Source organism: Mercenaria mercenaria, chromosome 19 (assembly GCF_021730395.1).
Source record: "Mercenaria mercenaria strain notata chromosome 19, MADL_Memer_1, whole genome shotgun sequence".
Classification (NCBI taxonomy): Eukaryota; Metazoa; Mollusca; class Bivalvia; order Venerida; family Veneridae; genus Mercenaria; species Mercenaria mercenaria.
Window position 1 is genome coordinate 41,035,336 of NC_069379.1, and position 51,425 is coordinate 41,086,760.

At 35.2% G+C, this 51,425-nt stretch overlaps 1 protein-coding gene across 1 annotated transcript; it reads right to left on the bottom strand.

The window, feature by feature from the left end:
• Positions 1 to 15,203: 15,203 nt before the first annotated feature.
• On the bottom strand, positions 15,204 to 51,016 carry LOC123542620 (multidrug resistance-associated protein 1-like). The gene is made up of 35 exons (XM_053531114.1): positions 50,649 to 51,016; positions 49,414 to 49,590; positions 48,824 to 48,958; positions 47,351 to 47,479; positions 46,852 to 46,971; positions 44,719 to 44,780; positions 43,877 to 44,014; positions 43,119 to 43,264; positions 42,231 to 42,357; positions 41,678 to 41,861; positions 41,009 to 41,177; positions 35,047 to 35,198; positions 33,755 to 33,892; positions 32,264 to 32,410; positions 31,990 to 32,074; positions 30,667 to 30,736; positions 29,709 to 29,835; positions 28,895 to 29,071; positions 27,132 to 27,299; positions 26,459 to 26,639; positions 25,727 to 25,826; positions 24,870 to 24,999; positions 23,678 to 23,909; positions 22,993 to 23,137; positions 22,110 to 22,275; positions 21,446 to 21,522; positions 20,883 to 21,005; positions 20,168 to 20,291; positions 19,597 to 19,698; positions 18,523 to 18,669; positions 17,845 to 18,003; positions 17,069 to 17,235; positions 16,443 to 16,558; positions 16,114 to 16,192; positions 15,204 to 15,579 (listed from the first exon to the last, which is right to left on the bottom strand). The coding sequence occupies exons 1-35, from the start codon at positions 50,712 to 50,714 to the stop codon at positions 15,468 to 15,470; spliced, it is 4,677 nt and encodes a 1,558-aa protein (XP_053387089.1). The 5' UTR covers positions 50,715 to 51,016; the 3' UTR covers positions 15,204 to 15,467.
• Positions 51,017 to 51,425: the final 409 nt, after the last annotated feature.

Sequence of the window (51,425 nt, forward strand, 5' to 3'; positions counted from 1 at the left end):
ATAAAAAGCCGAAGCTGTGTTTCTTAAATAGACTAGTGTCAACGCTTTTGAATTTTACATTTAGATACATAGGTCACGGGCTTCGTTTCCATGGTAACATCAATTCAATTCAAGAAACCACAATTTTCTACAGAAATTTGAACAATTTTAGATCTTAGTTTTAGTATATAAGTAACAAATTATCAACGGAACCTGTAAAATAGGTATTACAAATCAGACTGCTAGATTTTGTATTTGAAAATGGCCGTAACAAGTAACCTCTCACCCAACTATATTCCAAATAACATTGGTTACCATCATCCATTTTCTTACATTCCGCATAACATTTCAATATAACTGCATAAAAGAAGCAAAATATTGACTATTATTCAGAGCAAAAGATTTATAAAAAATATTTCAGCAAATAATGGTTATTTGAAAATAGTTTGAATAAAGAAAATGCACAGAATTACGTACTTTCAAGATAAAAGCTATTAATTTTGCGCGGTAACTGGCACGTAACGTCATGACGTCAATGACGTCATTTTAAGGCAACATTGTTTTGAAGCGTTTCTGCGGCAATTTATTCATTATTTCTGCATTATTAAAGCATAAAGCGTCTGATCGAAGACAGGTCTATGATTTGTTTTCAGAAGAATGAATATACAAACACATTTAGTTTGTCGTAAACGTCGTCGTAAATCGTCACGTTAGCTTCCGGTTGGACATGCGCACATACAAATATAAAGGTAACCTACCTCCTTAACATGACCATTACGTCGGAAGGTTTCACCATGCATGTTTGATTCAATACGCAAATGATTTACAAGTAATTTATATATAGCATGCATAGAAAATGTATGACTTACCTGTAATATATATAATAATTTACATAATATTTATATGTATTTTACATAAAATTTGCATGATTTAGATGTATATTAAATAAGACTGACATATTATTTAAACGCATTTTTGTCATATATTGCACATGTTATTTACATTTTACATATAATATACATATGATTTGCGTGTATTTTAAACATAAATTGAATACTACCTACATGTATATTACATATAATTTTCTTGCACACCGGACTGGCGTTTCCGGTGATTTTACCCATGCCGGCAAAACCCATCTGGCACCCCCATGCCACATGACTCTCGTGCTGTTAATGGCAACTAGTGGTTCATACACTGATAATATATTAGTTTCTCTCCGTCCCTTATAGTATATTTCTCGATTCAAAATACGTTAGTTTACCGTAAGAACACAAAGATACACTACAAACGATAAAACTAAAGTGGAACTTTGTTATTGTGCGTAACGCAAAACATCATGACGTCACTTCTGCAGACGGACGTTAATTTCCCGCGCTCTACTATAAGAAAGAGTACTACAAAGAAAGTATTTCTACATGTTATTTGTAAAATACGGTATGCAAGAAAAATAATCTGTTAGAATAGAATGCTAACATGTAGATCTATACGATATGCCAGAAAAAATATCAGTCATGTGTTTACGAATCGGATAGAAATATCCGTCCCTCGGCCACCTGCGCATGGGCGGTAATTCGGCAAGCTTCATTACCGCCAAATGCGCAGGGGCCCTCGGGACAGATATTTCTATCCGATTCGTAAACACATGACTGATATTATTATGCTTATGGTTTACGTGTATTTTATATAAAACTTACGTATGATTTATATCTATTTCACACTTAGGTTATATAATTATAAGAACTAGGTAAGTATAAGAGATACCTTTGTCTTTGTAGAGACCTACAAGATAACAGTTTGACAAAGAATAATCTTCATTCTTTGTGTTTGGCTGACGTGGAAATTTCAACTGAAGTCGATCTGGATCAATTTTCCCGTTTAACTTTACAAGAACAATATCTTTATCAGTCTTATGGGGTATCTGTGCGGAAAAAGTAGTTAACAAACAATTAGCAGATATATTAGCCGCGCCATGAGAAAACCAACATAGTGGGTTTGCGACCAGCATGGATCCAGACCAGCCTGCGCATCCGCGCAGTCTGGTCAGGATCCATGCTGTTCGCTAACAGTTTCTTTAATTGCAATAGGCTTTGAAAGCGAACAGCATGGATCCTGACCAGACTGCGCGGATGCGCAGGCTGGTCTGGATCCATGCTGGTCGCAAACCCACTATGTTGGTTTTCTCATGGCGCAGCTCAATTATGAGCAATTTATACTGTACAAGAATATGTTGACCCAAAAGAAAAAGAAAAGGACACAAGTTCAACGATCAAAACAAACGCAGCCGCAACAAACAAACTTAAGTTTCATTGTGACAAATGAAAATGTTGCACGATTTCGGAAACATATTTTATTCCAGAAAGAAAAACAGCAAAATCTGATAAGCATGTAAGTTTAATCTTTTAAATAAATACTCGGTTACAGACGATTTTAATAAAAATGAAAACTCGTTTACAAGTAAAACATTGTAACAAAATTACAGTTTTATAGCTCTTCTTAAAGTCCCCATAAGCTTAAATCTTTAATACTATTCGCTTAATAAAAACTACTTCAGAGGTAAAACTTAATTCAAAGCCAAAAATTAGGCAGTTTCAGAGGTTATTGGCGTTGTGGGTAGTGTTTAGGGCTTTGTGATCACTTTAACTTGTACTGTTTCTAACAGTATAGAGCTTCAATGGATGTTTGGAAGGCATATATGATACCTGTCGTTGGCACGGCTTAAATTGTTCTCTCCATCCCACATATGAATTTTTTCTAGTACCCAAAAGATCATTCCCTTCCCCGCAGATTATCGTTTGACAATAATTACATATTCGTAGCCAAACCAACCTCAACTGTTGCGCATTTGAATTTCAGTTCTTCCTTCGTATCAGAGTAATCGTCTGGTTTGATGTAAATTTTATAGCTATCCAAGTATCTACAAAAAATATCAAGAAAAAGAAAAATTATAAGCCTGTTGTAGTACCATATTTCTTTGAAATTTCATGCACAATTCGCTTTCTCGAATTCCTTGGATCGAGCATGTTAGTTCGAAGTAACCGAACATCGACTTAAAATGATATTTTGTAAGCATGTTTTGAGACGGGACTTGTAAATGTCTTCGAGATAACCGGAATTTTGAGATAAGCTAGTTAGTATATGGCAATATTCATCATACTCACTGAACAGCAAAAAGGTTACGCTTGCAAATAAACCATATGCAATAGTTTACTGTTAGGTACACTGGAAGATATTATAAAAAACCAAATACATTGTTGATAAATTTGTCAAAACCCCATGTCAAAATACTCCAAAGAACATTATAAGTAGGTAAACTATTCTGGCTTTTTTCTATCTCTAAAATAAAATAAAATGTTCAATGTCGCCATAAAGAAAGGAATAACTAAATTTACAATAAATACAAATTTTCATTTAATAGAAATGAATAAATGAAGTGTGAACTGAACAATTTTTCAGTCATATAAACGACGGTGTCTACTTGTAGCAGTGAGTACAATGCCCAACTTTATAGTGCTGCCTCACTGGAATATCACGCCGTAGACACGTGGCATGATACCTCACCCAGTCACATTATACTGACACCATGCTGACCAGTCCTAGCACTATCCTCTTAATGCTGAGCGCCAAGCGAGGAAGCTACTAAATGAAGTAGGACAAACAGCTGCACAATATTTCATATGGCAATGTAATTTTACAACATGTTGGCAGGAACTGTTTTTATTATTATTATTATTATTACAAAGGAAACAGAACACTGTGTATTTACATGTTGTTTCGAACAGGAATATAGTGAAGCTCGATTTTTCAAACGCTTGAATTTACCCTTTAGTTTGTTTCTAAAGGTAAAAACTGGCCGGGGTTAAACCTTTCAATATGCATGAATGTCAATAACATACATGTATATTATTCCAAACTTTACTTTTACGAGACCTGGCCCCATGTTCACAAACCATTTTTCAGTCTCAGCTGAGTTTGAGTTTGAAATTTTAATAACAATTTTACTTGAACTTCAAGACTTGATTTCAACTGAAACTGACCGTCAATACCAAAAAGTCATTTTAAAATAGTTATGAACTTCAAATTTAGTTTTAAACATGCTATTTAGATATAAATAACAAATAAAGTTTCATTATCAAACAGCTGAGACTGAAAATGCTTTATTAACACGTGACCTGATATTTTAAGCGTAATCCATTTAGTATTACCTTTCATCAATACATTTCCTTAAGGTCAGTATCCATTCCCTATGGACGATAATACCAGAACAACAACGCTTCCCGCCTTTTTCAATTCTTGCTAGGAATGACCTTTCTGTTGTGTCTCGTCCACCTTTTACCCTTGGTTTTACCTTTGTCTGCACCGATGGTGCTAAAAATAGAAATTGCTAAATAAAGAAGTGACTAAAAATAGAAATATTATTTTATGTTCTATTGGCAACTCATTACGTTTAAATGAACTATTAAATCAAGTTTAAGGTAGTATCACGTTTTGAATTTCTGGCGAATGATAAAAAGCAAAGAATATCCAGTTCTTTCCAAAAATCGTTATGTTATGATTCGACCAAATAGTTTCCTTTGTCCCCCAGAAAGGAACAACTCTTATATCTTAATATTGAGGTTTGGTACCTTTATTACAGACAATAAACTAAAAATATAGAAATTCTTACGTGACCTCAGTGAGCTCAACAAAGCAATTCAAGCACAAATATTAATGTGGAATGTATGTAAGTTACACACTACAATGTCCTGCCAAAATACTTACGAAAACAATGCATTTGCAGAATGGAGAGATGAAAATAATTTTGACAGCTCGTGAAACCTAATGATAACTTTTGACATGTGTATGATGACTCATGACCTAATTCAAAATTTTCTGTTATTTCTACCTTCCAGTGTGATTTTTTTTTAAATGGATCTTCTATATTGTAGCTTACAACTCATTAATTAAAACAATAAATAAATATATTGTTACCTTATTGTCGGTTTGTCTTTCCAAATCACGAAAGAATTTCTTATTGTTTCAGTCGTTTGTCACTAATTAGAGCAACTCACAGTGTTGCAATCATACAAAACACATCCCTTATTTTCGCAGAGATATTGAGGATTTTTCTAATGAGGACATGTATTGGAAACACAAATTTTATTACCGATTGTGCAATGCAATAATGCTAAAATATCTCAGCCGTGACGTGTCCTTAACACTATAAATAACACATGTATTATAGAATAAATAAAAAAAAAAAAACGTAAAAGTATAGAATCACATATGATTAACCAAAGATACCAAGGGAGGCTGACATACCTTTGTTTGAGGGAACTCCTCGTACACGATTTAGCTGAAATATACATCAGACTCTTATAGGCGCATATATATGTACATAGTACATATCTGAATTGCCTTATAATTTGTTTACAATTGTTGGAATTAAATAAGTCTTCAAATTTGTGAACATGGATAGATAAACAATAAAAAATGCAATACTATGAAAAAGTAGAGTTTGATATAATTAACATAAAAATTATGCTCCTTTTTAACATCGCCAGAGATATGCACATGGCCTCACCTGATATGATTATTGTTATCGGCTAAATCTAGTTCCGCAGGCACTTTCAACATAAAACAATTTATTTATCTGTGAAATTCTTAATAATTATTAGATTTTCAACACCACTTTCAACTAGATCTAATTTATATATACGACAGGAGACCAAAATGATAAATGAAACCAAAAAGACCTTTTAAGTCACAATTATTTTCTTTTTCAAAATAGTTGCATCCTGCTAATGTACAATAAGAAAAAAAAGCCCGTTTGGTACAAAAATAGTATTTGTTGTTAAACTTTTTAAAAAAAAAATAGTAGAATCATAATGGATCTAGGAAGTTTACGTGTGATTGTGAACTCTTGTTGGGAATTTTGAAATTTTTGGACATAAATGTAGCTGGACTAGAACATGACTTTTTCATGAAAAGCCCCGAAGAATGCCAGACTACATATGGAGAATAAATAATTTGCCGAATGTCATTACCTTAAGGAAAACACATTTAGTTGATTCTTAAAAGAGGGAATTGTAAAAGTCTGTTTCAGGGGCCGTTAATATGCAGTACCGTAAGAAGTCACATATACAATGCTGCCGGCCGATTCCGCGTATTACTAATTAATCTTGAAACTTTACAATATCGAACTATTATAAATACTTACAAAATACATGCAACTCTATTTTTTAATGTTCCCTTTTTACACATGTAGATTTTCGATTCATATTTTAGTAATAATAATATAGAAAATACGAGTTGCTCGAGGAAAAAATAAAACTGATATTCAAGTTATATATTTGAAGTATATAGCTGTATGTGAGGTTGTTTGAAAAAGATCAAATATTTCTGGACAAATTTACATATTTTCAATAAATGCATACGTCAGTGTTAATTCTTGATATGCCCCGACTTCATAGTAACAAACATCCCCGAAATTACGAATGTAGCTCGTTGCAAGACCTCAACGGAGTTACCTCCCTTTCGTGGTGAATTAAAAAATGGACAAAATCTTACGTCAGAAAATCCCAGAGTCCATCTGTCAGACGGCTCTTGGTTTTCTCCGTTGTATTGACTCGGTTGAGGTCTGGCATCTGTTCTAGCAAGGCTTATTACTAGCACCATACAGGTAACTGAAACAATAAATACATTCTATAAATGTTTAGTTCAAAAGTTAACTGGCTTTATGTAATGCAAAACGATGCATTATGTTCAGAGATACTAGGACAAAGATACAAAAGCGATATATTCAATAACGGTCCGAAAACGCAAAGCCCTACCAAACCGGAAGTATGATTGTAACGAATGCAGATATTTACCCCAAAACACGCCAATAAAGCAATTCAAAAGAACGTTAAACATTAAAGAACACAGTAGTTTGTTTGTTTTGGGTTTAACGCCGTTTTTTACTTTATTTTAGTTAACCTTACCAATGTACGTGGATTCTGTAACAGTACAAACCTGTTCGCCGCAGGTAACTGCCAATTTCTCCACATGAATCAGAGGTTGAGAACAAATATTTCAGAGACAATGTCAAAACACAAGCAATGATTTACAAATCGTGCTAAATGCCAATAACATTGGTTCGCAAAACTGGCTAAGACAAAGAATACAGAATATTTTTTAACATTTATTCACTAGCCATGCTGTATACAGATACCATTGGTCCATACACAATTCTATATACGGACAACTATTTCGGTTGTGTCTAAGTGAACTGGAGGTCCCTTCGTATTTTAAGTAAGTATTTTAGTAAATAAAGTTATTTAAGTAAAGAAATTGCTCCCAAATATAAAGCCATGATTATATCTTGCAAACACAAAATAAAATCGTTGAACGGAACAAAAAACGTTTAACATTGCTATGCTTTCTAAAAATGTATATTAGATGTATTTATTATATTATTTTTTCACGCAGAAGTAAATGAGGTCGCAGCAACAAAATTAACACAAACGGACTGGACCAAGTATCTTTTTCAGTCGCATTGCGGTTATCTCGAAGTAAACCATTCGGTCCCTTGGAATCAGAAATACTGGTTTTCAACAGTATTCACCTAATATTGAACTTATATCTAAACAAATTCTCATGCTTAAAGCAAATTTAAGACTGTAACCGGTTTGTGAACCTAACTTATGCTAGCAAAGTAAATAAATCAAAAAGTACAGATTTTGCCACGAGCACCGACTACATAGGCTTATTACGAAATTATAAACATGCCTGTTGGTCATGATTATTGAATGTAAAATTATAAAATTTGAAAGAAATTTGCATTTTTTATTACCATTGTCACTTTTAACGTCTTAGAAAAAAAACATGTGTGATTAAGTCAGAGGAAAAAAAACTGAATGTGCAAGTTGTGTGCTAATCCTTCTGCATTTAGCAAGGGAACGATGCAACTCTAAACAATGGTGTCAACTGGAATTCCCCTTATGTAGGTTAGTGAAGATATCGACAGATTTTCTTGATAACCTAACCTACATAACAACTTGAATTACACAATCTTTGTAAAAGGAGGTATTGCAGGCACTGATTTACAAATATGGATTCCATAGGTAGACTGAAAATGTACTACTGTTTTGTTCCTACCTTTGCCCCTGTATTTCTTGGTAGTGTTTTGAGACTGTTGATAACATGATAATGTCCCGATTTGTACTACATTTAATTAGATAATATGATTTAGCTATAATTGCTGACTGATTAATCACATACTGTGTCTGACTATACATAATACATTTCCGAAAGAATAAGCAGCTGATTCACATAATGTAAGATGTGTTGCTGGATCGCCGGTTCACAGGTAGGTTTGAGTTCTTGGATCGCCTATGTAGAGGAAGGTTTTGTATTACCTGTTTAAGGATAAATTTGTATTGTTAGTTCGCCGGTGTGGAGTTTTCTGATCTGGGATTGCCGGTATGAACGTTGGTTTGTGTTGTTTGATCGCAGGAGTGGAGGTTGGTTTGTTCTGTTTGATCGCCGTTATAGAGGTAGTTTTGTGTTATTGCTTGTTCGCCGGTGGTGAGATAGTTTTCTGTTCTTGGATCGCCAGTGTGTAGGTGGAATTGTGATGTTTGATCGCCAGTGTGGAGGTAGGTTTATGTCCTCTTCGTCCGTGCGTCATGGACATCTCTTATTACCATTCCGCTCCAATGCGCTTGACAGAAAAGTGGAATAAGTCACTCCGTAGTATCAGACAAGAAGGCACCCAATGATTAGTCATTCATGTCAATGCGTACAAAACAAGGACAAATATCCAAGGAGACCAAATATAAAAAATGAGACCGGAGATTTTGTTTATTTGTTTTTGGTTAAACGCCGTTTTGCAACTGTATTTCAGTTATAACAGCAGGCAGTTAACCTAATCAGTGTTCCTGGATACTGCACTAGACAAATCTACTTCCAACTTCCCTTTGGAATTCAAACGGTTTTATGGTGTGCACCAAACCTCAGTTTTGTCATCCTATATAAAGGTCTCTCGCCGGTCGCAGATTCAACATAATAGTATCAGCGTATGGTATCATCTGACAGGTATTACCGTGCCTAAACTCGTAGATTATCGCAACAAAACTATTTAAAACTCATGGTTGCTCGCAAAAGATCATGATTCAATACCGTTTTATGAAAATGTAATGAATTACGTTTTCTGGCATCTAGCATAAACTACCAACTCTATAAAAAAATATGAGAAATTTATGACACGTCCAGTAATTTTTTTTCCTAGTTTCAATATTACTTTTGTGCATTGTAAGTACAGTATTGTCAGTGACTTCGGCAGCCATTTAATCAGTTCTGGTGCAAATTCCCTCCGCCCATCGGCATGTAGAAAAATGCAAATGCGCATATTTCTCTGTGTCTATTGTATTGCATTTATGTTTGAAAAAATTCCAGGTTCGTTATATACCAAAATGTCTGGATTTTACCGCCCAGGAATTTTTAAACACGAAAATTCGATATGTTTATGTAGAGAAAAAAAGAAGGAAAATATTTTAAATGATTAGCTCAAGAGTTGCTTTGCGTTATCCGTAAACCTTAAAGACAAGATCAGGAATACAAGTTACAGTTGAATCTCGATATTTCCAACTTTTTGATCTCGAAATTCCTGCTATTTCGAAAACATTTTAAAGTCCCGTCCCGAAAACCCGTGCACAAGATATAATTTGAATTTTGATTATCTAAAAGTAAAATGCTTGATGCGGAAGCCATCCAGCTGGCTTACGGGAGATCTGTTGTTCTACCCAGGTGCCCGCCCGTGATGAAGTGATGCAAGGAGGGGTGCCTGGGATCTTCCTCCACCATCAAAGCTGGAAAGTCGCCATATGACCTATAATGTGTCGGTGCGACGTTAAACCCAACAAAAAATTGCTTGATCCCTTGAAATTCGAGATACCGAGTTTAAACTGTATTTAATACATAATCTTTTGTGAGTACAACGCGAAACAGTTACCATGTTGATGCTTTACCCTTACAGAAACAAGAAACAAAACAATCATTTACCTAATATTAAGCTAAAACCTGAACAGTACAGCATGTTTAAAGTTAATCCAACACCTCTAAACCAACCTTACTTGTGTAAGGTAAGAATTCAATTAAAAGTATAGTTATTTCTACGAGCAATGAGCTGAAGAAATTTGTAATTAAAATTATGCCTATCGGTCATGATACATGTAGGAGAATTGAATTAAAATTATAAAAGTGAAAGAATTATACAATATTTTTACTATAAATGTTATCTTTACAAACACTAGAAATAATATTTGCCAATGTTTGTGAAAGACATCTTTTATTAAGAAATTTTACAGGTAATTCCGACATTGCAATATTATTGATCAAATCAACAAGGATCTTAGCAGAAGTGCGTAACATGAGCTGTGTCTATTTTATGTCAATACGGTGGGGCCACTCTATAACGAATGGCCTCCGTAGCAGAGTAAAGGTTCGGTTTGGCGGAATTTTTGGTTTAGTTTATACTAATCTATTTTAGCTCGATTATAATGAAATTTCAAGCTAATCTGAAACACTCTCGAGTCAACGAGAATACCTAGTTTTGGTGTCATATGAAAATGCGTGGTCGTGGTCGCGGTTTAAGGGGGTTTTGCTGGTGGAATGTGCGCTACATAATATAAAAAAGGTATACAGTTGCCAAACAATCTGATTCATTTTAAATCCTGACCCTGTTCCGTTTTTTAACTCCATAAACTTTAACAAACTCCCCGCAGTGATTACCTCCCCTGACAGCAGGTGCGTAATAATGAACGCAAGGGAAGATAACCGCTGTGAGGAGCTTGAAACTTTAATGATGATGTTTCATACAGAATTCTGGTAATTATGAACAAAGGGAAGAGGAAACCTTCCGGTTGCCTATAAGGCCGTTCGGTTCTCTGGGGTAATTTTGTGTTGATAAATAGAGGTTCGATCTGAGAAAAATGTTCGATTTCCGGAATAGAGGGGTTCCTGTTTACAAGTGTATTATTCTCATGAAATATGAAGGCGAAACTTCGACGAGATTTTCGATATCTAAGAGACATATTATTGCATTACATATAACTCTTGTTTGACATTCAGTGAAGCGGCAAGCATCCATTCTTTTCATGTTTGACATCTAGAAAATACTTTTATTTCCAAACGATTGTAATAAAAAAGGGGTAAATAACGGTCAGTTTTATTCAAAAGCTAAATGCTGCCTGTTAAAATGCATTTAATGTTGACTTTTTGTTTCCATCCGGAATGGTATAATGGGAGGGTGAATACGGCTTTTCCTATTGGACTTTCTCCTTGAATTATATACAGAGTTGTCTGTTAAAATAGTAAAGAATATCTTAAAGAAGTTATTGTACTGTATGCAGCTAAAACGGAACCAAAACAGCTTTTTTCATTTATTTTATACTTTTGAAATACCATATTACACATTTATTCATTGGCTTGCCGACTGATAATTAAAAATATCTGCCGATGCACGATGGACAGAGGGCAAATAGTTTTTACTATTAACCGCAAAGCCAACCAATTCAATACAAAATTAAGATGTTAAGACATATCAGAAATAGTTTCATAGCATTTTGATCTGAATTTTCGACTTTAGCCAAGCAAATCTGTGCAAAACTATTGACTCGGCAATAACACAAATAAAGAACCCGCGATTTGAAATAGGAGCCATGTGATAATATACACTTATTGAATTGGTTACAGGTCGAAAGTTTAAACTATTGCCCGAGGTCCGATGGACTGAGAATCAAAAATTATGGCTATATACCGACAGGACATTCGATAAGTGTAATGACGGTGCATAATGTTATAAATTGTCAGGACTTTTTTAAGTAAATAGCCGCTGAATAAGTTTGACGTAAACAATGTTCGGCTAAATCGTGTAGCTCTTCGACATTTTATTCAAATTAAAAAAGGATATCAAACTGAAATAAGGTATCAAATTAAAGATCATTACTGTTTTCTATAAATCACGTATTTTTAAGCTTTGTCTCGCTATCACTTTTTAGAAAGGTCAATATTCCAATGAAAAAAAAACACAAAAAAAACGACTATGCACCGTCCCAATACAGCGATGTTTTCCCCATGAGAAACATTTGGCCAGATTTTCCCAATGGCTATTAAAGTTTAAGATATAAATCACTCGTTTATTGGCTAAGGCTTCTATCTGGGTATGGTTATATATCGTCAAAAAATAACACAGTCTTGAAAAAAAAACTTTTTGCTTTAAAGTGGAATTATGCACATTTTTCTAGTAAAACTCTAGCTGAAATAGATGTGTATGTAAAAAGGGTGGAGGAAATAATAGCTTTTAACCAAACATACCAAACTCTTCCAGTTACCAGTACGAAATAATAACTTTCCAAATATGACTTTTCTTATTTTGACTGGGGCAGTCTTTTTAAGAAAGTTCAAACTGCACGCAGGAGTTGTTTCCCTTCCACTTCAGAAATCTCTACCTATAGGTAAGGGAGATCACTGCGTAAGAGATTGAAGAAAATAACTATTATTTTATTAGTCCGATTTCTTTATGTCTAAAGCATCAAGTTCAAATACATAAATTATGCGGCATTATCGTTAATTTAACACATTTAAACCAATAAAACAGTCACAAAAACACACTATGTACAGTAAGATGTGTATAATGCCACTTTAATAAGCTTCTTCTGTTGACATACAATATTTCTTAAACATAAAAGTATTGGGTATGAGCTACATGGACACACCAGCACTCCAAATGTACTTTACATATGTGGAATATACCTTTGACAACGCCGAATAGTGTTCTAAAATTTCTAATGTAGTCTTTTAATTGTTGTGAGAGGAATTAAATAGTATACTGTTCTGCTCTGGTACCATATTGAACTTTCAATTTTTCCAATAATCGGTATTATCGATTTTTGACACATTAAATAAAGAAGGACAATTTCGATTTATTCGCTATATCTTTTAAATGGTTTAAAATAACGAATTTGCTTCGGTGGCATTCGTTGATTTAATCTTTTATCTAAATGATGATATAATTTTAAACCTTGTAAGTTTACGCTTTCGCTTACCCTTTGGACTTTTAAACGTACCACCCTTGTTTTCCATTGACGTCAATTGTAGATGTCTATTTTTTGCTAAAATTTAGGGTAAGTTTTGTTTGTATATTGTTCAAAGTACGAAAATCGGTGAAAATAATCGTTTTTGCTTCGGTGACGTTCTACAGAATAATTATTGCTCGACTCAATTGTGCAAAAATAGTTTTAAAAAATATTTTATTTAACTTACCCTTTGGGTGTTTTAGAACATCACTATTACTTTTAAAATGAAGACTCGGGCCGACCCGGAATTTTCCGGATTTTTCCGAATGCGAGCAGACGACTCGGTATACAGGTAGTTTCCAGTTACGGCAAATTTTATGTCAAAGTAAATTTACGTTTTTAAATACCTGGATGTAATCATCATAATTTATCAATTATTTTGCGTCTATTTTTCTTAACAATGATTAAAGGTTATACATATTTTGACATGCGAATGCGTGAAAGAAGGGACCAGAGGTAAACAAAAGTAGATACATATGGGATCTTTTATTGGGGAAAAAAGGCAGACACAAAGATGAAATTGTCTGTACTTAGAGAAAGTGTCAACTTGATTATTTGTCCAATTGTTTTCTTAAGTACATCAAAATATGATCCTTGTATTGGATGAAGAAAGTCCTCAACTGTCAAAAATGTGCGATTTATTTTTGTTATTTGCACACACCTTGACACGCAAGATTCCTCAACCTTTTCTTTAACCAGTTCGCTTCAGCGAAGTGTTTTAATATGGTTAAATGACAATTTATACATATTAATGAATGATAGGATGGAGAGTAAATTATCCGTATTTCAATCTTTTAGCATGTTAATCAAAACTCTGACTGCGTAAGCGAAGATTAATTTAGAAACTGACAGTTTCATATCGGGATTTTTATTTCAATCAGATGTAATAGATATAAATTTTTGAGTAAGCTCTAACTGATACTTAATTAGAGAGTCCCTTGCTTGTTACTTTTATTACCTTTTCACTGTAATGAAATTTTAACACCATGCATGGATAATTATGGGGGTGATAGCGGATATTTCGCACTTTTATAGCACATGTCTCTTACGGACGATAACGATCATACCTGTCGCATTATCGATTTTTCTCCAGCTAGGCTAAAGCTGTCCCGCATAGCACAGAAAGTTCGATATGAGCCCTAATGAGATTTCCGTAGTGTATGGGAACCAAGTTCTATTGTCTAAAATGTGTACCACGTGACTGTTCTGTCTTTATCAGCGCTACTCTTTTTGGCTATATACCAATAAAAGAATTTGTTTCATATAAAATTCAGCGACTTCAGAACAATTTTGTTACAGTTTCTAGATTTTCACTCCGTCGTAGACCTATTTTCCACAAGATATCCATACATTTGCTTCAAGAAAACGAAAAGAAAAAGGGTGTTGAATAGTATGCAGTGAAATGCAAGTCAACTGAAGTCAGGTACCCTCATATTGCCGCATTTCAGAAAGCGGTCCACAGAATAATCACCATACTTTCGTTTTGCAAGTAAACAACTCGAAAACATACGAGTATTAGCATGAAACGTGTCCTATTTTATGTAAAATTCATTCCACGAGTGAAATAATGCCCATTTGGCCCCCGATTTACGCGTAAATGCGCGAAAAATGGAAAAATTAGGATCTATTTATTAGGGACTTCTTTCGACTACACCACGGAAGCACATTTACGGAAGCACATTTTGGACCGAATTACTGCACTATAACCTTTTCACTCCATTGACTGAGAGTATGACAAAACAATTCGAGTTATCAAATATATATGGTTTTAATCGTGCATTTCATACTTATGTAAAATTTACTCAAACCGCATATCTTATCTTTGTAGTTTATTGGGGCCTCCGTGGCCGAGTGGTTAGAGTCGTTGACTTCAAACCATTTGCCCCTCATCGATGTGGGTTCGAAACCTCATTTGGGGCGTAGAATTCTTCACGTGAGGAAGCCATCCAGCTGGCTTACGGAAGGTCGGTGGTTCTACCCAGGTGCCCGCTCGTGATGAAATAGTGCACGGAGGGGCACCTGGGGTCTTTCTCCACCATTAAAGCTGGAAAGTCGCCATATGACCTAAAATTGTGTCGGTGCGACGTTAAACCCAACAAAATAAATAAATAAATAAATTGTAGTTTATTAAAAAAATTCATTTAAATTAATTTCACTGATACACGTTTCATGTATTTAATACATCTCCGATAAAATCTTCAGCTAACGGCGTTTCTACAATTTCTAACTTCGTTTTATACAAACACAAGTTAAAACATATCACAACTTAGCTCATTTATCAATAAATGAGAAATGTTTAATTCAGTGACTTGTTAACATATTTAGTATGTTTATTTTCATTTTTGTAACAATAGTTTTTATCATTAATCTTGCACGTCCTTAAACGTTATGTCACACCAGTCCCGCATTCTTCGCCATTCCGTAGAAAACACCATTCGTATCTTGCAACAGGGTTTGTGGAGAATCAAATTCTTTAATTAAACCTGCATCTAGCACCATCACCCTGAAAATTACAGACAAGTTCTGGTCATATTCGTTTAACAAGGTCTTTTAAAATATGTGGACACAAAATAAACTTATTGAATGGCTTGCCGGGTCAATAGTCAAAACTACTGACCTGCAAGCTATTTAATAATTCTTACATAACATCAGAAAAATAATGTTCATCAAATCTTTAATTTAGTCATACAAAATTTAGTACTGAACTATAGACCGCTTGATAGCACAAACTATGGACCGGCGGTTTATATAATGAGTGATGATGATTACGACTGGTTGCAGTCGCCGACATCAAATCGCTTTCCCCTTATAACTGTTGGCTCGAAATCTCGTTAAGGATGTCGAATTCTTTAATGCGATGATGCCACTAAGCATGGAAGCCAGTAGTTGCCAAGGTGACCATTTATGCCAAAAATAATTATCAGAAGTGGCACTTGTGGGTTTTTCCATTAGAGTTTTAACTCTATCCAATTATATACGGTTGTACAGAGAAATGGGCAAGTTTGGGCAATATTATTTCATCTTATATGCAAATTACCTGTCATAGTCCATTATGGTATTCAGTCTATGAGCAACGGTAAGAATTGTGCAATCTCTAAACTGTTCCCGAATTGTGTCTGAAAAATAGTATGTTTTTATATATTTGTATGCAATAACCACGATCCATGCAGTAAACCCCAGTATGTTGAAAGCGAGTCACACCTATGTGTGTTTTTCGTGGAAAAACCGATGACGTATTTCTTTTAATTTATTACCAATATTATCAATACAATCTTACAAACATGACATTGTCTAAAATTACTGTCTTATTATTTATGAATTCAATGTCTGCTAAAATAGACCATTGCATGGCACTACGTATTTCACCTTGAATCAGATCGTCCGTTTCCATGTCAACGGCGGCAGTAGCTTCATCAAGAATCAGAACTTTTGTTTTATGCAGCAGTGTTCTTGCTAAGCAAACAAGTTGTCTTTGTCCTACGCTGAAAATTTATGAAGAAATGATTTGTTAGTAATATTCTATTTTCTAGTCCTTTGGGACCACGGAGTACATTCAGTTATACTATATTATTCCAGTTAAGCCGGTGCTTGGGGTGCGAGGGGTGTTACATATTTCATTACATCTCATGAACAGTGTCTGCTATTATTTTGCTTGGCTGTTTTCTATGCAATCAAAGAACACGATCATAAAGACTTAAAAGTTAATAAACATTTATTGATAAAATCTGTTCGCAGATTTCTTTTACAGCATAGAAAGCAGACAAGCAAAATACCAGCAGTTCAGTTCTCATTGTTTCAACTTTTTTTCTATCACAGTACTGATATAAAGACGGAAACGTGGCAATTTCTTCTTTCGTTGTGACGCTTTTAACGTCAATATTTTATTGTACTTACTGTAAATTATACAGATCAGCTTTGCAAGGAGTTTACCTCTTAAAACAAAGAGGTATTTGTTAAAAGCGCCTTTAGTAAATAAATAATTATCACAAAACCTTAAATTTTGTCCGCCCTCGCCACATTCGTAATTTAACCCATTTTCCAATCCATCTACAAAGGTCTTCAGATGAGCACACTCCAATGCATACCAAATATTCTCATCATTGTACCGTCCAAAAGGGTCAAGGTTACTTCTTAATGAACCAGAAAACAACACTGGATCCTAATGCAAAGAATTGTAAAACTGTTGAGGTCTTTTTTTGTAAAGAAAAGAATAATAATAGTACACACTATGGAGAAATGAAATCTAATACTAGTAATTAAACCGAACGGAGAAATGCACAATCGGATTCCTTCTGCTTTCGGGAACTATAAAAACTCGATATGTATTCTTCCACGTAAGTAAAAATATAAATGGATAAGAAATCATTAAGAAAACTCAATTTTTAAATTCTGGCATTCTAATTATGAGTTTAAGAGCTATAAAATATTTAATTTTATCATTTTTTACCCTACATATACTGTTTATTTTCATAATATGGGCAGGGATATTAAGTGATAATCAGATAACGCCTTTCGTTGTATCGAAGTAAGAACAAAGTACAAAGAAACCTATAAAACTGTTCTTGACTGCGGCAATATGCCTTACCTGTGCCAATATTAATTTATTACCTGCGGCAATACTCTTTAACTGTCGCAGTATTCCTTTCCTGCAGCAATCTTCATTCCATATGGTAATATCCCTTGCTTACCTGCGGCAATATTCCTTTCTGCGGTAATATTCCTTAATTGTGACTTGTAAATCCTTGCTAATCTGCGGCAATATTCTTACCTGCGGCAATATTGTTAACTTTGTCCGTAAATCATGTAGTCCAAGCTTCGAGATGTCAACACCGTCAATCAGAATAGAACCCCCTGCAGATTCAATCAGACGGAACAAACAAAGGGTCAAGGACGACTTTCCTGCACCCGTCCTGCCCACAATTCCAACCTGAAATATGACATTTAACAGCAACAACAACATAAACAACAATGAAAACATTTTATTGGTAATTATGCAAATATATATAACAAGATATAAATAAATATAAATCGTATGATGTACAAAGGGACAAATTTGCTACCTTGTTACACAGGTGGAAGTTACATACTTAGGATACAGTATGGGTCCGAGAGCCATATACACTAAAATATATTACAATTATAAAGTTTTCTGGGGAAAAAATGCAAAAAAATAATTTGAAAATTGTTTGCCCCATTGACAATGAGTCATTGGCAAAGTAAAAAGCACCATTTTGACATGTACATTGCTTCCAGATCCGCATTTTTTCAAATATATATTTCCTTATCAATGTTTAACAGGTACCAAATCCTGGAACACGGATTCGTTAAATTGCCCCCGTTTGTTGAAAAAAGGCGCTCGACCCAAAACCAACAAATCTGATCTGTTAATCGTGGTGAAGTGATGTCGAGAATGCTTTAAACTACAAACAGCATCAAAACGACCTACTTTTTCGCCATCTTTGATCACGCAATTTATTCCTCGTAAGACAAGGTCTAATCCTTCTCGGTAGCGGGTCAAAAAGTTACGGAACTCTACTGTCCCAGATCTAGGCCAGTCTATCGGCGGCTTTGCAGACTCCAGTACCCATCCAGCCTACAAAAAATCAAATATTTACGTTTGTCTCTAAGATTTAGAAATAAGAATGCAAACAGTTATATTTTTAGACTGACCAGAAGTAATGCTAAGTAAAACAAAATTTAAAATGACAGAAATGTGTTTATCAGACAGTGACGATTGATCCTTTTGCATATTTATTGAAGTATGCTTTACAATTGTCTGATAGTCTTATATTTGAAATAACATTTGACATCTTATGCCATATTGTACTCTCGTTATTTAGATATTTTTAAAGAAGTTCATATTGCTAGTTCCAACCAGATATTTCGGCAAGAACTTCAAAAACACATGTCTTATGATTCATGCATTTATTGCTAAAGATTCACACGATGGAAAGGGGTCCGAGTGGCCGGGGAATATGCCTGAAGGGCCTAATGTACTAACCTTGGCATACGTCAGGCGCCTCATTGGTGAATGGAACATGCATAAGACGGCTATGTCATCAATAGATAACCCAAATGAACATTAAAATGGTTGAAGAAATATGTATCAGGGGTCCCGGTGGCCTAGGGAACATTCCAAAGGAACCAGTGCTCGACGAAATATTTTTCAGGACCTTTGTGGCAGTGGGAACACGCATCATTGGGTGTTTGTCGCCCAGGGAACTTAGTAGCGGGTCCTTAGTGGACAAATCAACATACAGTCGCGGAAACTTAGTAACTGAGAAAACATGCAGTAGGGGGTTCTTTTGTGGCCGGGGAAGGATGCACATGTAATAAGAGCAAAGAAACGTGACCGAAGAAACGTGCCTAAGGAGTAAGTGCGAGAGGTCTTCAAGTCTATTACTTTAAAATGAAGTCTTTATTCAAACCATTAAACATATATTTGGGAAAAGAACATTTGTTCAAACAAACCATCTGTATCAATTAAGTCTAAATACTAGTGCGAATATGTTCAATGTACCTCTGATTGAAGTGTAGTATATTCAGAAACTCTCTCCGCCGAAACAATGTTCATTTCCATTTCACTAATCGCTAGGACAACAAGGTTTAAAGTTATTGTAATCTGTAATAAAGAGAGATTTAAAAACATTGTCTTTTCCAAAACTCAAACAAATTTAAAACATCTACATAAGATTGTAGATAATAACAAGAAATAACAACCGTGGTGCTTGCTATACCATCAAGATGCATTTTCAAAAACGAATATATTATTATAATGACATTAGTATAAAAATAATGGAAATGATGTAATGCTTGGTCAACTAAATTGAAAGGTTTATAACAATGTAAATGGCATGTTACACTAATATAACCTTAATTAAGTACACGTTCAATTAAAAACGATGTTTAATCCGTAATTTCCGTACGCCGTACGCGATCCCGGCATTCTCCGGTTGTTATGAAAAGGAATTGTCAGTAATGGCCGAAGGATGCCGAAATTGCATTGGGAGAATACGTAATCACACGAAAACTGCCGAATGTTATTATCGGTTTACTACGTAAAAGAACAAGAGCACGTTATAACGTCATACCTGGACTGCATACGTTATTGATAAGCCAACTTGAGCTCCATTCAGATCGTCTGATACCAGACCAAACACAGTTGCTAAGAATGCTATAACGTTACCAAGAATTTCCAGTCTTATTCCAATCCATCTATTGCATGAAAAAGTAATCATCAAAAACTTGTTACAGGCATAATATCAAACATTTCATTTTAAAATTGATCGCTAATGTATATTTGTTTTTGTTTACTCATGCAAAACTAAATTCATTGTTTGTGACATGAGGAGACAAAATACACTATGAAAAGCGCATCTGCACATCAAACCATTAACAATAACATGCGCATTTGCTATACACCTTATTCTTTGTGGCATTGAATCATCTATTTATGTTTAAATTTGCAACGTTGTACAATCAAAATCTGATCATAATATACAGGGATGTGTAAAATACATGAAACTAAAATTATAGTGGCCGCCGTGGCTGGGTGGTTAAAATCACTGACTTCAAATCACTTGTCCTTTAACTGAAATAACCACCTAGCTGGCTTACGGAAGGTCGGTGGTTCTAAGAAGGTACCCACCCGTGCTAAAATAATACACAGAGTTGCACACTGGATTCTCCTCCACCATTAAAAGCTGGAAAGTCACCTTATGACATAAAATTGTGTCAGTATAACGTTAAACTCAACAACAAAAAACAACTAAAATCATAACCTGAACCCTGAATACGTGATCATACCTCGCTCCAGTGTTTGAAGCGTAGTAAAACTTGATGTTTTCATCAACTCGTTTTCTCGACTCCTGTACGAAGCGATCCGAACAACGGTAGGCCCGTATCACTGCCGCCCCAGTTATTGTTTCACTGAAAGAAAAAGCAAAACTATTTGATTGATTAGTGATAAATATTTTTTCAAAGACATTTTAGCGGTTCTACATTCAAATTAGCTCCTTAAATGTGTTTAGTAAGTGATATAAATGAGCCGCACCATGAGAAAACCAACATAGTGCGTTTGCGACCAGCATGGATCCAAACCAGCCTGCGCGTCTGCGCAGTCTGGTTAGGATCCATGCTGTTCGCTAATGGTGTCTCTAATTGCAATAAGCTTTGAAAGCGAACAGTAAGGATCCAAGGTGGTCACAAATGCACTAGGCTGGTTTTCTCATGGCGCGGCTCAAATACCTTCGCTTTTCTCTACAGCCATACAACAGCTACCGTGCCATGTACAGCAGTGTTTTGCCTTCATTAGCAGTTATTTGATTGGTACAAATAAGCGTAATCAGAAAAAAAGGAAAACACAGTACCTAAAATGATTGTAAATTGGCGATCGTCTGACAGATTCCGTTCGTCGCATTTGTCTTGCTGTTGGAAGGTAAAATTTCTGTAAAAAATGAAAAAAACTAGATGAAGTCGTCTGGAGCAAATCCAAAATGACAGGTCTATACTTCTTATTCCATGGTCTTATTACTGTAAAACTTGATTTTTGTCACTGAAATATCCATTACAAACCTGTGAACTATGTAAAATAACTGCCACCGAAAACTTATTGCTGCAAACAGGAAGTTTCAAGGGAAAAAAATCAAGTAATAAATATGTTACCACAGCAAAGAACGTAGACTTTCTTCAGCCATGTTACACCTTTGAAAATCTTAAACAATATTGAGTTTGGCCTTTTTTACAACAAGTTTAGCCGCCCAGTTATTAATAACCTGTTTAGATTTTGTCGATCAAAGAATATTTCTCTTTGTCAATTTTGGTGTTGTTTTCCTTAAAACTCCCCAGGCTTTCATATTTAGTGTAAAGGATTTTAGTGCATTTAGTAAGGGTTACATAAATGACTCCTTCCTCTCAGTCTATCATTTAAATGGCAGTAGTTCAAATTGAGATTATTAACATATCCATGAAAACAGAGCGAATAGTAAGTTTATTCAATGTTACCACCCATAAAACAAAAAATAAATATATTACCACTGCAAACGCGTACAATATTCCGATTGGAATAATAGCAGCTATGAAAATGGGCGTGGTTACGCCGACAACGATGACGACAGCAAGCGTTGAAAATACCATGATGCTCCATAGTCGGAAACTCTCGGGTAATTTGTTGTCCATAATATCAACGTCGCTTGAAAATCTATTAACAGAAAACGGACATAATTGTGCATGTATTATAAGTGAAATATTTATCTTATTTTATTTTGTTGGGTTTAACGTCGCACCGACACAATTATAGGTCATATGGCGACTTTCCAGCTTCAGTGGTGGAGGAAGACCCCAGGTGCTCCTCCGTGCATTATTTCATCACGAGCGGGCACCTGGGTAGAACCATCGACCTTCCGTCAGCCAGATGGATGGCTTCCTCACATGAAGAATTCAACGCCTCGAGTGAGGCTCGAACCCACATCGATGAGGGGCAAGTGATTTGAAGTCAGAGACCTTAACCACTCGGCCACGGAGGCCCTATTAAAAGTGAAACAGGTTTAAATACGTCTGAGTGAAACATCGTTTGCGTTTCAAAATTAAGTGGTTTGTTGTTTCATCGGAACGGATATTTTCCTTTACCTTTAAACTCTGACTATACGGACTTTATCTTAAATCACTTAAAATATTTAAGCTGCCACTTTTCCCTAGAACAGAAATTGTATGTGGCAATTTATTTTCTTTCGGACCAATACTTCAGACTAGAAACCAATGGATAGATTTATAATAATACTATGAAATACCTTAACTAGATTTTATACCCATAATGAAATCAGTAAGCTACCACAATACACAGTAATGGATGGATAAAAGGGAATACAATTAAAGCTTAAGTGTCTCTTTCATGTATTTTTTGTTTCTGATTCGGTACCTGTTCATCATTCGCCCAATTGGAGTTGTATCAAAGAACGACATCGGAGACCTCAGTATGCTTTTTAGCATAGAGTTATGCAAGATTCCAGAAGCCCGAACCATCCGTGTCAGTGCCATATAGAACGAGATGAAGACAACTATTCCTGTAATAGAATATGCTTATAGCTGAGAATACAGCATAAAACAAATTCAGGAGTGGAAGGTTGAGTTGTATGTGTTCTTATTATTTTGCTTGGCAGGGGTTGAAGGTTTTTTTGTATTTCTATAATGGCTGTGTTTTAAGTCAAACCTGCAAGATTATAGGTCAAATTGCCACTTTTCAGCTTAAGATTAGGAAGAAGACCAACAAGTGCATTTTATCAGGTACTGGAGTGTACACGGTTGGAACTACTTACCTTCCGTATGTTGGATGACTTTCTCACATAAAAGTATTTTATATCCAAAGCGAAGTTCCAATATTGGTGAGGGGCAATTGATCTGAAGTCAGCGACCTTACTAACCCAGCTACGGCGGCCCATTTGTATGACACCAATCATGACAACGAATGTATGTAAACTAGTTTTATTTCCTGTTTTTCTGTAAGATTTGTCTAAAAGATGACTAAGAAGTTTGAAAACAGGCCTTTCAAAGTGCAGATTTAAACATTATAGTATGAAATCAAATTCAACTAAGTATTCACATACCTTGTATTATTCCCATACCCATGTACATCAGAAGATAATATAGATATTTGTCCTCATATTCCTGTGTTTGGTACAGGCTGACGTTCTTCAAAAGCTCGTCCTCTGTCCAGTACGTCAACCAGAAATTTGAGAAGACATTGAGGCCTTGAAATAAGCTCATGCAAACAAAGACGATAACCACCGTTAACAAACCCATCGCTTTCATGTAAGTCAACAACACCGCCCCTTTAATCTGAAATATAGCATTAAAAGTCGAATGTTTTTGATAACGATATTCATACTTATTTTATTTCTCATTTTTCGTAGAGGGGCCTCCGTGGCCGAGTCGTTAGGTCGCTGACTTTGAATCTCTTGCCCCTCACCAATGTCGGTTCAAGCCTCACAAAGGGCGTTGAAGGCTTCCTGTTGAAAAAGCCTTTCAGCTGGCTTCTACGGAAGGTCGAGAGCTGGATCCAATTATGTATTATTTCGGTTCAAAATAAACAAGCATTATTCTGTCTTCCTTGTTTGAAAAACACGGAATAAATTCCAGTTTCATGCGAAATTAAATATTTAATTTTCAAAGTTTACTTTGAGAGTTTCATCTACAAAAGATCACAACAACTTTAACAGCTAAAAAAATAATTTTTTAAGGTTTTGACATATGAATTGTCATAGTATTAACCGTGACTAAAACAATGCGATATTGGTTCACTATTTTTTCAATATAAGATATGAGCCGCGCCATGAGAAAACCAACAAAGTGGGTGTGCGACCATCATGGATCCAGACCAGACTGCGCATCCGCCATGTTCGCTAATGGTTTCTCTAATTGCAGTAGGCTTTAAAAGCGAACAGCATGGATTCTGACCAGACTGCGCGGATGCGCAGGCTGGTCTGGATCCATGCTGGTCGCACACCCACTATGTTGGTTTTCTCACGGCACGGCTCATATAATCTTGGTCATCATAAAACCGAAAAAACATACTGTAAAAGCATATACTTTCGCGGTTTCAAAATTTGAAATTTTGAGTATGTTCGCAAAGTTTAATATTTATGAAATTATAAAAAATAATTGTATCCTTCTTGAATTATTCTGTTGGTGAATATTTACGTGAGGATTAAGTGTTTTTTTTTTCGATATGTAGGGCCTCACAAATATACCGAAATTTGAACCCTAACGAAAATTTCTGCTTTTACAATAATTCTATACCGCTCCCTCCTGAGACGTTTCATCTGCCGTCAGTCGACTAAGGTCCTCTGGATTAAATATTTCAGAGTCTTTATGTCTTGACATAGAACGTGATACTGTGTACGCACTGATTTTCGTGGACCTTCTTCGGCTGTAAGTAGAATAACAATACAGATTCAGTCAGAACAACCAACAGAACCTGTGAGTTACAAGGAGAAAGTCACCATCATCAAGGCACTAACGAGACCAAGGATGGAGGAAGATGCTTTTCATCTCCTTGATTGGTCTGAACAAGTGATGATGGTCAGGCTCCGCTCAGGGCACAACAAGCTCAATGCTCACATGTACAAGAAATACAGACTGGCATCATCGCCAACTTGTCCGTGTGGTGAAGAAGATTAGACTGCGGAGCATATACTTCAGAGATGTAAAAGGCATGACCAGGAGCGAGCTGCGACTTGGCCGATAGAAACCTCAATGCACCAGAAACTGTATGGAGGCATTGAGGATCTGCGACAAACCACAAGTTTCATCGAGGCTACTGGTCTGACAGTGTAGTCGCGAACGACAAGAAGAAGAACAATACAGATCAGATCGAAAGTTGTTTCGGTAAATTGCAAATAAAGAAGAGCTTAGAACAGTTTCGTTCTTACTTCACAGCGTGCATATTTGATTTTCTCGACTTTGTCAAAGAAGCCCGTGATCCAAATTTGTTTGGCCCTGTCCGACCTTTTCCGGCCTTTACGAATATGAACCAAAGTTTCCCTAATCTCCCTTTTATTAGTTAATGGTACTGTCAAAACTGAAATATGGACAAGTTTATTATAGTAATTTAGCAGAGTAAAGGCTAAAATTTTTACAGTTCAACTTGGACTTACATCCTTCCGCTCGCAGTCATGCCATCATCTTCTGACGTCATTCCTCCGTCTGATCTTGCTTCGTCAAACTGAGATCGTATGGTCTCCTTTATCTCTTGTACTGAAGTTGTAAAATTGAATTTTGCATATACATGTGTCCGGAAACTGGTCCTGTCCGGATACTGGTTCCCAACCAGTACAAGTCGAAATTTGTTCGCTCGAACTCGACAGGACAGGCATTATTTGTTGGAGATTTCGCTAGTTTGAGCCATCGGACGATATACGTTATTTAGGAATTTCGCCAGAACTTGAAAATGAGTTAAATAGGAGGGTGGTATTCGAAAGTCTAGATAGTGTTTGGCAAGCAAGACAACAGGTTTGGTTCCTTGTATTAGAGTTTTGAAATTATGCACATCGTATTTCCTACCTTCACAGTGCTGGCTCTTTACCTGACAAAGTCGCCCTGGGTTTATGTGAAGCACCTCATCCTAATGCTTATCATGACAATAGTGCTATATAAATTTGGTATAGCATATCGTCCCCTTAATGCCAAAAAAGGTACCATGAGCATATGAATAAAGAAGTCACTTAGTACCTTTCTGCATTAAGGGGACGATGTAATATGATAAATGTAGTCGTTATGGCGGGCCAGTATTAATTCTTAACTTATGGTATTCTTAAAAGAGAATATATATTAAACAATATGTCAATAGTAACAAGCACTATTATAGCAACAAAAACATTCATATTTACTTTCTGGGTCATCCTCATCGTCATCCTGTTGTAAATACTGTTGCAAGAATCTAGCAAAGTCTCCCTGGTGATAAATAAGTTCCTCGTAACTGCCTACCTCTGATATTATACCATTATTTAGAACGACTATTCTGTCGACCATCGGTAACCAGTGAATTCCGTGCGTTACCAGAATACGAGTCTGCAATACCATAAATATGTCTGGTGCTCATTGAAAACATAAAGATTTTTTTTTTGTAGTTTTCCCCTTTTCAATATTCTGAAGTCTGGCTAATTCAGGATGTCTTTATTTTAGTAGGTAGATGTTTTAAATAGCACTGTTTAGATTAAATCAATTGCTCACTTGTTATCAGTGATAACTTGCGCGTTTTATTAAATTAAGGTATGCTAGTTGTATATTTACATTACCTCACCTTGTGGTTTGGGGCCTCTGCTGCTGAATGATTAAGGTCGCTGACTTTGAATCACCTCACACTCACCGATATGGGTTCGAAACCTAACCTCGCTTTGGGTGTATAAGTCTTTATGTCAGGAAGCCATCAACCTTGCTTACGTAGGTGATGAAATGAAAAAATTCACGGAGGGGCGCCCGGGGTCTACTTCAATCATTAAATGCTTGAAAGCCGCCATATGACCATTGGCAACACTTTAAATCTAACAAAACAAAACTCACCTTGTGTTTCAATAATCCTTCATTTCCAATAACTTTTTGAAACAAATGTTTACCAACATGAGAATCTACTGCGCTGAGAGGGTCGTCCAAAAAGTAGACGTCGGCATTGTTGTAAACCGATCTAGCCAAACTTACACGTTGTTTTTGTCCTCCGCTGATATTTATGCCCTGTAAAAACGCGACAAGGCGAATATATATAATTATAAATGTTAAGCTATGTACAATTTACATATCATTATCATTATTATGTTGTAGAGACCGTACCATAGCTCTTCGCGTACTTTGATTTTTCAAACTAAAGTGATTTTTACAAGTGCACCGGTTACGATAAAAATGTAAACAACGGACTCTGTCTATGAAACTTTGAAATGAATGAATGACAGTCGATCTTAGTCATATTACTGATTGACAGTGAATGCTAATGACTCCATGTGTTGCAGAAAGGTATTTAGTTTGTAACTGTAATATCCCATCAATTGAAATCCTCTCAAAACTGGTAAAATAATTACTTATATTTGGACAAAACCCACCGTTTTTGCCGTTCGACAGCTGCAAAAAGGGCAAATATAAAAGATTCAGTGTAAGTAATATTTCACTTGTACTACCAGTTAGTAAGTTCATACTCTGAACAACACGTCAGAGAATTTGGGCAGATTTATGACGTTGGCAGCATTAGATTATATTTTTTCTTTACACAAAAATTGCCGTTAGGTAACAAAGCGAATACGCCGATAATCCGGAGTTCACCGATTATTGTTCCAGTTCACGCAATGTAATCCAGCAATTAAACTGCATAGCTATTAGCTACTGCTGTTATAGTGAAGTGGTAGAGTGTCTGCCTTAGGTGTGAGAAGTCCTGGGTTCGAGTCCCAGTTAGAGCTTAACTATTTAGATTCTGCTAAAGCATAGTTTTGCTGTTAATAGACTGTTCCAGATGTTCTAAATTTTTAGCACACAGTATCATGGATCAGTATTTAGCAATCCAGATCAAAGTTGAATGTTAAATCAAATGCACCCAATTAGAAAATATTGACTATATTATGTCCCTTTGATGTTTATGCTCTCCATGTTCAAGAAGAGTTACATTTCCTTGATCACAAAATTTTCGTTAACATGAAAATATTAAATGCTCATAACTCCGCACTTCTGGTTAAAATGTTGTCTATATTTCTGTTTTTGAGAAATATATGGACATTTGTCTTCATTTCAAAGCTTTTTAACTTCAAACCTATGATTTGAAGAACTTAGGTACTATCTATATATAATGTTGTTGTTGATTTTTTTCAACTAGCTTTATCGCACGTTAAAAAATGACGTAGTATGCACAAGTATACCTTGGACAGAACCAATTCTTCTAGAGGGCTTTGGGCAGATTTATGATACAGTATATTCCCGATACTCTGAATTTTATTCCTGACAAAAAGTATATAAACCGGTAAACCGCGGGTCTGATCACGCACAAGAGGTTATTACGTCACACTGAACACAAATACGGCTTAGGCTATAACATCATAGCTCTCCATTTTGACAAACTCGACATTGCTTCTGATCATTAAGATAAAACTGGTGTGAGACGCTCGTGTTTTTTGTGAATCGTAACATAAAAATTCTAATTACAATTGATTTAGGATCATTCGAATAATGCTGAATATTTATATATTCAAGCATGAGACCGTTTACGGCAATCATGTTTGAACTTTAAGCAAATACTTTTGCATCATAAGCATATATCCAAATATCTTTTTTTCAAACTTAAGACTTACTTTTTCACCAATTTCGGTCATATCACCTCCCGCTAGGATCTCGAGATCAGGCAAGAGTGCGCACGTCTCTAATACCTTTCTGTATTTCTTTTCCTGGTATTTCTTTCCGAAGAGGATATTGTCCCGCAACGTCATGTTCTGAATCCATGCTTCTTGTGGGACGTAGGCTACTTTTCCCTGAATTAAAACAGATATTTGACCCGTAATGTCTCTCGGCAATTTCCGTCAGACTACATAATCCCCGTATCCTATTTCGGATTTCTCCGGCCATTAATGTTGCTCAAACAAGCCAGCCCGGAAAATTACGAAATCGGATACGAAAAATACAAAATATCTAATGGAAGTTTCCGTTTGTCAACCTTCTGAATCAGGCAACAGAAAGTATATTTTTTACAAACAATTTGGGATATATATTACCATACCAAATTAAAAACTAACAAACAATACGAAATGTGCAACATCCAATACGCATTTAGATGTAAGACCGGAAACTATTATTGCAATGTAATAAAAGTCAAAATTGAAAATTGTGGTTAAAACTAACGCTAACATATATCATCTGATTCCTTACATCGTCGAAAACTAATGTCACGCGGATAGTATTTTCCTCTAAGATGTGGTCTTCAAAAACTACCATCAACAGAAATGCAATTAGCAGAAGCATTTTACATGCAATGACCTTGCTGAAATATTATAGAGCGCATTCAAGTATTATACATAGTACCGTCAATGAAATGTTTGACTTCTTGGTCTCAAATCTACTCTCGGATCGTTGAAACCGGTCCATTTCTATAAACAGAAGCATTCTCATTACCTTTAAAGTCACCTTTCCACTCAGTCGTACCATTTCTCCCAGACATGCAGAAATGAGCGATGATTTGCCACTACCAACTTGGCCTACCACAGCGATTAGCTCCCCTTGTTCTACTTTCAGATTTATACTGGAATAAAGTAAATCGTTGGTGTAATACTGAAGTAAACGGTTCTGGGCATATTCCGGTAATAGTCCGCTCTACTTACGAAATGAACAAAAATAATAAAGGGAGATAAAAATACGTGAATTCAGTAACCCTTCAGAACTTTTCGAAGCGGTGGTTGTTTGTTAATATAACAAAAGCACACGTCATTCCATAGAGGGGACTCTCAGTTTATGTATCTATTTTGAGTTTAACAGACCCTAATTTTCATAAAACTATATTGAGTGATTTATAGACACTTCTCTCACACAGCTATCTTGAACAATATTATGTCACCAGGAGTAGCAGACGAAGTTGTGATACCTATTTTGTTTTAACAGCTAAATGTCACATTACTCATGATTGAAGTACAGAAGAATGAGGCATAAACATATGAGCCGCGCCATGAGAAAACCAACATAGTGGCTTTGCGACCAGCATGGATCCAGACCAGCCTGCGCATCCGCGCATCCGCGCAGTCTGGTCAGGATCCATGCTGTTCGCTTTCAAATACTATTGCAATTACAGAAACTGTTAGCGAACAGCATGGATCCTGACCAGACTGCGCGCATGCGCAGGCTGGTCTGGATCCATGCTGGTCGCAAAGCCATTATGTTGGTTGGTTTTCTCATCCGCGCAGTCTGGTCAGGATCCATGCTGTTCGCTTTCAAATACTATTGCAATTACAGAAACTGTTAGCGAACAGCATGGATCCTGACCAGACTGCGCGGATGCGCAGGCTGGTCTGGATCCATGCTGGTCGCAAAGCCATTATGTTGGTTGGTTTTCTCATGGCGCGGCTCATATTTCTCTTACTTTGTTAAAACTGGCGTTTCGATATCAGCATTCCAGGCAAAGTCGCCACTCTCAATCGTCACAGGATGATCTAAATCACAAAAGCATTGAATTTTTATCATAATTGTGATTCATACACTTATTGAATGACTTGTCTTTTATTACATGACATAGGAAATAATTTTTTGTCCATTTTTCTTCAAATTTTGACTATAGCCCAGCATAATTTAGTGGCCAATCGTACAACCTATGGACCGGCGATTTATATAAGAAGTCATGTAACAGTTTTGACTATTGGCCAGCAAACCATTCAATATGTGTTTTATTACACATCAAAAATTAGTTTCAAAGTTCCTGTTCTAAAATTATAACTTTAGCCGAACAAATGGACAGGTAAACAACACAAACTATGGTACGGCAACTTATTCAAGGTGTTCTGTAATACACGTGCACCTCATTGCTATGTACTACAACCTTTTTCATTTGAAAAGATGAGAAATTTGTATAGTTGGACTCACAATTATTCTCATAGAAGCAATATGCAGTGCCTTTTGCCATTTACAATCGAAGAAAAATATGGCATTAAAGATATATTTAAACCAAAACACTCTACCTAATAAATGTTTACTTAAATATATGTTTTTATAACTAAAAAATTAACACAAGATTTAGCGCCGCTGTTCAGTCTGATCTGATTCATACAAGTACCAGTCGTACAACCTATGGACCGGCGATTTATAGAAGAAGTCATGTAACAGTTTTGACTATTGGCCAGCAAACCATTCAATATGTGTTTTATTACACATCAAAAATTAGTTTCAATGTTCCTGTTCTAAAAATATAACTTTAGCCCAACAAATGGACAGGTAAACAACACAAACTGTTGTACGGTAACATATTCAAGGTGTTCTGTAATACACGTGCACCTCATTGCTATGTACTACAATTTTTCATTTGGAAAGATGAGAAACTTGTATAGTTGGACTCAAAATTATTCACATATAAGCAATGTGCGCTGCCATTTGCCATTTACAATCGAAGAAAAATATGACATTAAAGATATATTTAAACCAAAACACTCTACTTAATAAATGTTTACTTAAATATATGTTTTTATAACTACAAAATTAACACAAGATGCTTAAGATATAATTTAGCGCCGCTGTTCAGTCTGATCTGATTCATACAAGTACCGAAATCGATAAACGAACTGTATGGATTTGCAATGATCTGGATCCCGGCTGCTCGCAAAAACCCTTATGTTAGTTTTCGAACAGCGGCTCTCAATTTAAGATAAAAAACATTAGAAAATAGGTAGGAAAAACTAAAAAATAATGTTGTTACCTGCTTGTTTTACAATATTTATGTTATCATTCTTAATGTCCTCGGTCCATAAAAACGCTTGAATTCTTCCAATTGAAACAAACCCCTGTGGATAACGTAAAAATCGTTTCAATATTACTAATTATCAAGACATGCTGTACATAGAGGATTACTGTAGCATCTTTTAAATTCACGTGAAATGAATTTTACATCTGAAAGTTACCTATGATGTAATATTTTTATAAATAGTCGAGCTAAAAATAAAATAACATTTACTTCAAAGTCATCTTCTTACCTGTACGGCTCCGTTGACTAGAAACGGACAAAGCGCTATAGGATAACGTAGAATATTGATGATAGACAGCGCCGTGAACGTTTCTTCAGCACCAAGGGAATGCGTCGGTGACGTTAGAACGTATATCGTTATCAGTACAAAGTTAATCTGTAATGGAAATTCTGGTAACGTACATACATGTAACGGACATTTCGCAAAGAAATTTTCATAACAAAAATGACTGTCACTCTTCATGACAAAAATTACTGACGCGAGTATTTTGTTAACAACATTTTTTGTTTAGATTTTTTTTTTTGAAGAAGAAATTCTTGTATAATAGAATAAGAATAATTAGGACACTGACACATTAAAATGATACACATGACTTATTTTTGTACACTGGTTATCAATGGGAGTTAATTATGTTGTTAACTTTATATATCAATTTGAAATACGTGCATACCTATAAGTTACACTTTTCCGACCCAACAATAAAATCTTTTTGGACAATAAGTGAACTAAACAATAAAACTGATACATAAATATTAGAGATGGTACCTAAAATTCAATTTGCATCTGATATTACTTTCTTTTGTAAACGTAATACTGGAGTACTTCAATTATATAATGGTTTAACTTTCATGCATCATTTTTCATGCTAAAAAGCAATATCTAATCCGAAAAATTTGGTCCCACTTGGAAAAGTGAAGCCAGTGACAGATAACTCTTCTGGGACTATTTAATTATCTGAATAAAGTATGCATAGATTCGGATGTGTTTCCCAAAAATATAGTTTACTTCAAAATCTATGAATAATCATTGAAACAAAAAGTTGAGCATTATCTTTCATTTTCAAACAAACTAATTCAAAGACAATTTGTTTTATTTATTACTGCCGATAATTTACAGGCATGGTATGATCATAGGAATGAAAATATTATTCGTGAGAAAAAATATAAACAGGCTTTATGAATTTTACGACATCGAATCCTTCAACATTTTACAAAATTCGTTTGCCAAGAATAATCAAGGCCTCAAAATGTATGAGTTAAAAACAGAGCGATATAAAAATGTATATTCTATCTGATGGTCACACCCAAACCTTACCAAAAACTGTGCAGAAATTAGTTATTTCACTTTTTATGACACGCACCTTGTGTTTACAAATGTACTTAATTTGCATATTGACCGAGGCGTGCGGAAACGCATTTACCTCGCGTAATCTGCCCTTACAGAAACTTCTGTTAATATAATGCAGAAGTTCTTTATTATAAATAAAAGGGTTGTGTTAGTTAAAAAGAAATGACAATCGCCTTTTTAGCTACTCCACCAAAACAACGAAGCCGATGTCGCTGTCAAAAGTTCCCGCATTTACTGCACGATGCTATGTTAAAATGTTGCTAGTGTGAGATAATTAAGCGATATTAGTATGCACTTGTTTTGCACTTGATTAGTTGCTGTTGTCATTGAATACGTAGGCTTAGGTACCATCTCCATAAATATCTAACTTACCATAAAAGGACTATGAACAGCGAATACAATTGTCGTAGCGGCGTAAAGCGCATATTTCCACAAACAGTCTATCTCTAATTTACGAATCGCCTGAATTCGCTTCATGAAAGAGGGTTCCCATGCATACATTTTAAGCACCTGTAAAAGGAGAGCGGATATTTTACACGGGACTGTAGATTTGTTAATTTTTGAGAATGCTTTGTTTAGCAATGTCATGATGAACAGCTCTATTTGCAGTATTAAGAATTCGCGAGAGGTGAGTGCTGTATTTAAGAACATGATTCCAAAATTAATTTCCACCTGTCCAGTATTTCAACTCGCGAGTGGCATTGTTCGCAAAATATTGGTGAAAATATCCATTGCGAATATTACCGAATTCCATTTCAGACAAAGAAGTTGTTTGCCTCTATTGCCTCTATTTGATTAATGAATTTAAATAAGATTGTTATCCTGGTATCAGTGAGGTAAAGAAGTTGCTTGCCTTTATTCTACGATGACCTCATTTAGGACTTTTATCCTTTTAATCTTAAGACGAAAAAGTTGTTTACCTTTATTCTTCTGATGAAATTGATTAATATTTTTATCTCGTTACCCTTCAGACGAAGAAGCTGTTTACCTTTATTCCACTGATAAAATTGATAAATGTTTTTATCCTATTACCCTTCAGACGAAGAAGTTGTTTACCTTATTTCTTCTGATGAAATTGATTAATGGTTTTATCCTGTTACCCTTCAGACAAAGAAGCTGTTTACCTTTATTCCACTGATAATATTGATAAATGTTTTTATCCTATTACCCTTCAGACGAAGAAGTTGTTTACGTTTATTCTTCTGATGAAATTGATTAATGTTTTCATCCTGTTACCCTTCAGACAAAGAAGTTGTTTACCTTTATTCTTCTGATGAAATTGATTAATATTTTTATCTCGTTACCCTTCAGACGAAGAAGGTGTTTACCTTTATTCTTCTAATGAAATTGATTAATGTTTTCATCCTGTTACCCTTCAGACAAAGAAGCTGTTTACCTTTATTCTTCTGATGAAATTGATTAATGTTTTCATCCTGTTACCCTTCAGACAAAGAAGTTGTTTACCTTTATTCTTCTGATGAAATTGATTAATGTTTTCATCCTGTTACCCTTTAGACGAAGAAGGTGTTTACCTTTATTCTTCTGATGAAATTGATAATGTTTTCATCCTGTTACCCTTCAGACGAAGAAGTTGTTTACCTTTATTCTTCTGATGAAATTGATAAATGTTTTTATCCTATTACCCTTCAGACGAAGTTGTTTACCTTTATTCCACTGATGACCTCATTCAGGATTTTAATCCTATTACCCTTCAGACGAAGAAGCTCCTTTTGCAATTTGTATTGCTTGGTCGCTATAAAACCAACCGTCGGAAGAACCAAAAGTATTACTGCGAGTCCACCTAAACTTGCTACACCTGTAAAAAGAAAATATAACTTGATGAAACCACACAAATATCACATTTGGACGAACAGATATACATCTGCACCAATTTCAACCTATCCAATGAAAACAGTATGAATATTGCGGCATAGTACTGTATTTCATTTCAGCATCCCTTTATAATAAACGCTCATTATATGATCCACACCATGAGAAAATCAACAAAGTGCGTTTGCGATCAGCATAGATCCAGACCAGCCTGCGCATCCGCGCAGTCTGGTCAGAATCCATGCTATTCACTAACGGTTTCTGTAATTGCATTAAACTTTGAAAGCGAACAGCATGGATCCAGACCAGACTGCGCGGATACGCATGCTGGTCTGGATCCATGCTGTTCGCAAAGCCACAATGTTGGTTTTCTCATGGTGCGGCTAGAATATTTGTGAAAAAAAATGCTTCACTGAAAACATATACATAGCAGATAACACTACCGTCAATTTTAAGAAAGTGATCGGCAGATTTCGTATTCTCTGTGTACCATTTCGGCACTCTCTGGTTAGGGCGGTGCGTAAGCTCCGCCTCCAATGGAATTAAGACGGGAAAAATGAAAGCCCGTCACTTCTTAGTGCAAAACGGCAAAGCGCATCCACTTTCTACATCCTCTCATAAAGAAGAGCACCTAAATCAAAGCGGATGAATATGACCTATATTACGGCTATTTTAGACTAGTCTGGTTCCCGTCGTACTATGTATTTTAGTACGACAGTGAAGGGGCAGGTGAGCCAGACTATTTTTACACTCTGACGTCATGAGGGAAAACCCCACTTGGTTTTAATCTGAATTGTCTAAAAATATATACAGGTCAGTGACTTGTAGCTTGGCGGACTACTTTTTAAAAAAATTTCTTAAAACGATGCCATCTTGTTCTTTCGAATAACTGCAAAAAAACCCCATATCTATGCGATTATTATTATAAACTGGACTTTTATTAGGTTCGTGAGACCATGGTACAAATGTATAGTGTATGCATACCGTATTTGCAATTACTACATAAAAGTTTTTATACTGTAACGGAAACGTTTGAGGAAACGGAAAGTGACTCATGTTAGCATTTGTTCAGGATTTTAGCTTTCTGCAATTCAATCTAGGAAGATATTGCATCTGGAATGGAGTGTTATTGAATAAAATCATCGATGATACGGGTTGCCTATTTGTTCTGTCAAGCGGCGTTATGGCGTGTGTATAAGTCACGTCATTCGTTTGCTTGGTGAAGATGGGATATTCGGTATACAACTGAACTTCGGACAAAATTTTGCATGGCAGCTAATCAAAATTAATTAAGAATGTTAAGCAGAACAGAGAGTTCGGGCACAAAGCTAAACAAGGTTAGCGTTTGTTTTTCAGCTCTTATTTTATAATATTTTTGATTTATTTCAAAGGCTCTATTCAATAATTTAGCTGTTCAGCTATTTGTGTATTCTACTGTCCATTCTACTTTTAAATTTCTTGTACAGGCGCGCAGCTGCACATAATACTCGTAAAGAGGGGTAATGCAGTATAAATAGATAGATAACGGTTTGACGTATTAATCTTCAGATTTCTATGCAAGGTACTGTAGTCGAATGTCTTTGATGATGATCATGAACGAGCATAAAATTCCATCGTCAAAGCCAGTTGTTCTTTGAAAGTCAACAGGTGTACGACTCCAGTCGCATTCAGTTAAATAATATTACAAAACGCACATTTTTACAAATTGGTATCCAATCAATTTGACCTCATTCTGTTAGTGTACACTGAAAAACAAAATGTTTGTACAACAAATACCACTCCATTTAACTGTTTTCCCGTCGATTTGCCATTTTCGGAATCGATAATAACTTAGGTATTCCGTAAACCACATGACCGATTTTTGGTTTCACAACCTTTTCCATGTCGAATTAAATCTTAATTAAGAAAGAAATCAACTGTTGTTTGTAGCCAAAGTTTTTCCTTATCAAATAGGATAGATCACCCTGACGTCACGCATCAACACCTGTTTATCTGGTGGTGGGCAAAAAAATAATTTTACATTGTTTGTGTATGGGATTAGAATTTTTAATTCTTAATAATTTCGTTCATTTATAGATATTTAAAAAATCAAAAAAGTTTCGAAATGCTAACGATATTCATGTTTCGTTATTCAAATATCTTTTGAAAATTAATAACCGTTTTAAATGACATATGATTTAAATAGCGCCGTAGATGCCCTCGATCAACTTTTAGGAAAACACCGTAAGTTATTAAGCGTTCATAATTAATCCGTTTTATTTCAAAATAATACTTAAAAGTGATCAATACATGCTTATTTTATATCCTTTCCATTGATCAAAAAATTATTGATATCATTTGTGATTTTAGAAATATAAGCCTTTAGAAAAACATCACTGTTAACCAAAAACATGGACGCTCGGCATCTGTCCATCCGATCTTTTCTAATCAGTTCTATAAATAGAATATACAACGGATTTGTATACAAATAAATCAATATTTTCCATGAACACATTTGAAATTGTGTATTTGGTGTTGTTGATGTCTATTTTTAACTAAGCCAATTCTATTTCATAAAACGGCAGAGAAACTTCTCAAAATGCAAGATAACATTTCCCAAAATCAAACCAACAAATGGTTTAATTTTGTTTACATTTTAGTTTTATCGGGGAAGCGGTTGTCGGGTATCGATTTTTTGTCCTACTACATCGCAAAGTACTGTGTTGCGCATTATCAGTCTAATCCGTTATGCTCTGTGTCCCAGATTTTAGATTTTAGTCTGTGCTTCAGGGGAGATAAATTTAATTCATCTTTCTCTGTTTACCTAGGGTTGATTATTCTCCCAACAAAATGTCATATGACAGGAAATATTACTATAAATCAATCAAATGCGTGGCAATATCAAAAGAATTCAGAGGTCATGGTTCGACTGTGTAGTAAATAAGCGTAAATTCGAGGGTACCGGTAACAATAACACCAAAAACACGGCCTGTGATTAGATTTGTGAAACTTGGAAGTCTAAAAATGTGCTGTATAGTCTAATCTATAACAGTAAAAATTAAATTTGAGCCTAAAATATTTATTACTTTTTAACTTTTTTACACTAACAACATCTTTCCATAAATGGCATTTTTCCCAATCTGGACAGTTATCGCGCAGAAATTTTCCAATTTTAAAGGCCTAGGCCTCTTCCCAATTTGCTGGTGAAAAGCCCTGGGAAATAATGCAATTTTCAGCATAAAATCGTTATAATTGTAGGTTTAGTATCAAAATTCTTTTTACAAAACATTTGAATAATATTACAATTATATGTAGACGTTACTTTTTTGCAATATTCTTACAGTGGACTCGCATTTTATGTGCTGATCTTAAACAGATTTAAGGTAGTTCTGCACGTTAGGATCGAATTTTTTTCTACAATGTAGAATTTGATTAAACTCTGATTTTTCAAAACTTCAGAATATACTAAAAAGATTCAGCAAATAAAAACGATAGGGTCGTGTGCTTGATTTTTTGCTTGACTGATTTGAAAAATTTCGACCTCACGCAATTTTCATAATGGGAGTTTATGGGAAAACGCAGTTTTCATAGCGATTCTGCGAATAGGAATTTTTCTACAATGTAATTTTTTATGAAACTTCTCAAAGTCGTAAATTAACAAATGGCCTATAATATGGTTAATTAAATTGGATTGGTCCGTGTGCTTATTTTTGAGATAATTGGCTATGATTAAACTGAATCATCTATTTCAAGCTAATTTTAACACATTTTTTGAACTATTTAGCGTGCAAGATGTTTTAATATCATATTTTAACTTTAAAAAGATAGTAACAGTGACATTCTAATACATTTACTCACAGGCTGTCCTTAATTCACAAACTGATTTTCGTTTCCGTACGCCGAATCCAGGCACTATTCTACGTTTTCCGGATAAATGACGTTACGCCATCACTTCCGGTTTATCAAAAGTGCAGAACTACCTTAAGAGGACAATTCCATAACTAAATGATCACTGTCAGTATATAAAAGACCTTATTTAGTTATGACATCCAGAATTATATGCAAGGCAGACTCGGATCAAATTGAATGTAGTAAAAAATGATTTTTAAGCCTCATTTTTAGCTCACCTGAGCACAAAGTGCTCAAAGGTGAGCTTTTGTGATCGCCCTGTGTCGGTCGTTTGTCGTCGTCAACAATTTGACTGTTAACACTCTAGAGGTCACACTTTTGAGCCAGTCTCAATGAAACTTAGTCAGAATGTTACCCTTAATAAAAATTTTGATGAGTTCTAGATTGGGTCATCTTAGCTCTAAAACTAGGTCACCAGGTCAAATCAAAGGAAAAGCTTGTAAACACTCTAGAGGTCAAATGTTTGGCCCAATCTTAATGAAACTTGGTCAGAATGGAACCCTCAATAAAATCTTGGAAGAGTTTGACATTGGGTCATCTGGGGTCAAAATCTAGGTCACCAGTTCAAATTAAAGGAAAAGCTTGTTTATACTCCAGAGGTCACAATTTGGGCCCAATCTTAATGAAACTTGGCCAGTATGTTACCCTCAATAAAGTCTTTGATGAGTTTGATATTGGGTTATCTTGGGTCAAAACTAGGTCACCATTTCAAATTAAAGGAAAAGCTTGTTAACACTGTAGAGGCCACATCTATGACTATATCTTCATGAAACATGGTCAGAATGTTGATCTTAATGACCGTAAGGTCCAGTTTGAATCTAGGTCATCTAGAATAAAAAACTAGATCACCAGGTCAAATCAAAGGAAAAGCTAGTTTACACTGTAGAGGCCGCATTTATGACGATATCTTAATGAAACTTGGTCAGAATATTAATTTTGATGATCTTTATGTCAAGTGCAAATTTGGGTCAGGTGGGATAAAAAAACTAGGTCATTAGGTCAAATCAAAGGAAAAGCTTGTTGAGGCCACATTTATGACTGTATCTTCATGAAACTTGGTCGGAATGTTAATCTGATCTTTAGGTCAAGCTCGAACTTGGGTCATGTCGGGTCAAAAACTGGGTCACCGGGTCAAATCAAAGGAAAAGCTAGTTTACACTTTAGAGACCACATTTATGACCATATCTTAATGAAACTTGGTCAGTATGTTAATTTTGATGATCTTTAGGTTAATAGCTCAGGTGAGCGATACAGGGCCTTCATGGCTCTCTTGTTTATCTTTTCTCTGACTCACTTAATAAATTTAAATTGATATGACAGTAACCTAATATTCTCTATTTATTACATATTTGACGTTGCAGGAGTGTAATACAGCCATTAAATAAAGACGATACTACACTATTGTAATAAAGCTTTGACATTGACGTCATTTATAGTATAGGCGACGTCGGTCAAATTGACTTGTTTATAAAGCAGAAGAAAGTCGAATATTTGGTGTTTCGACAAGAAAGGCTAACATGTGATAAAAAGAATTCATCTTACATTTGTGACTATCCACATTGAATTTATTAAACTCTTTGAATATAATTGATAAAATGTGGTGTTTCGCATTTTATCATGCAATCTATCTTATATTTGGCATGAATGTCATCCTCAGTCAGACGAAGTCTCTTGCGCAAACCACAGGTTCCTATTTCAATATTTGACTTTCATCTAAGAATGTTACAAAAAACAGCTGAAATGCACCGCCCCATCAGTACTCTCAGTGCTTTGATTTTTACCTACAGCAGTGATCGCGTAGAATCACATTTACGTCCGGAGAATGCCGAGTAACCAAACGGAAATTACCAAGTGTTAATAGACGGGGTCCATTACTTTTGTTAAAATGTAGCAAGACTTAGTACTCACCCATCAAGTCCCATAACTGCACAACGGCAATGAGCAGGACAATGAAAATGCATACAATGTAGAAAGAGAACATGAATGCATCCTGGATTCTCTGGCAGTCTACACTCATCAGATTTACAATTTCTCCCACTGTTGTTGATTTTAGACCACTTCTGTTCATCGTGGTTGCCTTTAGAATAGCACAAAAATAAAACTTTTGAAAAAGTAGTACTTAACAGAACGTACAAAAATTGATTTAAACGCAAACTTTGAGACTGGGAGCAAGCATCCCCCCCCCCCCCCCCCCCCCCCCCCCCCCTCACTCTTTCTCAGAAATAACAATTAGTTGAAGGCAATTACGTCATTTTAATGTACTGTGTATGTTGCCACGTTAAAATATTCATTAACATATATACATTGTATTTTTAATTTAATCTAAAAAAATGATAAGCTACAAAATACGTGCACAAGTAGCCTTTGAACTTTTTCCCGCGGATTCATATTGCAGCGCTTAAGTGCTTAAGGTTTGTGCGGAACTCATCCATAAAAATATGATAGCCTGTAAAAAATGCTTTAACTGTTTATAATGTAAGGAACTGAGTAATACAGCGCATCGATCGATTCTAAACTAACTCTAAAAATAACAACAATCAGTTTCAAATGTCTGTATCAAATACCAGATCAGATTACCTTTTTGTAAATAAGACAGATTAAGGACGTTTTAATCTTGAGGCCAACTGTCATCATGTGATGGAAGGAGATGTGATACATGAAGGTATTGATGCAAAGAACAATGAATAACAGGACCGCGTAGAAATATCCCTTCCATTCTGCCTCAACCGGACCTTCTGTCTCTATCATTTGAATGATAAATCTGAAAAAAGGGAACCAATATTACTATGAATCTAATGGGACACGTAAAATTTGATTCAGTAAATTGCTCACTTAAAAGGCTTATAGCTGCATCGACAGGGTTATGACCTTTACAATACAAAAAGGTCACACAATTGAAACAAGCCACATTGTTTCTGGATTTTAATCTACGGCAGGATTTTGTTAGGAACGAATACATGAAATTAAGTTGATAAATCGTATTAAAACATTGTGACATTTTAACCAAATTTTATCTATTCTCAGACGAAATAAAAACGTTTAATCTTTTATTTGCAGAAAAAAAAATCTCTTTCACCTTTACATACTAAATACTAAACATAATTAAATTGATTACAACTGAAGCCCTTACCTTAAGATTATAGGTTGTGCAAGCCATAGCATTTCTCCCCATGCCATATAGGCAGTTGCCTCACTCCAAACCCATATATATGTCCGGAAGATTGCTCTGTATAAACTTGGCTTAATACTGCTTACTTCTGTCAATTACGAAATGTCATTAGTAGATCTATAAAATGAGAGCGGCCATTTTTAAATACATCGCGTTATAAACAATTCATATATCACAGGGTGAGAAAAAAATGTGCAGCCCGACTGGAACTCGAACTCGGGGTCTTGCTCGGAATTTCGATGCTCTACCGACTGAGCTACCCGGCTGCCTACGCACTTTCTCCCCGTTTTAATATTCAAGTCCTATACTGTGACATATTTCCCAACCATTTTGAATTCGTTCTCGAATTTCAGCGGGTACTTTATATAGAAGTACGGGGACGGACCGAATTACTAATGTTATATGAACTTGTGGTCCAACCCTTTTATCTTTTTTAGAATTTGTTGTATATTTTCTGTATAATTATGTACATTGTATATGTTGTCTTAAAAAGTAAGGAAAGAAATATGTTTAAATCGAAAGAATTAAGCAAATACAGGCGTCGAAGACCAACCAGTGTAATGCAGTCACGGCCCCTCGTTGGGCGCCAATTGTCACAGGTTGAGAAAAATGTGCAGCTAGACCGGGACTCGAATCCAGGGCCTCGGAATACGGTTCCGATGCTCTGTCGCCTACACACTTTTCCCCCGTTTTGATATTCAAATCCTATACCGCGACACTAACAACTCCGATAACAACAAGACCGACACTGCGTGTTCTTATGGCAACAATACGTCATAATCATTGCGTCATAGTGTACAACATCATAGCGGAGCGCTGGAAAACATGCAGATATTCAGGTATATTTACCAGAATTGACGGAATCTCGTTTAGAATACCTCCCGCTTTCAATCAACGGCGTTTCTTCGGTAATCACGCCATTTTGTCGCTTGACGTAGCCGTTAGATCTTGGTGAACCGTTTTGGTAGACAGTCTCTGGATTACATAATAATTTTCTGAAAATCAAACAAATAGGGCAAATAATTATTAGGACTGGGACGATTACTCGGTTAATCGGATCCGATTCGATTACTAGGTGAAAGCGGTTTCAATTTTGCAAAACCGTTAATCGCTCTCAAACAATCATGAAACATCACGAATCGTACTTTTTTTTTTATACATTTCTTTGACCAGCTTGTCGTAATATATTTAAAATAAAGTACACCAAAATATGACTTATTAATTATCACACTGCTTCCAAACGATAAAGTCCGTTAGTTCCTAATGAAGTCAGCTACTAGAAGTACCTTTATAATGTCGTCAGGAAAGAAAACAGCATTTCAAATATGGCGGCCGATTAACCGGTTCGATTCGATTTCATACAAATGATTAACCGGTTTCAAAATCTTGAAATCGTCCCAGCCCTAATAATTATACATGCTAGGTAAATAATACAAAATATTTCCCTTTATGAAAATATTCCGTTCTTTATTCTGTTCTTTATTTTATTTTTATTTTTTCAAATTTTAACCAGTTTCATTTGGAACTCTACGCCAAATCATACTTCTTTTTATATACTATTAAAAGATTCAAACGCAATTTTCTTAAGAATATAGTTTAATATTAACCTTTCTCTCTCACATCTAATAATTTCTTCTTTCCATGCGTTCTCTAGCAGTGGCCCAAGGTTGTCCGCTTTCAGCCTGCTAGTCTGATCCCAGAATTCGGCAGGATTAAATGTGTTCTTGTAACACTTTATAACTACCCTGAAATAAATATCATATATTCTGTTCAATAAATAGGTTTTTTTTTGTCTTCTCTGAAGTGAAGCCAGGTATCTGTATCGCACAATAATGTAGGGACTAAGGTAGGTATTTCTAGTCTTCCAGAACTTATAATAGGACGCCAATATTGTCATGTTTTCATATAGTTTACGTGACGTCATTTTCGACGTCATGTCTATGCGAGTAGTTTTTCTGTTTATAAATAAAATTAATGAAAGCTTATTATATCATGGTAGGATAATATTAGTGCAAGGGCAAGTGAAAAAAAGCACTTCATATATTGTCAATTAAACATTTTATCACAAATTGTCTGGCATAAAAACTGCAGTAATGTAATAATCCTTTTAAAATAACGTTTGGCAAGGAGAGCAAACGTGTGTTAACAATAAAAATTTTAAAACATGGTTATCTATGTATGCGCGTTTCAGTAAAAAACTTAAACGTATTACGGCCCTTTCAGGCCTAATTAAAACAAGTTAAACTTTGAGAAAGAGAGGTTTCTTATAGACATAACATTCATTTCATTAAGCTTCGTTTGATGCTAGAAAGGTTAATACATTTTTGTTTTCTGTTAAAGCATCTGACGAATTATCTGGGCCCTGGGCCTTGCTACTAGACAAACTCTAGGGATTCTGCAGATGTAAAAAAACACGAAAAAACCGTGCATTATCCCTGTATAAACTTACGGTGTAAGCCACTCAAAAAAGATGCGTCGTAGAACTGAGGCATTTTCGTCTGGACACAGGTTCTGAAATGTACAGAATTGTCTGCGAATCTTTGAAGATCAACGCAACCGTTTTTGCATATATAGACTTTTAGTTTGACAAAAAGTTAGCCGTACAAGCGGAATAACTCTGTATGGGAGACACGGACGTTGAAACCTTATTTTAAGTTGGATCATCATAAAACAGAGGAATTGACACATTTGTTACTCAGCAGTTTGTTGTAGGATCTATGGTGGCATATTTCTGCCAACCGCATATATTTTTCGAAAAAAAAAATTCACTTCTTCAGTTATTATCTGACAAGTGGCATAACTGCGTGTTATCCACATAAGTATCTTAACAGAACAAAGCTGCCTGTTGTTGCCCATTACTGCCATCCACATATTCACTTACGTTAACTAGATATCTTGATTTTTGTCACTCAGTAAGTTATGACTGGCAATATCCCGTAATGTATGGAATGAACAGAAATAATAATGGGAGGTAAAATACGTTGATTTAGAAACCTTTCTGAATGTCATAATTCAATATCTATAAGTTTAATTACATACACTCATTCATTCCGTATAACGTATAAGGGACGAAAAGTCTAGCCGTTAATCGCAATTTAGGCACGAATATTAACTGGATATCAAGGAAACCTTCACAATAACCACTTTTTTTATGTGAATATATGGAAGGCAGAAGTGGGCACTAGCAGGCAGTTTTGTCCTGTAAACATAATTATCTGGATAACACGCAATTTTGCCACCTGCCCGGCAGATAATAACTGGATATGTGATATTTTTAGAGAAAACTGTCTACATGAATAAGTGGATATGCGGTTTGCAGTAAAAAAGCTACCTTAAGAATCATTTAATCTACGTGCAAGATAAATGATTTAACAGGAAACGGGATGAAAAGCGAAGTTTCAAGAAGTCTGGTGATGCAACATGAACAGGAATGATGGAACAGAAAGCTTTTCTATGTTTCTGATCTAAATCAGTTCAAAACCTGTGTAAATGAGTTTTTGTGTTTTGTGATTTAATTAAATTACAGGACATTGTGCATTTTTTTTTTGGCTGGTGTAAATCAACTATAAACAAAACATGATGGCCAATCAAATGGTTGCAGGATTCTAGTCTGCACTGTAAGTAGCTTCGTTAATTTACAAAATGTGTCGATTATAGCATGTAAGTAAATGGGAGTCTGCAAGATAAAATGAGCCGTGCCATGGGAAAACCAACATAGTGGGTGTGCGACCAGCATGGATCCAGACCAGCCTGCGCATCCGCGCAGGCTGGTCAGGATCCATGCTGTTCGCTAACAGTTTCTCCAATTCCAATAGGCTTTAAAAGCGAACAGCATGGAGCCTGACCAGACTGCGCGGATGCGCAGGCTGGTCTGGATCCATGCTGGTCGCACACCCACTATGTTGGTTTTCCCATGGCACGGCTCAAATCGTTACACAGCTTTATTCCATAATAACGAATTAGTATCTATATGTAGACAAAGATTCGCTATATGTAAAAAGAAATATAAAAGTATATTTACAACTTATATAATACATATACAATACTTTAATAACACTTCGGTTGCTAAAAAATTATCACTTTTTTCAAGTGTATCTTTGTATTGATATATCTTTAAAAATTGAAAGAAATATTTCTAGTTTGATTAATCATACTCAATCAAATCATATCCAGTTTAATAAAATATCGCGTTTAAGGACGGTTTGCTAGAATTTGGTGCGAAAATTTTCCCAATAACAGAATTTTTTCAAACTTTGGATATTGAAGGACAATCATCTAAGAAACAAAAAAATGCAATAAAAATCATAGGTCACCGGTATCAAAAAAGAGTTATCTGCCCTTGAAAACAGCATTTCCCCCAAAAATGACGTTTTCAAGGGCAGATAACTCTTTTTCGAATCCGGTGACCTATGATTTTTATTGCATTTTTTTGTTTCTTAGATGATTGTCCTTCAATATCCAAAGTTTGAAGAAATTCTGTTATTGGGAAAATTTTCGCCCATCTCATATACAAGAAATTCTAGCATACGCCTTTAACTATTTTATTGCCGCAAATAAATACATTGCATCTTATGGTTCTTACATCATCATCAATTTCGTGGTACCCCTGCTTTGGATATTGTTCAGCGAAACAGTGAAGAACAAATTGTATGACCAACAATATGAAATATATATAGAACGCCACATCTTCACTGCACGTACTCTGTAATGACATAAAAATACTTTACACGTGCATACACGTACTAAGTGTTTCTCTTTTGAACATAACATTTATTTCAGTGTTTACTACCCTGTGACACAATTTAGAACCATCTTGGGTACTTTGGTTGATCATTTGCCTTTGAAAAATATCAATGGCTGCAAAGTGTTCTAATTTTATGAGAAGATATTGAGTGAAGTTACATTCAATTATCATTTTGAAGTTAATATATTTTAATCTGTATTAACTCTTTAACGTGTATCTATATGGAACCAATAGTTTATATATTTGCAAAACAGAAATGCATCAAATATCAGTTCCCTTGAACAACTATACATTAAAGCTCATATTGAAATAATAATAGAGTGTCGATTTAACGAACCTGTCTCTGGGCATGCGCATAAAGGGAGAACGTTTCGCAGCCAATCAGAAGTAACCAAAACACAAACGGTACACCGGAAGTTTTCATGCCCCGGTGTCGTTGAAGTTGTTGCAGCACAATAGTCAGGAGCTGAAAATGATTCAGAAATTATAAATTGTCTATTAATCCATTTGTCATAAACTGTATTTTCAGAAGCCTATTATTACATTAATGACGGACGGAAAAATTACATTCCTAGTCCTGAAAAAAGTCGTTTTTCAACATGGCCACTCTAACCAGTATCAAATTGTGATTTGCAAGTGTGGTGTATATTGAGGCTGATCTAAGACATTTAATTGTTTAACTTTGGTGTGTGTATATTCTATGTAGCACATTTCGTTGTGTCGTCCTGGCGCATGCGCCAACGCGCCATAACGAAATTTGTGTGTGTCGTTTTGGCGAGATCCTGGTCGACACAACAAAAGTAGGCCAACACGACATAACGAAATGTCCTAAATTTCGTTAAGTCGTGTTGATATAACTGAAAACTTTCCAATTTAAATAAGAGGTAGAGGGACAATGAGCTTAGTCTACATGCAGTCATCGCGAAAAGCAAAGAAACCGCACAGAATATGAACTACCAACCTCCTGTTAAAAAAATGAAAACGTGGAAATCTACAGGTCTTCCAACACGACAAAAAGTTAGTGTTGCCGTTAGTTTGAATCCATTCTACTGTCCACGCTTTTTCGTGTGTTTTGCCAATTAAATTTTCAATAAAGCAAAATTCTCTCATTTAGTCTTTTGTTATTTATATAGAATGTTCTAGATAATAATATGGTGTATCAATAACTGTGCAAAGAAAAAACACATATAAGTGAAATAAGTACGATAATTTCATCATACTTTCTTTTAACAGGTAAGCATTAATTTATGATAAGTCATACATTTGTAGATTTTAACGTAGAATATCATGTTAGTAACAAGCATATCGTAAACAAATAGAGTCGCGTTTATGAATTCATTACGTTCAGTGTTATAATCAAATAATTCATAAGCATGTCAAAACAAAAGAAATATGTTAAAATATGTGACATTGCAAAAGTAGAAATCTGTTTAGAGTAAATGATCGCTAGTTGGGAAAAACCTGTGGTCAGCATATTTTATGGCTTTAAGGGGTTTTTCATATATATCATTCATATTATATACAATTTTGTTTTACCTCCCTAATGACTACATACAATTTTCATTGGTTGAAATTTGGTCTCGCGGCGACTCCCTATATTTCTGTCGGGGGTCAATAAATGTTAATGTCGAGCTAGGCTATAATGTAAGTAGTCGATAAAACGAATTAATTAAAAGCGTTTCTAGTGACCATCCATGGAAATATGTGGGTTAGTATGATAAATATGGGGACTTTGCTAACATACTTATCATCACATACTAACCCCACATATTTCATATATTACAAAACCAGTAATTTATATTATACTTACAAATGTGATAAACTTGAGAGCGGTGGCTGTATATGACGCTGCGGATATTGATGTGTTACTGTCACAAGCATAGCCGTCATGTTCTTGGAAAATTAACTGTAGAACTACCATACACATGATAAGAAAGGACACTATCTGAAATATAGATTAATCGGGATATTCCGTGCAATTACGTAACATCGTATGCTATTACGTTATCCGCATCTATATTCGGCTATATTCCATAATAACCAAAGAATGCCGAAATCGCACACTGAAAACAAGTAACCTTAAGTTGTGTTGCAATTTAAAATATATAGTATACAAGAAGCCGGTTACTTTCTTGAGGTCGTAACTGATAGCATTAGGTCAAGACACATTTTGTAAAATTACAGTTATATATATATATATATATATATATATATGATATTCTGTATGTGTAATTACGTTTAATTACGATTTGATAAAAATTCTTATTATTTTCAAGTGAAAAAATGCCTTACAAAAGTCATTTAGAAGACTAAAATTATAATTACAATAATTGTGAACAAATTAAAAGGTAATAAAACCAAATGCTAATTACGTAAAAATTAAACAAATGGTGAACTCACAGATTTGCAGGCACTGAGTTTTGAAAATGGTAGCGGCGTTAGACGTTTTCCCTTGTACATATAGATAAGAAAGAACGGCGACAGTATCCAAAGGTAGGCACACGGTCCCCATATCAGAACTGTATCCAGAAAACATGGTGAAAATATTGGCGTAGCGACATCTACCGTCGAAGGGTCCTAGGGGAGAATAAACCGTGCAATATTGGTGACGTCATATTAATAGATTTGACACACGTCATTTATTTGTATTCATCGTGGATGTAATTGTGTGTGATATTACTATTATAGGGAAAGAATTTATCAGATCCATGATATATTTCTAAATTTTACTTCAAATAGGGAAGAAAGAAACGAAAGTAGGTAACAGTATATGAAATCGCGAAAATATGTTACAAAAAGTCGTATAAGCATTCTAACCATACAATTCTGTTTAACTTAATTTACTATAAATCTCTTCCTGTGAATTATATTCAAAATGAGTGGGACTGAACGTGTAAAAGTCATATAGGGGCATCCATGGCCTTGTGGTTAAGGTCGCTGACTTCAAATCACTTGCCCCTCATCGATGTGGGTTCGAGCCTCACTCGGGGCGTTGAATTCTTCATGTGAGGAAACCATCCAGCTGGCCTACTGAAGGTCGGTGGTTCTACCGAGGTGCCCGCTCGTGATGAAATAATGCACGGAGGAGTACCTGGGGTCTTCCTCCATTATCAAAGCCGGAAATGCGCCATATGACCAATAATTGTGCAGGTGCGACGTTAATCCCAACTAATAAAAGTCACATAGTGATTTTTTATACATTTAAAAAATGTAAATCTTCAAAAAAACATAGAATTAATAGCTCAGTGAATATAGATGCACGCGACAGAGCACTAGTGCCAGGTGTGGGTAACTTTTTAAATTAAAATTTCGAGTAACTAAATCGGAATTTCGATTACGTAGCCACGTGGCTTGAAATATCACCTCACTCAATCGAAATTTCGGTTTATAACACTTACAAAGTACCATTAATAGACGAAGATATATGAGTCATTGCCTGGGGCTATAGAAAATGCCCGAACAGTGTTCGCATTAACACGAAGTCACTATTTTAACCATTTAACGAATTATAGATAATAAGCACCTACCACTAATACATTTCATAGAATCATACTTTAAGAGTCATCTGATTAATTCATGGAAAGAATTATGTTGTTATAATTGCATGTTTGTATGTCTATCAATCTAAAACTTACCCAAAACGGAACATCTCCACAAAACGAGTACAAAATATCTCCAGACTTGCTAACATTTGCTGCCATATCTACTCAGTCCAAAAAAAAAAAAACAGGAGATATTTACTTGTCAGTCAAATTGTTTAAAATAGTTTTGGAATGAAATAACGCACATATCACATTATTATAGCAAAACTGTTAGAAATTTCCAGTAGCGTAAATACAAGTCAAGCTTAATTTGATTTCATCATTTTTCTAGTTTTGCTAACTTTTCTATATATTTTAATTCACAGTCTGAAGGAACCTTTGAGGACACTAAAATTATCCATTTGGCAAAGAAAGTTCAATCTTGTCTACTTTACAATACTCTCAGTTTATGTCCTAGTAAAGTAGACTAGAGAATTCACATAGTACGTGATAAATTACGTATTTCTAAGGTATACATGATAATGAATAATTAGAGAGCACCCACAAATATAATATGCATACACGGTCATGTATTTACGTAAATATTTGTACATATGCATAAGTATTCATAATCAATGAACCTTCTCTTGTAATATAGGACATTTTCAGAATAAAAAATGACGGGTTCGTTTAGTTTAGGACACTCAGTAATGTTTTCCAAGGTCTTAAACCGTTTCCAAATTTGAATGTCAAATGAGACAAACCTAAACCACTTACGATTTCTTCTTACTGCATTTGGAAAGGATATTTTGTGGAACATTATTCATGAATGTTGTTGTAATACACATTGTAGCATCATGATTTTTTTCCTTTTTTGCTCTCAATGTAATT

Coding starts and splice junctions, on each gene's coding strand:
- LOC123542620 (XM_053531114.1), bottom strand. CDS start 50,714: ATGGCAGCAAATGTTAGCAAGTCTGGAGATATTTTGTACTCGTTTTGT. Junction 35,199..41,008: donor GCAGTTATGGGACTTGATGG/GTGAGTACTAAG, acceptor TTCTTTTTACAG/GTGTAGCAAGTTTAGGTGGA. Junction 33,893..35,046: donor AGGTCATCAGTGGAATAAAG/GTAAACAACTTC, acceptor CTCCTTTTACAG/GTGCTTAAAATGTATGCATG.